The sequence below is a fragment of the Pseudonaja textilis genome, chromosome 3, assembly GCF_049901715.1.
Source record: "Pseudonaja textilis isolate UNSWEBS1 chromosome 3, rPseTex1.2, whole genome shotgun sequence".
NCBI classification, from domain to species: Eukaryota; Metazoa; Chordata; class Lepidosauria; order Squamata; family Elapidae; genus Pseudonaja; species Pseudonaja textilis.
This window is the reverse complement of record NC_141992.1, coordinates 17,201,313-17,273,401: the sequence shown is the minus strand read 5'-3', so window position 1 is coordinate 17,273,401 and position 72,089 is coordinate 17,201,313. Positions and strand designations below refer to the sequence as shown.

Genomic DNA, 72,089 nt, shown 5'->3' with positions numbered 1-72,089 from the left:
ACTTCCTTGACACAACGTAAGAAAAGAGGAGTGGTTTTATATATTAAAGAGACCACCCCAGCAAAATTGATCTATACCGATGATGATGGAAGAATACTAATGGTGGAAAAAGGCCAGTGCAGTATTATGTGTCACTGATAAAAGCATTGTGTTCAGAATATTGTTACCAGTTCTGCGCACCATAAAATAAAATAGCATGGAGATTCAGAGGAGAGCTACCAGAAGGATAAGGATTTTGAAACTAAACCCTGTGAGACGTAACTGAATTAGAGAGACATGCCAAAGGAAAATCTAATGATAGATGTGATAACATGCAACATATATGTAAATGGATTCGTGTACAAAAAGGAATAGGAACATTCCCTGTTGTAACCAAGTTTGAGACAAGGACAAGATGATTGAAATTAAAAGAAGAGTTTCAGTCTGTAGAAGAAAAACAGGCAGAGTTACTGGGGTGGTGGCAGAGTTAAGAACATCATCAGTTTAGAGTTGTAGCATTATTACAAGTTCTCCAAGTCCAACCCTTCTAGAATTCTGTTGACATTTATATGGCATCAATTTAGTGTTGAACTTGAATCTTCTATGCTGCAGCCTAGTGAATGGTCCTGATTCTTTACACCTGATACAGTCTTAATATTAGAAAGAATTCCCAGATGATAATTGCTCTTAACCAGTGGAATAATTTCTATAGAATAGTTGAGGATTTCTTCTTGCTAGAGGTTTTCAATTCATATACACTCTGGACTCTGGATTTACAGACTTGTAAAAGTTCTTATCTCATTGGCTTTGGAGGTCCAGTGTTAGATTGTATATCTGGCATTATTGGATCAATAATATTGGGGAAACTTCAAGATAACTCTTTGGAATAACTCTTAAAATACCAGAACAGTTCCAGCATTTTTTCAAGGTCTGTAGATATACTATTATTATTATCTCAGATTCTAGATTCAATTTGCTTAGACAGTCCCACCTCATTTAATCCTGCTTGTTTATTTAGAGAAATGAGAGTGTTATTTGTGCTTACGTTTATAAATCTCCTGTGAGAATACATCCTTTTGTTTTTCTCTGCATGCTGTGTCTTAGAATTATGTATTGTTATATTACACAAGTTTGCCATTATTACACCGGTTATATTTCATCCTGAATTGGGGCATAAGCTTTCTAGAGCCTGAGGGATTAGAGGAAAGAAATAAAATTATTTAATAATAAATATTAAAAGCCTCCTACTTCTTGCTGTGGAATTTTCATCTTATCATCTGACTAATTCACAGTTTTATATTAGAAAGGTAGGCATTACTTTATCCCTTTAGTTCTGATTCAATACCCTGTGAAATCTCATACATCCAACTGAGCAGAATTGCTGGTAAGGATTATTTATTACAACTTCATTTAGGGATTTATTATTATTATTATTATTATCATTATTATTATTATTATCATTATTATCATTATTATCATTATTATCAGAAAACCAACAATATATCCAGTGCTTTTGATTTTATCATTTCTTTTAGCATCTCTTTCTGGATACAAGTGATTACAGTCTCATTGATTTCAATAAATCTATTCAGAGGATGACGGGATCCAAATACAACCCGTGGATTCCTTTTTATAGCTTTTTGTTATTGTCTAAAGTGCCTAAATTTGGCACCAATTTGTTTGATGACAATAGATGATCTAGCTAAACAATCGGTTATGACAGATTGTAAGTGTATATTTTTGTTGTGTTGATTTTGGAGGCTTCTATTGATCACCAAAACACTGGAAGTGGGTATTACTAAATCTTCTTATACTGTATATGAAATCAAAGCCACTTCCTAGCTAGAAGACTATGTCACCTTTTTCAGCACAGCTGTAATTTTGAACAGTCATTAAACAAATGGTTGTAAGTTGGGGAGTACCTGTGCTATATTTCATTTAGGCTGTTTTTAATGCAAAGTTAGAGATCCTAGAGGTACCCCAGACATATTCCAATAATTCCACTTTATCAATCGCTATGGGGGGTGGTATTATACTACTCACCTGTGGTCAAAGCAGAGTTCCTGATCCACTTTCTTTTTGTCTTTCCTCCACGCTCAGAGTAGACCTTGACAGTATTGGAGGATTAAGGTTCACTGTGCTCTTGAGATCTAAAGGAACCCACATCCAAATGACAGTAAGTGGAAATATTAAATTCTCCCCCCACCCCAGCTAGTTGAAACTCTCATCTCCCCCTTCCATTATTTTCATTTAAGAATTGCAAGAATGCATTTATTCTCCCATCGACTTTAGTCCTTGGCAATAAGGGTAATACTATATCCAATCCACAGTGCAGATGCAGCACTTACAAACCGAAATAGACACAACAATATGAGGTAATGTTTTGCTGAAATCAGCCATATGGTTTGTCTCAGGTTTTCTGCTCCAAAGTATGATGGTTTTCTTTCTCTCCCTGACTCCTTGTGCATCTGGGGATCTCTGCTGAATTTCTCCTGAAGGTAGTCTTCCGCCTCCTTCTCATACTGGAGTTCATGTCAAATGTTTACAGTCTATGTTCCAAATAGCATGAAATGTATCCAATGTAGCCAGTTGCTGTGACCTCTCCCCTCTCAGGGACCCCAACTCATCAACTGTTAAAAGTGACGTATTTAATTTTGTCAAATAAAAGAGTTGGTTCATGCGGCAGATCAATGATGGGATTCAATTTTTTTTATTACTGGTTCTGTGGGTGTGGCTCAATTTGTGGGTGTGGGTTGATGGTCATGTGACTGGGTGGGCATGGCTTGGTCACATGACCAGATGGGCATGGCTTTGTGGTCACATTACTGAATGGGCGTGGCTTTGTGGCCATGTGACTGGGTGGGCATGGCCAGGTGACCATGTGACTGGTAAACCAAATACAAGTGGTCCTCACTTAATGGCTGGTTGCTTAGCAACTGTTCTAATTTATGACTGATCTCCTCAGAGCTACTTGACTTGTTTTTGGAGTTTTGCCAGCCCTACACACAGACACAGACACAGACACAGACACACACACACTTCTAACCCTGCTATTCTATGATTCTGTAAGGTTCTGGTTTTGCATCCTTCCTTCCTCTCCTATTTTTTCTCTCTCCCTCCCTCCCTCCTATGTATTTATCTATCCATCCATAGATCTCGTTCACTTTCTCCTCCCTCCCTCTTTCTTTCTTTTTCTTTCTTTGTCCCTTCTTTCCATTTTTCCCTTTCTTTGTCTATCCCCTTTCTTCCTTTCGCTTCCTTTCATTTTTCTTTCTTTCTCTTTTCTCTTTCTTTTCTTTCTTGTCCCTCTCCCTTCTTCTCTCATTCCCTCTTTTTCTCTCTTTCCCTCTCTCCCTCCCCACTCCCTGTGTGTGTGTGTCTCTCTCTCTCTATGGGTCTCTCCCCTGCTCTGTATCTTTGTCGCTCTCTCTCTGCCCCTCTCCCTATCTTCCCCTTTCTCTCCTCCACTCTCTGTGTGTGTGTGTGTGTGTGTGTGTGTGTGTGTCTCAAAGCCGCAGCTGGACCAAGTGCTCTTCGCTACTTTCATTTCTTCTTTTTGGAATCAAGACTGGCTGAACAAGGATAGCCAGCCACACTGGAAGCGTTCCTCCGGGAGACCATCCTCCATCTCCTTTTCTTCCTTGGGTGTACATGCAATCCTCCCAGCCCTGCCATGGCTACCAGTCTGTCTTCCAAAAAGAAGAAATGGAAGTAGCGAAGAGCACCAAAGAAAGCCCAGCTGCAGCTTTGAGGGACACAGAGAGAGAGAGAGAGAGAGAGAGTAGAGGAGAGAGAGGGGAAGATAGGGACCTGGCTACTTTGCTATCCCTTGCTGCCGCCCTTATCTTCTCAGGCCAGGTGAGGGAGGGAAGGATGAGGGGAAGGACCAGCTGCTTCAGGCAAGGTGAAGAGGCATCGACCAAGCACAGGTGAGTAATAGCCTGGGAATGGTGGCTCCCGGCTCAGCCAGCCCAAGGGGCTGCTACAGGCATATCACGGCAAGCGGGGTGAGAAGCCCCGGGACATCCGCCCACCCACCTGCTGTCTGGCCAGGCTGGGCTGGGCCAGGCTGGAAGAGGCGTATCCACCAGGAGAAGAAAGAAAATGTGCTCTGGGAGGGCGTGCAGGCAGATGTCCCAGGGCTGCTGCACTTGCGCACATGCACACTGCATGTGTAGCAGCTGCACACACAGTGCATATGTAGGACATTTGCCCTGGGAATGCCCTGGGATATTCGCCCAAGCTGCGCCACGGCCACCACATGGTAGAGAAAGCTAGGAGAGTGATTGGGACAAGTGGGCGACCGGTTAACCGGGAGACCGGTTTGTGGGTGTGGCCAGCCAGGGGTCACCATCAGTTCTGTGATCCATGCCAAATCACCACTACCGGTTCACTCAAGGCGGTGCAAACCGGTTGAATACCACCTCTGGAGCAGATGAAGGAGATGAAATGAAAGAAGAAGCAGCTAGAGCAGGGGTGTAAAACGTCATCACAGCAACGTCACATGACGTATCAAGACTTTCCCTCTTCACTAAACTGAGCATGGGCATGGCCAGCATGTGACCCATCCAGCCCGCAGGCCAGAAATTTGACAACTCTGATCTAGAGCATCGCTGGCATTCTACAAAGAATGAACTCGGCCAAACATGATTTAGAGCCATTATTAAGTTATTTAACAAGAATAGCAAAGTATTAATATTTCTCTGCACTTATCCTTCTACAGAGCCACCCTGAAGCCCTATTTTGAGTGGCATGAGCCCTTTTGGGAAAGGAAATTTGGGGAGTATCTTACTTGGGTGTGTGGAAGAATTTGCTCAGTATTTGTTGGACACAGTCACTTTACTTTTTTTTTTCAAAAGGAAACAAATCTTTAACAGAAGTCTCATGAATAAAATATATTTTCTTGGTCTTGTCTTCTATTATAAAATTACCTCTCCACTTTTCTGCAGCTTCCTGCTTTCCCACATATAAGAAATCTCTTTTCACAGAGACCCTCCTATATCGGGAAGTAGGAACAGCCTGGGAGATTTAAAAGCATGATGAAATATGGGGGGGAAAGAAAGAAATAAAAACTGAACATTCTTCACTTCAACAGTAAAGAAAATGCAGAAATATTGCCTAAAGAACCCTCTTCTACAGTTGAAAATAACTTTTTTGGAAATTGGACAACAGTTTCCCTTAATGTGTTAGAAAAAAAATCTCAGTCTTAGAACTTGGAAGACTGATTCCAGTAACAGAGCAAAAAAAAAAAAATCAATGGTTTGACTTAGAGTCAGATAGTTTTATGTCTTCATTTAAATGCACTGAAACCATTAGATTGGATAAAATTACATTCTTTGCATAACTTAGTTTGCCTCCAGAATTTTGCTGAGGACTTAAAGGAAATCATACCCTTTTCTTTGTTTTTGATATATCCTGGTTTCAGTTTATTTTTATTTTGAAGATAAAAGGTAGAGTTGATATAGCAATAAGCAATTGGCATATAAATTGTGCCTTGTCTATAAAACAATTCCCCAGAATCATTCAAAAAAGTAAAAATGAGGCTGTGTCACTTACAAAAATTTTTTAGAAAGCTGAACTGGTTTCCCTTATCTGCTGAGGAAAATGAGCTTTGTGAAAACATGGTGCATAAATACATAAATAATCCATTCCCAAACTATTTCAAAGATAAATATCAGCTGCTAACCTCAATTCACTCAGACAACATCAGATAGAATGCTAAGGGGAATATGAGTTTTCCTCAAGCTAGAATGGATTTTGACAAAACATCTTTAACTGAACAACATCGCATTATAAGACAGTTTCTGACATGACTCCTATTTATGGATATTTCAGAGAGAACCAGACCCATTTAAACCCATCAGAATGGGCTGCTACTGGATATTTCTTGGCTACATATGATCAGAACATCTGCATGTACAAGAATTAGGAAAACAGGACAGTTACTGTATATTTCTCAATCCTGAATTACACCTTAGGTAAAACTCTGTGGAACTAGTGATAGAATATTGTATATGTCTCCATCCGACGAAGACCTTTCTAATAATTATTTTGAAGTCTGGATCAAATCTAACCGCTTGGCCACCTCCCATTATTCAACCTTGTCTTTTATACCTTAAAACCACAAAGCACATGACTTTCAGGATTCTGCTAACTCATCATAGCAACTGAGTCAGTCCCCCCTTTTTCCAACCACAATCTTACAGAGTTGTTCTCTTGCTAACCAGAATCTTGCAACGTTGTCCTTTTGCCATTTACTGCCAACACCTAGTTTCTTATTTCCCACGACTCCAGCTCCCCTCATTTCGGCATGTAGGAACTACGGTATAGGAAAGGAATAATCAGCTACCATTTCATCAGTAATCAGGCACATGCTGATTACAATTTTTCCTTTATACTTGCTTCAAGCAATTAATGTCAATATTGAACCCCTCTCAGCCCCACCCCCAAACTCTACAATGCTAGAAGGGCAGCAACAAATATTGAGGGTCCTCCCTTATTTTCCCCTCACACTTCTTAGATGAAGATGGCCTCTAATTTCATTAGTTATACTTGCCAAAGTGAGAGTTTACCAGCCCTATCAGAAAGAGATGAAGACAGGTGCCAAAGATTTGGCAAGTAGAGTATGAGACCTAAATACAAGATTCAGCTCAAGTAATATAGGGCCAGGGTTCCTGAATCATAATATCACAGAGTTGGAAGGTACTACAAGTAGTATCCGCTCCAACTATCTATGATGTGTAGTAAAATTAAATCATCAACAGATCAGCCTCTTCTTAAATCATCCAGAGATGGAAAACCCATAATCTCCATAGGTAGAATATGCTACCTCACAGACTAAAGAGGAGGGATGAGAGAGAAATAAGAAAAGTTAAACAACAAAATGAGTGACAGCTATTCTGTTTGTGGGGAAAATAGCTTTAAAATAAAATATTGTCTGGTTTTGTTAGTATCTTGTGGGTTTTGTGGAGAAAAGAGACTGTTTCATAACAGCGGTTATTCAAACTTTTATATATTGTGTCCTTGTCTGATTCTTTTTTCTCTCTGATTCATTGGTAGACATGACAGCCTAGAGTTACATTATTTATTTCCTGATTCCAGCAGTTGGCTTCAGTCTACCCTTCGTACTTATGATCCTTGTAGCCTATAGACCACATGATTTTAATGCACTTGATAGATGTAGCATTTTATATACATGGTGAAATTTGGAAAGTGTATAATAATTTTTATATTATCTCTAGGTTATGTTCTTGAAAATAAAAGTTTGTTGGGAAAAATATTATGATTGGAAAAACAAAAATTCTGATACTGGAACAAGTTGTGTGTGTGTGTGTGTGCGTGTGTACATCTAGGCCTTACGTTTTTCACTGTAATTTTTGCCATGGATGTAAGTTAAAAAGTTAGTTTGGCGTCTTTTTTTCCCACCATTTGTCTTGTCCATGTCCTCCTCTACCTGTGTAGATATTTAGTTACCATGTCCACGCTTTCATTCAATACTAATGGAGGACATTTCTCTAAGAGGTATTATGAACTGGGCTTCCCATAATATCATTTCTGTTGGGATTTTAACACTGTAGGTTATCAAACAGGATCAATGAGGAAAGGTGAAGCACGAGGTCAGAGAGAGGCAAGAAAATGGATGGGGTCAAGAAATGATTCCCTTTACAGAGCTGCAGCCTGAGGAGCGGAAAAAGAAAAATAGAGACTCCTGCCACCCCACAGAAACAGAGACGTGTTTATGCTTTATGCCACAGCAAAGAGGGAGAGAAATTTGCAAGATGTATCATTCAGTATATACTCATCCACATAAGCAGATCAAGTGCAGATCTGCACATATATTTTGCCTAGGCACATCTTCACTTGATAATGTAGAATAAAATAGAAAGTTTCTGGTTTGAAGGGGGCAAATGAAGAAAGGAGAGAGGTGAGGAGAATCAGCTTTTGTATTTAAAGTTATGGTTCTTTTTCATAGAATTATGATAGTTTATCTTAGATGGAATCTCCAAATGTGGGTGAGGAAAGGAAATTGAAGCTCCCTATAAACAGTTCTTTGGCTAGAGTTTTTTAGCTCAATCAGCATGGATTTAGACCAGAGGTGGTATTCAGCAGATTCTGACCAGTTCTGGAGAACCAATAGTGGAAATTTGAGTAGTTTGGAGAACCAGCAAATGCCCCCTCTGACTGGCCCCGCCCCCATCTATTCTCTGCCTCCCGAGTCCCAGCTGATCGGCTGGGTCTTCTTTTGTTGCCCTGTACTGGAGAACAGAGCTGAGAAGCAGGTTAGTGGGGTGGGGAGGGAATGGGGATTTTGCAGTAACCTTTCCCTGCCACGGCCACAGAACCAGTAGTAAAAAAATTTGAGCCCTACCATTGATTTAGACTCCCTGATTCCAAGAAACCACACTTCTTCAGGAGCTGAGGACTTAGCCCAGTAGTGTCAAACTGGATTTCTTCAAGGGTCAGATCTGCAGGCCAGCAGCAAGAGGATGGCAGGGCGGGGGGGGGCAAGATGGATTCCTCCTGCAGCACCCTACTGGCCAAATCAAGGTACAGGGGTCCGTGAGCAGCCTCTCCTTACTTACCCCATGGCCTCTGCAGCACTCTGCCAGCCAAAAATGGGCCACATGGCCCATATTTAGGCCATTTTGGGGCTGTTTTCAGCCTGGTTTTTGGCCATTTTCAGCCCACTTTTGACCAGCAGAGTGCTGCAGGAGGCCAAGGAGGGTAAACATGAGATGTGGAGGGCCACACGTGGCCCATTTTAGCCACAGAGGCACTCCGGGCCAGTCCCTTGATATCTCCAGGCCGGCCCCGTGGGCCGGATTTATGCACTCTGCCGGCTGGATCCACCCCATGGGGCCTTGAGTTTGACATCCCTGACTTAGCCCTTTCTGAAGGATGGCCATTGATATATTCTTTTGTTCAATTCTGGATCGAACTGATCAGATGAAGCCAACTTAGTAGGGGCGCTTCAGGAATTCAGGTTGTTTCTATTTTCAAAATCTAAGAAAACATTGGACTCAAAAAGTTATACTGGATGTGTGTAAGGCCTAGCAACCTTCTAGGGGCTATAATGGTAACTCTAGCACAATAGAGGATTCCAACAGGACTGTTCTATCCACTGACTGGACATTTGCTCTTTTGGAGATATAACTCTTCTCAAGCAAGTCAACCAAATAACCAAGCAAGATCATACCTCAGTCAATTCCACAGGACCTGCCAGAGTCAACACTCAGCAAATCTGAGCAACTTTATCCAACAGAAGTGTAGAATAGTCTTCACAGTAATACTGTGGTTGCTCACCCAGTCCCGTCCTACAAAGGAAAAAAAATGAGTTAAATAATAAAATAACTGATATATACTCTACTTGTGGGGAAAATAATTTTAAAATGAAATATTGTCTGGCTTTTTGAATGTCTTAAGGGTTTTGTGGGGAATAGACACTGTTTCATAAGAGTGATTATTCGAACGTTTATATATTGTGACCTTGTCTGCTTCTTTCTGTCCCTCATCCATTGACAGACTTGACAGACAAGATTTACATTATTTATTTCCTGATTCCAACAACTGACTTCAGTCTAATCTTCAAATGTATGATCATTGTAGTCTATAGATCACATGACTCTTCATACATTTCATGTATGTATCACTTCATAAACTTCATGTAATTTGGAAAGAGTATAATCAATTCTATATTTTATCTAGGTTATGTTCCTGAAAATAAAGTTTTGTTGGAAAAAGATTATGATTCCACTATCTTTCTAATACAGAATACTAATTTCATGCACATACATATAAGCCTAAATATACAGTATTTTAAAAGTGTTTTCATTGTAATTTTTTTTAATCTGGTAATTTGAAACAAACCTGCTGAGCAGCTATCTGCAGATGCAATTAAGAGAAGAAAAATAAGCACATTTCACAGCATTTAGAGCCATGAGGTAAGGCTTACCTGTGTTTGGTTAGTTTTTGTCTTCCTTCAGCAGTACCATAAACATTGAACCAAACTGATGATATACATTTTGGAGGGAGAAAATCAAGTAACAGAGGAAATGAGGAAATCTCTCAGGGACCTTTTGAAGATCAGGAAGGATCAACTCCCTGCCAAAGGAGACCACAAAAGAATAGAAAATTATGTATCAGAAAATAGCAACTTCAGGTGGAGCATTTTCGATCCAACAGTAAAACATGCTGAAGGATATAACTGAGACTTTCCCAAAAAATATTTAAAATACATCAAGAATAAGACAGAAAACAGAAGCCTCTTTCCCAATGGAAGGAAAGAACTGAGAAACAGCAAGACAGGAATCACTGCAGCCTATTAATTAGAAAGCCTGAAAGGAAACCATGGGCTGTGTATTCCCCAAGGGCTCTATCAAACCAAAGGAACACCGCAAAAAATGTTTGCAAGAAAGGAGAGAGGGAGGAAAAGAAGGAAACCAACTAGTTCCAAATCCAGCTCCAACTTTTAATACCTCTTGAAAGAAGACCCTTTTGTAACCTCAGTGGAGAATGTAGTTGTCTCTTAAAATTGGGATTGAATGTTGTTTGTGAGGTTGTAAATAAGGAAGGCCAATTTTTGTCCGACTCTCCTTTTTATAAGAGATGATCAGGCTGAGCCCAAGGGAGGGGTCAAGCACATCATCAGTTTAGATGTCAGTCCTGCAGCCATTTTGGGAGCATCTTCTGGACTGCCACAGCAAGGCTGGTTGGAGCTGTGGGAACATGAGGTAGAGATAGCTGGGGATGTGTAGCCAAAAACACATTCTTTCCTGTGAGAGTCAAGGATACTCTACCATGTGTTGGAGAAACATAGACCAAATCCAGCCAGGATTGGGGCTGCAACCTGATTGGACCATGTGATGGACATGTGACCTCGGGGAAAAAACTTTGGGGTGGGGAAAACCTCAAACCTCAGAGTTGGGTTTTCCCCAGATATGTCAATATGACATGCCAAATAAATCTATACTTTGAAAATATGCCTGCCTTGGAGTTTTGATTCCGTTGAGAATGTTAACTGGAACCCTGACAGTAGAGTCCTTTTGTGCCCACAAGAGATCTAAATTCAGCCCTCTTTGAATTCTGTTGACTCTATCTACCTTATCTCTTATTTACCCTAGTAAACCCGATTCTTGTTTAAAGGTATCATGGAATAAACCTGTATTCATTTTGAATTAGTTCTGGATTTTTTTATGCTGGCAATTTTTAAATGAATGAACCAATTCAGTCCTTCCTAAACTAAGAGGTGGAAGAAAAATAATTCACGTTGACTTCAGCTCTTGCTAATTTTGTAGAAACCTCCCCAGACTCCCATTGACAAGCATTAACATTATGGAAGTGGATTACCAATTCCTTCTTCAAGGTTGTTTTTCTGAAGTCTTTGGATTGAAAACTTCTCTGACCTTTTCAACTCACTTTTCTATTCTAAATGCACCCCAGAGAGAAAATTGCATGCAGAAGCATTTATATCAACATCTTGTATAAAATAAACTGACTCCTTGTAATTTCAGGTTAGAGAAAACTGTAAATGAGAAACTTACAGAAAAAAAATTAGGTTAGAGAAAACTGTAAATGAAAATAAACAGCTTGGGTACATTTTTTAAATTTTAATTTACAAACGGAAGCAATCAGAAACTAATTTATCAATTATTTACTCTGGGTTGCAAAAGTTGCCATGTGAAAACAAGTGGGGGGTAGTTTTTTTTATACAACTGTTCATGACTGTAAATTAGTATTGTTTTATTTTTTATTTTTTATATTTATTTTTTATTTGTTTTATGTTGGAATCCTGCATTCTCTGTTTCAGAAAAGGATTTAAAGTGATAAAAACAACTTAGCCCTTAGAAAGAGATTTGCATATTTTGGTAATCCCATTCCTTGCTTACTAAGGAATTAATTATCCACCAGTCTTGTCCATCATAACACTATTTTTTTTTTAAAAAAAAACAAATTTTATTGATTTTCAAAGACAATACACAAACAAACAAAACATAAAACATAAAAACATAAAACATCTTTTCTGAAAGCTGCTTGATCCTGGGTTACATCTCTTCGTACAGACACAAATTCAAATTCATGTTCATTTTATATACCATTCCATATCTTATTAACATTTTCCATTTTCTATATAGCTTCTCACCTCTTTTAACTCTCTTAGTTTTATTTTATTTATCTCATCTCAGTTCAGATCATAATATTTATTATTCTTTGTCTGTTCTGTTTCCAGCTATCTATTTCTCTTTTCTCTTTAAACAAAACTTCTCCTGTACACTGATTGGAGTGTGACACCTTTGACTCTTTCCCCTAAATTTATAATACTTTATATAATACATGACTTCCATTGGGATTCTGTTTAGTACATTCTAAAATTACACATTATATTTAATAAGAAGAAAAAAATTATAAGTATATAATATAATTAAAACAACTATCAATGCCAATACAAATCTAATCATTGATATTAATATTCATTTATATCTTAAACATTTTACACATCTCTTTTCAATTAAATATCATACTTTTATGGGAACACTTATACCTTCCATAGTTATTTCCCCCCCCCACATCACATATTTTAAATCATTGTATATAATTATTGTATCATTAAAATGTTCCCATTTCCTCCTACTTCAATTCTCTCATTTATTTCATTGCCTTCTTTCTATTCACAAAAATTTCACTAAGTTACACTAAATATTTTATCATGTGCTGGCTACACCTAGCCTAGCTCTGCAAATGGGAAAAACAGCATGAAATGTCACATGACGGCAATGTGATGCCACTAGCTTGACACATATGTGTTCTTGAGGATTACTCATGTGTGGAAAAAAGAGGCAGCTCTATTAAAGCTCTATTAAAAATGTGAATGCTTTAATGAGCTGACTTAAAAACAGCTGTTTCTTTAAGTGGTTCTTACAGAAACTCGAAAGCAGGGTGGGATATGACAAGGTTAACTACTGGCTTGGGATTTACGAGCTTCCCTGCATGCTGTGAGCCGCGTGCCTGTAAATCATCATCAGCATGCTATGTGCAGAGATGCAGTCTTTGAAACAGCCCTCTTTTCCTGCTTTTTTTTAATTGCAGCTGTGCCTTGTTCGGCAGCTGAAGTTGAAAAGTCAGGAAATAAAGATCAGGTAAGAGTGGGTGGGCAAAAACATCAGCAGACATAGAACCGGTTCTATGTCTGCTGCTCTTCAGAGCTACCGGTTTTACAGAGGTGGACAGAACCGGTAGAAACCCACCCCTGCTCGAAAGCAAGATGTGGCTATTTTAAAGATATGTTGTACGTACACTTTTAGTGCTCTGAAGTCTTTTTCCAATGCATACACCGCTGTAGTGTGTGGAATATCCCTAAATAGCAGAGCAATTGGGATTTTCAGAAACAACATTCCTCGGTCTATCTCAAAGTATCCACATGTGTTATCTTTTTTTCTGCTGCATGTATAGACTCAATTCATTTACCAGTGAAATCAAAGGCACTAATTCCCAAGTAATAATTGGCTGTGTGTGCATATTTAGAGCTGTGATAAGATTCACAGGTAGTCCTCAATTTACCATATGCTTGAGCCTGCCCATTTTTGGTTGTAATATAACCATGATAATCATAAAGCAGCTGACTCAGGTGTCCAAGCCAATTTTCCAACCTTTTGTATAGTGGTCATTAAGCAAATCACCATCATCCATTGTTAAGTGAACCTGTGGCCCTTAAGGGAACTCATTGCTCCCTATGTGGCATTTTTGGCCAAAAGCTAGAAATAAATGCCAGTTTTCAGAAAAACAGTATAACTTGCATTCATGTGACCATAAACAACCATAAATGTGGGCCAGTTGCCAAGCAACCAAAATGTGATCACATGGCCATGGGGGGGAGTGGCCACTGGAACTTTGGAGCCAGGTCACAAGTACCTCTGGGGGAGGGTGGAATCACTAATAACTTCGATCAGTTACTAAATGTTTGGTCATAAGTCAGACTCAGGGCCCACCTGTAAAGCTTTCTTTCTATGAATTTACAGTATTATCTATATACCAGCCAGTATAAATACACAGTCTTTTTTTACTAGCATATCTTTTTTTGTTTTTGTTTTTATGTATCCCTTATACTTAAATCAGTTTTCATTCCCTTTTCATATAGGCTAAATTGTTCAATTATATAATCCTTCAGTTTTTCCGGGCCCTGAAATATCACATTTATTTAATAAAAACAGCTTGAATTTACTCTACCTGTAGCAGCAAGCAGTTTTCACTTTCCTAAAGACAGATTAGAGTTGACTGCCCACTCTATTTTTTTTAATAACTATTATACTACAACTGCACAAGTTTACAAATCAGAATTGAATTACCAAACTGAGAGAAATAACCATTATTCCTGAGGGAGCTGTGCAGGTTCTTGACTTGCTTTCTTTTAAGGGAAAGTTTTAAGAATTAGCAATAAATATGATCAGCTATAGCTAAAAAATGATGCTGACTTATTATTTTGCAAAAATCTTCAGGGGCCTCATAAAAAACAAATTTGGTAACTGATCCTTTTGGAGGTAATATATATGTATGTATGTGACTGTGTTGTGATACATGGCACCTTTTTGGAATCACTGGATTATAATTTAATAATAATAATTAATAATAATTAACACAATTATTTTTCTGGTTGAAAAATAAAAGACCATGAAGTTAAAATTTGTCAAAAGTACACTCTAACAAAACAAGGATAAAAGTTATGACATCTTAAGGAAACTTAAACTCCCTTTTTTTCAACTCCTACTGGGAATACTACTCCAAATGCTCCAAGATTAACATATCAGAGTTGCAAAATTCCAAATGACCACTAGGTGGGAGCAAACTAAAATACTTTGCTGCTCTCTAGAGATCTTTTAGAGATTTACAGCTCAGATCTAGTAACCCTAAACAGTTCCTTCACATTTATCTCTTAATAATACATTAGCAATGCCTTTAAATAGGTCTTGATCATACCTGCAAAATTTAGATGACTCCTACTGTATATAGAAGGAAAAAAAAGACAACTCTAAATTTTGGCTGCCATCTAGGGAGCCTACAGATTTTTACAGCACGGATCAGTGATTCATTAAATAACTAGTCTCATCCTGTTGGATTGTGGCCAAAAGTCATTCTTTAATAAAGAATTTTTAAGAAGCTGCTTTTAGATCACTTTACAGTGAAGAATAATCATCTACTTTTGGTCTGAGCTGAATTGGAAGTGTCACTTCAGGGTTTAAGACATTTCTTCATTGAGCATTAGGAGAGACATTCACACTTCTACTTTTTCATTATTATTCCTATCACTTTCCCATATCTTTGCCTTTTCCATGTCACAGTGGAAACTGTGGAAACTGTGACACTATGTTCTTTCTCAACAGCTGAGAAGAATCTGAATTTATTTCCTTTTCTTTTCCCACATTATAATGGCCTTTGTAGGAAGGTTGGCCTCTTGTGCAAATATTACAATTCACCGCAGCTACATTGTTTCTGTGCAATTATAATATAAAATTAATGTATGAAGGCAATCAAATTTACACATATTTAATGAGAGGGGAAATGTAAAATGCCCCCAAAGAAAAATACATAAGTGGGTACGTGAAAGGAAAAGAAAGTCTTAAGCTGCCTCTTCTACATCAGTTTTGCTGCAAAAAAATAATAATAATGTTCCAGCTGTTTATATTAGCTAAGCCAAAATGGGAGAGGGGAGTAGGGATAGACTTTAATATGATAGACTTGCAGGGCCAGCACCAAGGAGGCTTATTTCAATTTCATTGTACACATGTTGTGCATTGACAATAAAAGTTTGTTTGATTTGATAGATTGATAGGCATTTTATTAAGTTTTAAAAATATTGCCATAAACATTTCTCGAGGGAAGAAGCAGAAAATGATAAAAGTTTCCCCTTTCCATTTGTGTTTGATGCATTGTCCAAAGACACTTCTGTGGTCATGTGGCCACCATGACTATATGCACGGAAGGCTGTTACCATTACACCACAGTGTTATCTATTTATCTACTTGCATTTGCATGCTCTTGAACTGCTAAGTAAGTAAGAGCTGGATAGCAAAATAGGCTGGCATACAAACATGACATACATATAGCAGGCTTACAAATAAATAAATGAAATACTTATGTAACTTTTGGGGTTGGCGATCTTCAAGTAAGTCTTGATGCCTGCCAATATTCATGCAGTTTTCTCAGCCCACGTTTTCATTGCGGTTTGCCATGGCCTTCTTCCTGGCCCTAAGTCAGCTATGCTTAAGGCAGAACTATATTCTAAGACTCCAGTTCATAATCCAGTGCCTTTAACTTCTGCACCCAACTGTCTCTTGCATACCCTGTAAAAAACAATATCTCATTTACAGAAATAAAAATATAAATGGTAAATGATTGAAATATGGCTTGTGGGGAGGTTGCTACTATACAAAGCTGCAATTTGGGACAAGACATAATTGGATGGATGGATGGATTGAAGGATGATTCTTTGGCTTAGTTTAAAATGTGAAGCCCTTCAGCTTTGATTTGTTAACCATCATTTTTTCTTGGAATAAATTCTCATATACTCAAAATCTGAAACAAATCATTACAGGTAGTCCTCAACTTAAACCAGTTCATTTAATCACCATTCAAAGTTGCAACATCACTGATAAAAAAAATGACTTATGACCATTTTTCACAGTTACAACTTTTGTAGTGTCCCCAGGATCATGTAATTAAAAGTCAGATGCTTGGCAATTGGTTCATGCTTATGACTGTTGCTGTTATGTGATCCCTGTTTGCAAGCGAAGTCAATGAGAAAGCCAGATCCACTTAACAACCGGGTTTCTAACTTATCAACTTCAGTAATTCACTTAACAACTGTGGCAAGAAAAGTTGTAACTTGGAGCAAAACTCGCTTAACAATAGAAATTGTGGTTGTAAGTCAAAGACTATCTGTACATAGATCAGCATTATCTATGGATTATGCATAAGAACACATGCAAGCAGCACAAATGATATTAGGGATACTGTGCAGGTGATTTGGGATTGGTTCATAGAGCTCCAAAATGAGTCCTGTGCATGCAAATAGCATTGTACTGATATCCAATCTCATGGCCCATGATATATCTCATTGGTTGCAAACCAGATCCTTGGCCTGTTGATTTACTAGTTTGCTACTTCTTTGTACTATCTGTCATAGCCTGTTGAATTATTATTGGGAAGCCAAGGTAGCCTCCAAGTCTAATATTTCTGCTTAAAACTGTCAGCTTTATATAATTAAATGGCCCAGCAAAATCTCTCAGTTAACCTGAAAAGAAATTCATTTTCTCTTATCTTTCAGTATAATAATTTGCATGTCTAGTTCAAATCAGCAGTTGAATCAAGCTTCATGTATCATTGCTTAAAAATAAATAAGTGTGACTACTTTCTTAAATCTGCACTGAATAAGAGAGATGGTCTGTAAGTTATCTTTGGAAGATAGGAGGAGGAGGAGGAGGAGGAGGAGGAGGAGGAGGAGGAGGAGGAGGGGAGGAGAGGAGGAGGAGGAGGAGGAGGAGGAGGAGGAGGAGGAGGAGGGAGGAGGAGGACAGAAAACAGAAAACCAAAACAGAAAAATTGGGAAAACATGGTTTATTTTTGTCCTGCAGCAATGAACTGCCCCCATCCTTCTATATTTAAGAGAGGTCATTAATCAAAACTCAGTTCTTTGAGTTATTCTTATTTTCCACTTGTGAAAATCTAACCCAAATTTATTTCAGTCCCACAAAATGCCTTCTGCATTACAACTTAATGACTCTTTAACTAAATCTAGAGTGTTATCCTCTTCCTTGCCAGCTCTAAGTATCTGTTCCTCAAATTGATCAAACTTTCTTAACTGGATAGTTTCTTTGACTATTACAATGCCCATTCTTTATTACTTCATATTACCAGATGATGACAATGGCTTAACAACAGTCAAAGATACTGAGGTGGCAGTCTTAGGAATACAAACTATCCCATAGAAAGTAGGAAAGAAGCAGGGATATAACCAACTCAAGGTATTTTTAAGAAAGTTCATCACAGATTTATTTTACCTCAGAAAGCTAGCATCGGTTAAAGTAGACCCTTCATAAACTGCAAGACAACTGTAGAGTTCTTCCGAGTCCATCATTTTCAGGAAAGAAACTCCATGGAAATCAAACTATAGGGGACACTTGTGTATAAATGGATTGCATTTGCATGGCAAAAACATGCATATTCAGGAAAAATGAACAGAAACAAAAGATACAGAAAAAGATCATGAAGATACAGTATAACAGAGAGGACAAATCTTCGAGTTGTTCAGTTGTGGGAAGTAATTGCATAGCGTTGGTTAATTAGTACTGTAGTTTAAAAATGCAAACTACAGCGGAGAAGCAGAGACTAGTTTTAAAGGTATTAAAGGTAAAGCAAGGGGAGAGGGAGAGGGAGGGAGGGGGAGAGAGAGACAGAGATTATGCACAAGGCTGAGCATTAGTTTTGCAGCCTCAGCCCTGTTTAGTAACAAGACATTGATTTCTAATAAGTTCCTGTTTGCTTTAACCACTTATTCTGTGTCAGAGCTAAAAGGATTGTACTGGGTTAACCATTTCCTTTGAAAAATAGTTTGAATAATGCTAAAGGTTTATCTGTTTATCATTCACAACCAAGAAATGCATTTTCCAATATTTTATTGGATTTCCCAGGAATGGGGATGAAAATTGATCCATTATGCCCATCAGTCTAAAAGGATGCATTGCATTGTTGCGAGATTTATTTACCAGAAAAAAACTGTAAACTGGGAAGTATTCAGCAGAATTCTTTCACAATCCAATTCCCAAGCCACAGTTTAAGGGAGAAGGAAACGCATGAGCTATGCCGATGTTCCAGAGGTCAAGAACAGAAGCTGAATAAAAGTTAACTCTATAAGCTGAAATAAAATGTATAAAGAAAAATTGTTCCAAGAAAGATGGAAGGATGACAGTAGAAACCTCTTCTTCAGCCCAGCTATTTTTGGCTGGTAAGACTCTGGAAGCAGAACACACAAGTGGATAATGGTTTACTGATTTAATTCATTTTTTATTTAGTTCATATGGTGTAACAGAATACAGTGTTAATCTGTTTTTATTTTGGCTACTACTGCTTGCTGGGAGATTCTTGTGAGGTCCAGCAGCCAGAATATGTTACTTAGCCATGACAAAGTCACATTGCCTGAGGTGCTTTACGAGGAGGCCGGTCTATATGGCATCCGTTGTTCTGGATTCACACAATACTTGTAAACCATTAACAGCTGCACTATCAAAAATTCTAAGCCACAGATTGATTTTAGAACCACTTGTTTCTTAAAAAGAATATCTATCTATCTATCTATCTATCTATCTATCTATCTATCTATCTATCTATCTATCTATCTATCTATCTAAGTGGTGTGGTAGCCTAGAGGTGGAGCTCTTGCCTCGCAATCAGAGTTTGATCCTAGGTAGAGGCAGATATTTCTCTCTTTGGGACCACTGAGAATATATCTGCTGAAAAAAGTTCCACATTGGCAACAGGAAGGGCATCCGGCCAGTAAACAATGCATTCCATTCAGTTGCCCAGACTCCACCCTGCAAGGGATTATGGGATTGTTAAAAGAGGATATTCAATCTATCTATTTGTTTTCTTTCTTTCTATCTATCATCTCTCTATCATCTCTCTATTAAATGTATTGGCTGAACATCTTACCACAGGGTAACTCTGGGCAGCTTATAATTGCATAAAATGTAAAACATAAAAAGTTAAAGACAAACTTTAAAACCAAAAACATTCATGGGGAGTGTGGTGGCAGAGAGGAGAGAGGAGGAAGGAATCTGTTATTTTTCACTAGAATTTCCTGAAAACCCTTTAAAGTTCTTTTTTCCACTGAGGCTAGAAATCAATTAGGGTGTCCCTGTCAAATGTCCAAAATGTTCTGAAACCCGTTTATTGCAGATATTTAATCCAAACTCGGCTCTCAAAGTGATTTTGTGAGTCTATGAGCTAAAGAACAAATCCTACAAAAACCCAAATTAAATCTGACTGTCAAGAGGACGTTTTTTGTATAGATCAGCACCTCTAAGGGCTGCGTTTCTAAGACATCACTTCTGTAAAAGCAAAAAAAAAGGGGGGTGCTTTCAATTCGCATTTTTTTTTGTAAACTGCCAAAATGAAGAAGATAGAAGGAAAGTCAATGGAGAGGTGTGACTGAGTGGTCCACTTCTTAATGACCAAAAGGTGACATAGTGAGGGCTCTCTAATCATGGCATTGAGAGGAAGTCCTTCACTTTTGGTAACAGCCATCAGATTTTTCTCTTAAAGAACAAATAATATAGAAAGTTCCCTCTTTTTTAAAAAAAAAAAAACAGAATTAACAGAGGCTCAGTTTCAATTCCTACTTCCAAATTTACTAGGTTATTTGCCAAATTTATTTTTTAAATTTATTTAGTTAAAATTTATCTATTTATTTACTTCCCACCTTTAATATTTTGATAAATAACTTGGGGGTGGCTGATTATAAGGCGAGGAGAGAGAGAGAGAGACAGAGACAGAGAGGGGGAGAGAGAGAGAAAGAGAGAGAGACTGGTCCAAAGTCACCTAGCCAGCTTTCATGTCTAGAGTAAGACTAGAATTCACAATCTCCTGGTTTACTCTGTATGCAAAAGTAGTGAAAAAGTGTGTGTGTGTGTGTGTGTGTGTCTGTGTGTATAGCTTCACAGGAAGGATAACTAAGCCTGCAAATGACATATACAGTTACTTGAACAAAAGCAGCACCATTTCAGATGCTTCTTTCTTTTTTTCTTTTCTTTTTTAAAAAAAAGGAAACCAAGAAGGTAAGACTTTGAACTAGGTGGCCTCTGACTCAGGCCAGACTGAATCAAGATATTTTCCAAAGACACTGAATTGGAGCCAGACCAAAATATTCTGGCTGGTGCACAGCTTTAATTTGAGACAAAGCAATGGGTAGGCAATCAACCCACATAAGGAACTTTATGGGTGGATCAAGGCAGATTCAGGTAGCAATGCCTTCTAATATCTTGTGCTCTTCTACTTCTTTCCTCTTAACACATTCACTCTCCCTCTTTCTTCTTCTTTTTCTTTCTCTCTCTCATGCACACCAATTATGGAGAGAAAGATGGAGGACTTTTATTTTGATAGAACCAGAAGCAGACCTTAATCAGTGGTACCTCATCCCTTCCTTCCTTCCTTCCTTCCTTCCTTCCTTCCTTCCTTCCTTCCTTCCTCCTTCCTTCCTTCCTTCCTTCCTTCCTTTCTTCCTTTCCTGCCTGACTTCCTTCAAAATCCCACTCCCTCCCCATCCCACTGACCTGTTTTCTAGCGCTGTTCTCCTGTGCAGGGCAACAAAAGAAGATCCAGGTGATCAGCAGGGGATGATCAGGCATAGATGGGGGCAGGGCCAGTCAGAGGTGGTATTTGCCGGTTCTCCGAACTACTCAAACTTTTTGCTACCAATTCTCCAGAACTGGTCAGAACCTGCTGAATACCACCTCTACTTCCTTCCTTCCTTTCCTTCCTTCCTTTCTCTCTCTCTTTCTCTTATACACACATACAAAATGAGAGGGGTGGAAAGGGTTGCTATACTAAACTCAGTCCCACAGGGGAAATAACCTGGAGTTCATCATCGGGACATATCCTTCAAAGAGAAGTCTTGTCTCTGTCATGATGGATTGGCATTGCTTCTCGGTTACTAGATTTTACCTTAAAAGTGAATGCAACGAGGCAGTTGCCCTTCAGGTCAGAATTAAGTTCCAACTATCTAGATTTAATCCCCCTTCTTTTGAAAACAGTGTTTAAAAAGGAACTGGGTGCTGCACAATAGATGCCTGTAGATCGTCCTTGCTCCAAAGCAAGAGGGAGAAAAATAGTGGCACAATAAGTGGTTGAAAGCTTTATGGCATTCAGAGTAACGTAGAAAACATGCCAGAATCAATTTAATTGCCTTGTGTTTAAATATACAGGAAAGTGTAGGTGCATTTTCATATGTCCCTCCTCCTTTTTTTTTTTTTTTTTTTTTTGGCAGCCCACTCTCTATTTAATTTCATGTTCTTAAAAGGAAAGAAATTTAGCTGGCCTGTTTACAGAAAATACTCCTCTCCAAAATTTATTTTAAGAAATTGCTCATTATATATACATAACATATCTATAATGTATGCAACACCTTGCCTTTAATGGCCCTCTGGCTTATTATAAATAGATGACCATTTGCTTATATATATAAAAACCATTATTCTAAGTTAATACTGGAATATCATCATATGTGGGTAGCGTCAAAGCACTGTTTGCTGAGTCAATATTTTCTAAAAACTTCAAGATTAAAGACTTATTTCCCTGGATTCTTTTCATCATCAAGAAAGATAGTCCAAGATGAGGCACTGGGGCAAAAGGCTGGAGAAGATTTGAAAAGATGCCAGCTAGAGATGGCTTGATTTCCAATGAGTTCGGATGGAGTAGCAGTGATTAAGACTGACCATTCATATCAAATTCTCACACGAGTGAGGAAATGGTTAGTTGGAAAAGAGGGAAATTGGTTTTTCCTAGCAAATAGCCTTTAAAACGTGTTTCTGTACATAATCCAGTATTTTACAAATCTGTGTATGTTACCCAAAATTGGCTAAAAATGATGTTTCTATGGCTAATGTTACACAGATTCATTATCATTATATCATTTATAGTGGAAGAACTTATATCCAGGGGTGGGATTCAAATTTTTTAACAACTGGTTCTGTGGGTGTGGCTTAGTTGGTGGGTGTGGCCAACTGAATATCATTCACATTGAGGCACGCATCTCCTCACCTGGCCTCTCATGACTGTGGGGATGCTGCAACAATCATAAGTGTGAAAAATGGTCATGTCACTTTTTTCAGTGCCATTGTAACTTTGAATGGTCACTCCACACAAAGTACCAGCAAAGGAGGGGAAAAAAAACTCCAGAGACGTTCCTAAGACAGGAAGTCTAGTCCTGCCAAGAATGTAATAAGGGTTAATTTAGAGGCAGTTTCTGTAAGCAACACCAGAATGTTTCCTTCCTGCCTTCCTTACAGGATTAGGCCAGTAATTTCTTCTAACAACCGGTTCTCCGAACTGCTTAGAATGTTAACAACCGGTTCTAATGAACAGGTGCGAACTGGTAGAATCCCACCCCTGCTTATATCATTATGATGAAATAACTGGCCACCAGAAGTTGTGGGTGCTCCAACATTGGTGGTTTTTTAAGAAGACAATGGACAACCGTTTGTCTGAATTGGTATAAGGTTCCCTGTTGAGCAGTGGGTTGGAATAGAAGACCTCCAAGGTCACTTCCAACTCTGTTGTTATTTTGTTATTCCGTTCTGTTATTTTGTTTCCCTTGTTATCTTTTATAATAGGGGTATTTAAATTGACTTAAAAACTGCCATGGGTACTAATATACATTTGAAAATCTCCCAAAGTATGCCTATTAAGACAAAAAAATGATGAAATTACCAATGGTAATTTGTTGAAATGATATAAAGATCATTCGATGATTGTACTTTTTATAATATGCCATTGAGTTATGACCATTCTTTCAACAACTGTTCAAAGTTATAGTAGTGCTGAAGGAAGGCACTTATGACCAGTTCTTGCAGTTCATTAAGATTTTCTGATAAATAATTTTAGATAATGAAGGGAAAATTTGGGAAGCAGTGACATGATGGAAAGTGGAACAGCATATCCATAACAATACCTGAAGCTGTAATGCAATGTTCAGCTTATTGATCCATATAATTATTGCCTCCATCAAGAGAGGACAATCTGAATTCTTCCATCTGTTATTTGGTTTAGTTTAGTTTACTTTATTGTCATTGCACCTCGTACAATGAAATCAAACACCATCTTCAGTGCATATCATGACCATGAAAATAAACACAAACACACATCCTTCACACTCCACACATTGAATTGAAAACCCTGACACCACACCAATACTGCACTATACAGTAGAATTCAACAGAGCTACTGTCCCGGGATAGAAGCAGTTTTTCAGCCTATTTGTCCTTGTTTTTATTATTCTGTACCGTCTGCCAGATGGTAATAGTTCAAAAAAAGGGTGCCCAGGATGAGATGGATCTTTGAGAATGTTTTGAACTTTCTTAAGGCAGTGGGAGCTATAAAGCTCTTCCAAAGAGGGGAGAGGGCAACCAATGAACTTCTGGGCAATGACATTAACCCTCTGGAGTGCTTTCCTATCTGCCACTGTGCAATTGGCAAACCATACAGAGGTGCAGTAAGTTAAGATACTCTCTATGGTGCAGCGGTAGAAGGTCATCAGCAGTTTTTCATTCAGTTGTTGTTTTCTGAGAAGTCTCAGCTAGTATAATCTCTGCTGGGCCCTTTTACTCCACTATAACTCCCAGATTTGCTAACCATTTCACTTAACCACACCATCTGGCTGTTAAAAGTAATACAGGTAGTCCTCGACTTACAACGTTCATTGAGTGACCCTTCAAAGTTACAATGGCGCTGAAAAAAGTGAGTCATTTTTCACACTTATGACTTTTGCAGCATCCCCATGGTTGCACAATTTAAATTAAGATGCTTGGCAATTGCTTTATACTTATGATGATTCCAGTGTCCTGGAGTCATGGGATCCCCTTTTGCGGCCTTCTGACAAGCAAAATCAATGGGGAAACTGGATTCACTTAACAAGCATGTTGGTCATTTGAGAACTGCAGTGATTCACTTAACGAATGTGGCGAGAAAAGATGTAAAATGGGGCAAAGCTTTTTGACATTTCTGACTTAGCAACATACATTTTGGGCTCAGCGGTGGTCATAAATTGAGGACTCCCTGTAGTCCAGCAAATTAAAGAGATTGACAAGTTCCCAACCTCTGTTTTACACTAACTTGGGCATAGGCTTTTCCAGCATTAAACCTAGGTTTTTACAGGTGACGCATGTACTTTGTCATCAAATTATTATTATTTTTTCCTTGAAGTCATCGTTATGTACATTTGCTCATCAGCCACACATAACTCTCGGGGTCGGGGGAGCAAAATCTGAGCACTATGGAGTTTGAAAGGTCATTTAGGTCATTGGATCCAATGTAAGAATGTTAATTAAGGCCATCCCCATTCGATTGCTGTTCAGCCTATGCTTGGCCGCAGCCAGTGACACATCGAGGCCATCTCCTCCCTGGATATAGAACCATAAAGCATAGAAATTATTTTGAAAAATGGTGAACCATTTAATTCTGTACCCGGCATCTTTTGTTCTGTGATGTTAATTTCCTGCTGCCATTAGGGTTTGGGAGGAGGAGTGCTGAAATCTGTCTTCTAAATATTGTTCCAGTAATTTCAGTAATTTAAGCTTGTGGCAACTGCAAATATTTGTGGAACTTTAGAATGATGAATAATTTCTGCCAAGTAGAGAAAGAAAGGAAAACTGAGTCGTAGATGGTCTTTAAAGCAATAACACTACAACAAAGTTCCTGAACAATGAAGGAACCACTTTATAGAACTTCTGCATCGCAAGCATTTCTCCTATCACCAATCTTTTCACCAAGCAGTTTGCAATTGACACACAACTCTTTTTTTATTATTATTTCTGCTGACCTAAAACTGCAGAGAACATACAAAGAATGCTACATGATTTCATTTGTGTCCATTTTCTTTTTTTTCCGGTTGACCAACAACAGATTGCAAGGCCTGTCATCAAACAATAGTCCTGACGTCTCATTTATTTATAATGCAGCAAAATAAAACAATAAAAAAATGTCCTAAGCCACTCCACACAAAAAAAGGAAATAAAATGAAATTGCTAACTTCTGTCCCCTGTTCATTTTTTTTAATATGCATATTTGTCTCATCTGGTGATTTAGATTTTAAAAAATACATCTATAGGATCATTACTATATAATGGAAGCTCAGCAAAGGAAGGTCAATTGTAAAAAATAAAAAAATAAATAAACATGTTCTTTTGAAGAGATGAAGTTCTCCAAAGACACTTCCCGGATTCTCATTGATATTGTTGCATTTAAAAGTACCTAAAAGCTGAATGTCTATGGAGATTCTCAGTTATCCAGGTCAAGGTTGTCCTAAAGATGGTTTTCAAGAGGCATCTGGAAAATTCAGTTGCCTCTTGAAAAAGCACCTTTGGGACTATCTAAAAGCTGAGAAATTGAAATGTTAATATGTCAGTTATCTTGCAGCCAGCCTATTTTTTTAAATATTTGTGACCATGATTCCATGAACAACATGGTGTCTGTATTTGGGAGACAGAGAAGAAAGTTAAAGTAATGTGCTTGGGAAAATAGAAGTTCCAGAAATGGGGTGCTCTATTTTCAGTTTGGGGAAGACAGAATAATGGCTGGCTTGATTTGAGGAACTGGGAGGGAGTGTCAAAGAATAGAATATAAAATTTATTGGTCAAGTGTGATTGGACACCCAAATAATTTGTCTTCGGTGCATAAGCTCCCAGTGTACATAAAAATACATTAATCAAGAATCATAAGATACAATACTTATGGATAGTCATAAGATACTAAATAAGCAATCAAAATCATACTAGGAAACTAAATAAAACAATATAATTGTAAAGATACAAGCAACAAGGTTATAGCCATAAGTAAAAGGAGATAGGTAATAGGAACGATGAGAAGAAGAATATAATATAGTCTTAGTAAATAGTTGGTAGTGTTGTGGGAATTAGTTGTTTAGCAGAGTGATGGCATGCGGGGAAAAAGCTGTCCTTGTATCTAGGTGTTCTGGTGTACAATGCTCTATAACATTGTTTTGAGGGTAGTAGTTGGAACAATTTATGTCCAGGATGTAAGGGATCTGTAGATCCTGCCAATAGGGAAGTAGACATCCCACAAGATCTGTAGAACTGTAGCTATTCAACAGAAAATGCAATTTTCTATAGTTTCAGATCAAACAGATCAGAAGAAGAAATAGCTGAACTCAGTTTCTCCCCAAAAGCAATGCAATGAGAAACAATCAGATCTAAACTTGTTCCCAAAGTGATTCAAAACCAGAGATGTTGAAGTATCCTTACAAGTTGCTAAAAGAATCTTGTGAGCTAGGATTTGTCCTTGCCAGTGAGCCAATGTAAGCTGACTCGGCTGCCAAAGAAGTACTCCTAGAAAACTGCACAGCCAGACCTCTATTCTTTAAATTAACATTGCTATCTTGGCAGTATGGGTGGTTAAATCAATGACTAAATCAATGACTGTGCTCACTCAAAGGAAAACAAAGGCAGGTGATATTGGTGGCCCTGGCTACAGTCCAGATCTTGACAAGATAATACAGTATTATAGGCAGCAGCAGTGTAATGGCGCAATGTCCAAAGCAGGAACATCTGTGTAAGTAAAGGAGAAAAATATACATATTCTGCTAACAAGCCATGACTGGAGAAATAAAAGGAAATCAAGCAGCACAAATTAAGATTAGGATCCTTGGGAGAGATTTTGTTTAGCTGCAGTTTATGAACATTATTTATTTGATTTTCACCCCACCTTTATTACTTTATAAATAACTCAAGGTAATAGATATAAATATGGATATAGAGATAAAGATGCGGATATGGATATGGATTTAGTTAGATGATATAGATATAGATGATATAGTTATATCATCTATATCTATTATGATATTTCTTCCAGCTTTTTTTCATTGACTACAGCAAGTGTTCCATTAAAAACAAAATACTTACAATGATCCATTAGAGGTGATCCTATGCTATGGTCCACATGAGACTGCAAAAAAATGGATATTTTCAAATATCTGGCAGAACATGATACTTAATCAGTTTCATGAATCTTAAATTGTATGGGATTAATATACCAGATCTTTTCTTATTTTATTCTCTTATATCAGTTTCATGAATCTTAAATTGTATGGGACCAATATACCAGGTGTTTTCTTATTTTATTCTCTTATGCTCTGCAAAGTTACCAAAACCGTTGGTAACCAGTAACATTTTTAGTCATGAATTGGACATCCCAACTGATTTTTGCACAGAGGAAGGTGCTGAAGCTGAAGAACAGGAAAATGTAGTGAAGCTTCAATAACCAATTGTAAATACAGACAGTTGTTTTGGATAAATGATTCTGTAAATGTTCATCTCTCCTTCTAAACTTTAGAGGAATTCCAAAACCTGTTTATGATGTATCACTTGGATACAGACTAAACTAAAATAGCTTTGGGGATCATGTTTTGACAATAATCTTAATATAATCCAAGAACAGGGTTTCACGCTTACATGTTTGTTTTCCATTTTTTTAAACCAGTATGTTTTTACAAGAAAATGCTGTTTTTACAACAAATCTAATAGCTCCCTTGAGAAAATGATCAGCAAGCAAAAATTCACATCTTTGGGCCATGAGTGGATAACACACTAGGGAAATTAAACTCCTAGTGTTGGAGGACATATATGAATGAAACGACAACAAATAAGTAGGATGCATGCGATCAAAATATTACTAGAATGTTCTTGGAAAAGCCAAAGATTGTCACCAGAAACAGGCTAAATGGCAAACAATTATTCATATAGTCACCAAGGGTTGAGCCGAATTCAATGATATCAACTGAGTTTAACCTAATGTCCACCCATAATCTGATCAATTGGATGGATCTTACCATGATAAGATGTACACAATGCAGCTAATCATTATCACATCATTATTTACTATTGCAATTCCATTTACAGGTTGTGATCCCTCCTGAGTAAACCAGACAGGAAACCTGACTAGATGAGCTAAGTCTATTTTATTGTAACAGAATCTTGCAAGTCGGAAGGTAATAACCTCCTGCCATCACTTTTAATCATCTGAGTAATTCAGGCTGGTCTTTCCTACATTTTTCTCTCTGACCTTTGGGTGACTTCAGGCTCCTCTGTCTCTTATCTTATCATTCCCAGGACATCATCTCTTTTCCTCATCCCCCAAGGCCATCCATATGTTCCATTACATCATGTCAGTCTATTGGAGCTAGGCAAATCTTCAGAGGAAAATCAGCCAGCAGAAAAAATCATGATGGGATGAGTCTAAAGCTGTCAAGTAGCCTTATTTAAGGTTTCCCATAGTTGTTAGAGAAGGATGGGCAAAAAATACTACCATCTGGTCATTCTGAATTTTTAGTTCAATATTTTACTCAGTTTCACCATATACCTGATGTTTCATGACTAGAGTCCAATGAGGTAGCTGAAGTAACATTTGACAATGCTTATCTTGGACTTCATTTGGCCAAGATCCATGTGTCTATTGTTTTTTTTTTTTTCAGTTTGCTGGAGAGAACATGATAGAGTGACTCTATAAAGTTTTAAATTCCTCTTTGGGAGGAGAGCATTTTCATCAAACTTGATGAAAGAGGTAATGTGCCTATTCCTCAAGAGGTCTTTCCTGGTACCAGAAATTTTGAACCATGATCCAGCTTCCTTTCTTCCATTTTAAGGAAATGGAAGTAGTAGATTCTCTGGAAACTTTCTAACTGGGATCCAGACCAAGTCTTAGGGTTGAAACAGAATTGGTCTTTTTGTTTAATAACTATACTGTCTTTCAAAACCACTGTGTAAAAATGATCTATCAGATGGTCCAATGCATTGCCCCCAAATCAGTTGTCAGTTCCTGATGCCAAAGAGCCCATTGAAATTGCATCACACTTTTATACCTGCTTTTATTCCTATTTTTGTTTGTTTAAAATGTGTGTTTGATTTTTTGATGAAAAGTGTCAGGAGTCACCAGAAACTACAATGGTGCAATGATATATTCTCTTCTCCACAAAAATGGTATACAGAAAATACATAAAAGCAACAACAAAGAGAAAAAGACAAATGCTAGACTAAGATATTGGCCTGATCTGAAAGGACTGGTCTTGAGTTCGCCTCAAATGTTCACCTCAGTGTTTATATTGCCATCCAAAATAGAACTGAGTTAGTTTGCAGTTTCTAGACTAATTGTCTTATCCAGAGCACTGATGCACCCAATGATGAGGGATTCAGATGCAAATTATAAAAGCAATTTAGAAGCAGGAAAGTAGAACCAGCCTGTCCTACTTACAACCAATAACTAATAAGTCTGCAGTTAATACATTTCTCAGGATAACTAAAGCTTCTATTTCTCCCCACTCAGTAAAAGTCACTTTTTACCTCATCAGATAAAAAGATGAAAATATTCATTTCAAGTAAATTTAAATAATGTGTCTTTCTGAAGATTAGTTTGATTCCTGGGTCAGTTTAAAAAAAAAAAAACTTCAGATGAACCACAAGAGGGAAATAAAAAAGAATCTAAAGGAAAAAAAATTGGTCTGCTTTTTTCTCTTTCCAAAGGGGTACAACAAAGATTCTTTACTCAAATGTCAGAGATCACAACTTTTCATTCAAACACGATGATCAATCCAGTTGTCCTTTTATTGTCTTCATCGTCGCTTATGTAACAGGATCTGATTTTATCATTCTGCTTTGTAATCCTTTTCCCTTAATGCTTAAGGGATAATAGATAAATTACATCTTAGCTCTGTAGCTGAGACAATATCTTTTCTCCGAGGAACTCTCTGTGCCTGGATAACATTGTATAAATATACTGCTGCAGTATTCATTGAAGGACTCATTCGGGCTCATTTCTAACATGAATCATATTGCCATCACTGCAATGTGCTGTGGCTGAAAAAAGTATCTTCCAGACTAAATATTTGAGAGGGATAAACAATGCCAGCCGAAAGATGGGGATCCATGATGGATTGACAAAGGCAATGAGCATAAGCAGGATAAGACTGGTTGCAAGAGGCTGGATTTTCAATTGTAGAAATGTTTCAAGTCAGGCTTCAGGCCAATGGAAAGATACTTTAATTTCCACAATGGATGATTGGTTGGAAAAACTGATGGGACTAGCGGAGATGACTAAATTGATCACCCCAATCAAAGGAAACCACTTCTGGATTTTGTGTTTGAGATGGAAGAAAAATGAAACTTTGACTTTGGGGTTTGCAGATTTTATAGGTTTGTTATTATAGAAATGGCTAAAATATATTAGCATGTAAAAATTAAAAAGTTGAGACTGCAATGTTATTATCATACATTACTGCATTAAGAAGAATTGGAAATCAATGCTTTTCTTCTTTTTTCTCCCCTTTACACTTCTTTCCCTTCCCATTTTCCTGCTATTTTATTTTGTGTTTTATATCTTGATAAACTTAATAAAAATTTAAACATCAAAAAGTCAGGTGTTAGGTCAGCTAAAGCTTTTGGGAATCAATGTAAACTTCTCTCTAAAACTAGTTCTGGGAAGAAATCCCGCAGGGTATTTTATAAATATATATTTTATGGTGTTGGAAAAATATATTTTTCTGCCCGTGTTCTTTTGCCATTCTGATTGGCTGTTTGCTTGTCCAGATAACTCTTCCATTGGAACGGGAAAGGAGAGAGGGAGAGAGGGAGCAACTCAGAGATAGAGAATAAAAAGAAAAGATTTGCATACAATGTGAATACACACACACACACACACACACACACACACATATAATATACATAAAAATAATCAGAAAGTATACCAAAATGCAATACCTCTCCCCACGATGGGAAACCTACATGTCTACTTACCACAGAGTTCACATCCTAAGTATTAACTTCAAGATCTGATCTCTTCTTCTGGTTCTATATTTTCAGTGCAAACTTGGAGTCTTTCAAAACCAAAATGTCTTCAAATAAAGGGCTGTATTGTGCTTATCCTTCAAAAACTCTCTGTTCTCTATAAAATAGCTTACTTAGTCTCTAAATCCATGTTCTCATTCAGTAGACTCCCTTTTGGCATTTTAACTGTGTTATCCCAAGCATTTGAAGCCGGAAGCATTGTATCAATTTAAAGAAAACTGGCCAGATTCATGAAATTAGTCTTGGCACTTTTTAACTCACTGGGAGGGTCCCAGATTCCTTGTGAGTGACCCAAAGGCTGTAAAGTGTTAGGGGAAAAAGTGGCAGAAACAAGGAAAGCAACACTATTTAAAAAATCAATAAATGGTGACAGTTATTAAAAAGGGTTTGGTGAAATATCTCTATCCATTAAATAGGTTCAAGTATTTATTTGCAGCTTGGATTTCAAAACTGAAGAATATTTTGTGCAGCTTAAAGAGAATGCAAGAATTAGCGTGCACCTCAATTCCAAACAATCAATATATTTATTTTGTCACATTATTCTGTAACAGGCAGGAAATTTTTCAATTTTATTTACAAACCTATTTGGTATTTTTTAAAAAATCACCTTGCGATTTTTTGACTGCCATCATGGAACATTTAGAATGAATTATGTTCAGCCTTTAAACACCAGAGCAGGGGTCCCCAATCCCCAGGCCATGGACCAGTACCAGTCCATGGCCTGCTTGGAACTGGGCCGCGCAAGCAAGCAAAGCTTCATCTGCACACATACGGAATGTAGGTAGCATATCCCTCCCCCCCTCAGTCCACAGAAAAAATGTTTTCTACGAAACTGGTCCCTGATGCCTGAAAGTTTTGGGGACCAGTGGTGGGATTCAAAATTTTTTTACTACTGGTTCTGTGGCCGGGCTTGGTAGGTGTGGCAGGGGAAGGATACTGTAAAATCCCCATTCCCTCCGCATCCCACTAACCTGCTTTCCAGCTCTGTTCTCCTGCGCAGGGCAACAAAAGAAGACCCAGCTAATCAGCTGGGACTCAGGAGGCAATGAATAGGGGCCAGTCAGAGGTGGGATTTGCCCGTTCTCTGAACTGCTCAAAATTTCCACTACCGGTTCTCCAGAACTGGTCAGAACCTGCTGAATACCACTTCTGTTGGGGACCACTGTACTGGAGGTTTTATATGACAGACAACATTCAGCCTACAAGATCAAATGAATTAAGTTAAACAAATGTTAGTAGAATAAAGTGTAAAAACAAAAAATAGCATAATGTCGACATGTTAATTGTTATGGGATCTTACTTCCTTGTCATGGTCAAGTCCACACACTACCAAAAGCAGCAGAAATATGAAGGGAAAAAACTCGAAAACAAGTATAATTTGCCATTCAAATTACTGAACATGTGTTTGTAATGTAATGTTTTATGTAACATACATTGGTAAGATAACTCTAGTGGTCAAGTTTGGGTTCTATCAACAAAGTGCCTTCTGGAAGGATTTCTTTTAACTTTAATGTGGTTCTTACTGATGATAACACACAGGAATATTGATCAGAAGCATCACAGGGCAGCTGGAAACTATCATTTCACCTTCACCCCTGATTTTTTTTGTTCTTTGTATTTATTCTTTGAACACTGGGAAAAAAATAAAGTCCAAATTAGAAAGCAGTAGGTTTGAGATGATACTAGAACCTTAGCAGATAACAATAGCAATAGCACTTAGACTTATATATTGCTTCATAGTGCTTTAGAGCCCTCTCTAAGTGGTTTACAGAGTCAGCATATTGCCCCCAAAAATCTGGGTCTTCAATTTTACTGACCTCGGAAGACTGAGTCAACCTTGAACCAGTTAGAATCAAACTGCTGAACTGCTGGCAGCCAGCAGTACTGCATTCTAACCATAGCTCCTTGATAGCAAAAGCATTTAGACATACTGCATGTAAGCCCTTTACAGTGCTTTATCAGCCTTCTCTAAGTAGTTTTACAGAGTCAGCATATAGCTCCCAATAATTTGGGTCCTCAATTTTATCAACCTTGGAAGAATGGAAGGCTGAGTCAACCTTGAGCCTTGAGATTTGAACTGCCAAAATGCAGGCAACCAGCAGCCATAGCCTGCAGTACTGCACTCTAACCACTATGCCACCATGGTCCTTTAGTCTATTCCTCAAAGGTGCTACCACCACATACCTCCCAAATGGTGATTCAGGGATATAACCAGCATTTGCATAATCATTTTATTTTGGAAATGCTATCCTTTATTGGTATCAACTATTTTCATGTCCACCATTTATAGTAGTTTTGTTTAGTAACCGTTCAAAGTTATAAAAGCACCGGAAGAAATGACAACCCTACATTTTTTAAAAAATGGTAAGAACAAGTAATATTGTTCTTTTCCTTCATGGCTTGCTCATCTGGTGGATAGTAGTATTCCATTGAATTGTGGCTTTCCTGGATTCTCTATATACGTAGTCCTCAAATTATGATCACAACTGTGTCCAAAATTTCTGTTGCCAAGCAAGGCTGTTATTAAATAAGTTTTTACATATTTTATGGCCTTTCTTGCCACAGCTGTTAAACTGAATCACTGCATTTGTTTAAGTTAGTAACATATTTGTTAAGTGAATATGGCTTCCCCATTGTCTTTGCTTGTTAGAAGATTGCAAAAGTTGATCACATGACCCCAGGACACTGCAACTATCATAACTACCTGTCAGTTGCCAAACATCCAAAATTTTGATCCTGAGACCATGAGGATTCTGCAATTGTGTGAAAAATGGTCTAGTCACTTTTTCCAGTGGTGTTGTTGTAAATTTGAACGGTCACTAAATGAATTGTTCTCACTTGGGGATAACCTCTAGTAGAAAAACAAGCTAGAATGTAATAAATCAATAAAGTAATATGCAAACCAATCTAAATTATGCTTAAATTAAATAGAGTCAATATGATTGTGTCATTTAATAATCTTCCTATAATACTGAGTGGTGCTTTTTAATACCTATGTTTGGAGCAGGGGTGTCAAATTCAATTTCATTGAGTGCTGCATCAGGGTTGTGTTTGATCTTGGGGGGGGGGCAGGATGGGCATGGCCAGCTCAATGTCACACATGTCAGGGGCGCCTGTGGTGGACCGAGCCCTCTGCCAGCAAAAAACGGGCTCCCAACCTCCATTTCTGACTGCAATGGCATCCTGCAACCCTCTGCCAGCAAAAGCAGAGCTCAGGAGAGCCATGTGTGGCCCTTGCAAGCTCTGGCTTTCACTGGCAAATGCCCCATGAACCAGTCCTTTGTTGTTTTGAGGAGGGGGGTGTGCAGGCCAGATCTAAGCACCCCATGTGCTGGATCTGGCCCAAGGACCTTGATTTTGACACCTCTTGGTTTGGAGTAACCCCATCCAAGGTTTTGGGAAGTCATCACTTGCTGTCTCCTGCAGCATCAGAAAAAAAGCCCAGGATAAACAGAAAGAGAGAAATCGAGAGGTGACTGCAGTATACCTATTGCCAGCGCTGATTTCAAACCAGGGAACATTTAATTAGGACTCTCCTTCCTTCCTACTTCTAGACCTACCACATTTGGCAGAAATTTGGAAGAAACATCGGAAGCCGTTCCAGGGTTTTCATGACCTTTTGTAACTATCGGCTTGCGATAAAAGATAGAACAGTCGTAGTCACACTTTTCAGGGTAACTTTAGAGGATGCTGCAGCTATCCAATTCACCAAAGATGCAATTTATAGTAGCAGAGTCTTTATAAACTCAAAACAGGCAGGGTTGAGCAGATCAGTTTTTTAAAAAATATCCCTTTTTATTGTCTCTGTGCTTGTTCTGGTCCATTGCATTTGTTATGGTATTATTAATATTAATATATTAAATGTATACGCTGCCCATATTAAATTTGTGTGCTGGCCGACTTCCAGTGACTCTACTTCAGATTGTTTAAAGCATTAGAAATGAACAATACAAAATACACAAAATTCACACAAAACAAAGGTATAGAGATGATGTAGAAAACAAACCTGGATTGAAAAAAAGGAAAGGAAGAAAAGGGGTGTCACTCATGCTTACCAAAGACCTAGGCAAAGAGCCATATCTTCAAGACCCTGTGAAACAATAGGGTAGGTGCTCTTCAGATCTTGGGAGGTAGTTCATTCCAGATGGCATTACTACAGAGAAGCACATGGCTGGGATCCCAATGGGTGGCACTGTGTAATTGATGCAATCTGGAGCATGCCCACCTTGCCAAATCAACTAGGCAGACAGATACTATGGGAAACTGGTGGTCTGTTAAACAAGCAGGGCTTATTCCATGTAGAGCTTTATAAGTGGTGACCACCACCTTAAATCTTACCTGGAAGCAAAGTGGCGCCAGTGCAACTCTCAAAGCAGAGTTGTTTCATGGACATACTGAGGCACACTCATCACTGCTCACATTACATTATAGACCAGGGTGTGAATTATATCTAAAGGGAACCCCCATCTAGGAAAGGGTACAACTTGGGTACCAGATGAAGCTGTGTAAAGGACTTCCGTGCCACAACTAACTCCTACTCATTGAACAGGAGTGGTAAATTGAAAAAGACCCTCCAACTGTGCACCACTCTTGAATGAGGAAGTGCCAAGTAGCAGAGTGGCAATGCAGGCCATGACAGTGGTAAGGGGGTAGGGTAGCAGTAGCCCTCCATAACAGTCCCAGTTTCTTATGTGGCCACTTGGGAAAATTAATCACCCACCCTTGATATAAAAGATGTAGCAAATTACCCATAAGTAGTGAGTGGGTTTCTTATCTTTTAAAATTAAAATACTGTCTGCTTTTCTTGAGGTACATAGTATTTTGACCACTCTCACATACTTCAGGAAGGATAAAACGATTGTTATTTTTTGATTCCAGGTCTGCCATATGAGCAAAAGATAAAATCAAACCTCCAAAAGTTTTTCTTTTCTCACAAGACCTCAAACCCTCTGCATCCATCACTTGAAACATTAAATATTGGAGGAACATTCCTATGATTAACAGAAAGACAACTTCATAACAAAAAGCACTTAAGGGAGCAGGAAGAAAGTCTTTAAACCAGACTTTCCAGAAAAGTTTATCTCTTCCAAAGAAGCTCTAATGGCTGGATGTTATCTTCAGCATGGTCAGCCTGTGAAAAAAGTCATGGCCATTTGTAGATAAAAAAAAGAGATTTGGACACCAATAGTCTAGAATGTATACATATAAGTTCCACCTTTTTCCTTTGGAGTTATTGTTCAGCTTTAGCTAAATCATAGCTGTTCAGTTTCATTCCCAAATCTGTATAATGGAAATCAGAGTAACTTAATTTACAGGATTGCTGTGCACACAGATATAATTAGAAGGGTGTAAAACATTTCACAGTCTAAAGCTGCTTTGTGAATTGAAATTGGTCATTTACTTGTCTTCATGCTGATTGCTTGCTGGATCTTTTTCGGTAATTGAGAATCTGCAGACTGTCTTTTACAGTTGTTGCTGGTTTTTTTAAAAAGGTTTGCATAAAATAATGATCATTAATACCTAACTTTTAAACAGGAAGCCCAGAGGCAAAACAAGATACAGTAACATAGATTGACTTTTATTACGTAACAGCAACATAATAAATAAATTTATGAAGTCATATGGCCTTTACAAAAAGACAGAAAAGATATTGCACCAAGTTTAGGTACTGGCTATTTGGACTGAATATTTGCTGAAGAAAAGGTGAGGCATGGCACCCAAAGTTAAGCGCATTTAAGTCCCTCTAATTTCAGTGGGGAAAAATTCACTTGGAGTTAGAATCTTTCTCCTTGAAGTCAATGGGACATTAAGGCTGCAATCCTTTACACATATACCTGGGAGTGTCTTCCATTGAATTCAGCAACATACTTCTGAGTATATATGCCTAGGATTGTGTTGGGCAGGGCTTAACTTTGCCTAGGCAATGCCCCTGAGAGTTATCATCATTATATACATTTACAGAGTTAAGGCAAAACCAGATAACACTTTGAAAGGGACAGAAGGCTTGAGAAATAAATATCATTTAAAAATAAGAGGGAAGGATTTCCATCTCCACTTGATAAATTTAAGGAATGCATTCAGCTGATTTTTTTAAAGAAATAGTTACTCTTAATCATTGAATTAAAAGTAAAGTCTAAGTGTATTTTTTTTTTAAAAAAGAAACAAGGCTGTTTTGCAGAGGTTTGCCAAAATGATTCTGTTTAACTCTGGTAAGCAATTTTTTTTAGCTTAATAAACTCTTCCTGAAACTAGAAAATCCTTTCTATAATATACAGATTCCTTTAGTGTTCAGAGAACATCCGACTCTGACCTACGGATTTTCATAGGGCATTCCTCTTCGAGTTTAACTATTTGAAGGAAAAAATATGTGTGACTCTTCCAGAAACAGAATACACAAAAATTAATGAAGTCAAAAGCTTATCAGTAACTCTTCCTTTGCAACTGAACAGCATGAATTTATGTTAATTTTTAGCACAAGGGGAACAAAGATATAATTTATATATTAATGAACATTTCTTTGGCAGCTATGTGTTAATCTCGAATGAAGTTTTGATCCAGAAACTCTTAAATTGTAGACCTGGTTGCCAGTCTTTTAAAAATGGAATAGGGGGATGGGAGAAAAGAGGCAACTATAATTATTGACTTCTCCCACAAATCCAATATGTCCAGTAAAGGAACTTGGAATGAATCTTGCAGGCAGCTTCATTCTGTAACATCAAGCATAGATATGTATTGTCTGCTTTTAAGTCTTGCTTCCAAAGTCCCGTATTTAAACACACAAAATTGGTTGAAATCTCAGGATGAGTTCAAACAGGGTCAAAATGCCATACAATAGAATCCAGATTTCACCCATGAGAAACCAAGAAGGAAAAATCAATCCAGGGGATGAGAAGATGGTCTTCAGAGAACAGAAGCAATGATTGGTCCACACCTAGGTGAAAGTCACAAGGCGATTGATCTTACAGGGGAAAGACCAGGAAACCAGAGAACGTAGAATACTGCCATCCGCCAACCAGGTTGCCTTTTTCCAGTTTAAGGTAGACCTTGTCTTCCTTGTCTAGGTAGAGTAGGACTCCATTTGTGGCAGCTTCACGAGTGACATCTTTGTCCCCAGCGAAAGCTGAAATGACTGGTTTCCCGTTAAGCATCAAGTTCACCTGCCAAAAATAATAACAATTTAAAAATCCTGAAGAGACTCATGTTAAGACATAGCCATCTAATGCTACTAAGGTTGATGGGAAAGGTCCATAGAAAACCACTGCAACCTAGAGATTTATTTGCCAATTTCAAAATCTTTTCAGAAGTAGAAGGAATAAACAATTGGGTAAATTGAATGTAGGAGGAATGGAAGTAGAAAGACAGACTGTTTGTAGGAGTGAAAGAATATTTATTTGATTTCCATAGCCAGCCATCTCAAGAAGAACTCTGACTAAAGTATATCATAAAAACATTAAACATTAGAAAAGATATATGGCCATTAAATAAACTATTGCCATGGGTATTAATGCAGCCATGAAACAGAACACGCTCAGGGCCCCAAACCTGGTCACATAACCAGGTTTTCATGGCCTTACAAAAGGCCAAAAGGATTAAGATCAACCTAATCTGTGAAGAGAGAATGTTCCAAAGGGCAGGAGCTAGGACAGAGAAGGCATATCTCTCGGTCCTCACCAGCATATTCCTCCTTCCATGTTGCTATTGTACTGTGGGTTAGCTATGATCTCAATGTTATTTAGAAAAAATATAAAATTAATCTAAAACTGGCATGCTATACTTCGCTTGCCTTCCCCTACTTTTCCAATAGCTCCTTAGCAGTTACATAGACGTGCAACAGTACATGTGTAATGATTAAATTATATCTTGATATATTTATCTTCAGTGGTGGGATTCAGCCAGTTCACACCAGTTTAGGAGAACTGGTTGTTAACTTTCTGAGCAGTTTGGTGAACTGGTTGTTGGAAGAAATCATTAGGGCAGAGAACCGGTTGTTAAATTATTTGAATCCCACCACTGTTTGTCTTCCTATCAAGATAATTAGATTCATCTATCTCCACATGTGCATATTGTAAACTGATAGTAAATGGAAATGTAATAGAGATGTGTGGACTTGAAATCCAGCAGGGTTTTTCTTAGATTCTTATGCTCAGTGTTGAAAGCTTCCCATAATGATATATCATTATAGAATTAGAAGGCATACCAAATCTAAATCACCCATGCAGAAATCTAAATTAAGATTCTGTGACAAATAGCTATCTACCTCTTTGAACTTATCATGATAAAGGGAACCCACCATGTTGTCTTGATTGTTGACATGTTCCCTTTATACATTTTTTCCTGATGTTCAACTGGAATTTGCCTTGCTGTAATTTGAACCACACATTCAAAAGAAAAATGGTATGCTCTCCTTTTAAAAGATGGTATGGTGGCCTAGACATTAAGACAGAGTTCCCCAACCTTTCCGGCTTTGTGGATGGAAAGGTGATGATTCTGTGTGAATGGACAGCATTGGCCATGTCCACCTGCCGCACAAATGGAGCATGCACACACGTGCCCACCCAGGATTGGGATTCAATTTTTTTAACAACCGGTTCTTTGGGCGTGGCTTAGTTGGTGGGCATGGCTTGGTGGTCATGTTATTGGCTGGGTGTGGCCAACTCAATATCACTCACATTGAGGCATGCATCTCCTCTCCTGGCGGCTCATGACTGTGGGGATGCTGCAGCAGTTGTAAGTGTGAAAAATGGTCATAAGTCACTTTTTTCAGTGCAATTGTAACTTTGAATGGTCCCTCCACACAAGCAGAGTATCAGCAAAGGAGGGGAGAAAAACTCCAGAGAAGTTCCTGAGACAGGATGTCTAGTCCTGCCAAGAATGTAATAAGGGTTAACGGAGAAGCAGTTTCTGTAAGCAACACCAAAATGTTTCCTTCCTGCCTTCCTTACAGGATTAGGCCAGTAATTTCTTTTAACAATCGGTTCTCCAAACTGCTTAGAATGTTAACAACCGGTTCTAGTAAATAGGTGCAAACTGGTAGAATCCCACCGCTGTGCCCACCACTTCTGTGGCCTGGTTCTGAATGGCTCACAGTAACAGCCTGGAGGCTGGGGACTTCTGGGTTAAAATACTGGGCTGGTTGACCAAAAGCTTGGCAGATTGAGACCCAAATACCGCATGACGGGGTTAGCTCCCATTCTTGTTCCAGATCCTGCTAACCCAAAAGCATGCAATTGCCTGTTCTTTTCTCAAGCAGCAGCAGGGTAGAGTTGTGGTGGGGAGCCAATTATGATGGGCTGCATGGCTTTCTGCCTCATTGTAGCAGTAGCCTAAGCAACACCAGAGCTCCAGGCCTGGAGGAGCAGAAATTGTGCTCGCTGACTGCTCCATAGCCACAAGGTGAGCTGCAGAACAGAGGGGTCCTCAGCTTCAAGGTTGCCTGGCACCCTGGGCAGGTCTGGGGCTAACAAGACTGTGCCAGAAATATCCCCAGGCACCCAGAGAGACAAAACTGCTGGTCCTCGCTGGATCAGCTGATCCGTGGGTCACGGTTAAGCAGCCATGAGGTAACCGGGGAAGGGAATGGCTGCTTCCTGTGCTGGCCACACCCACCCCATTCACTAGAGCTTATTTTGGAGGTAGGATATATATTAAGTCCACCCCAAAGTAATCAGGCTAGGGCTTAGTTTCGATGTAGGTCATATTTGGGGGGGGGGGAACATGATACATATATTTTAATTTTAAAAACCTTAAGACCACATGAAGCAGAAACTCAATACTAAAGAGCCTATAGATACCTTTATTTAACCAAAAACTAGTAGTGCAGTGAAAATCAATAGAAGACAATTCATAGACAAACCATATTGTAGTCCATTATTCTGGTAATAGGAAGCCACAAATTCTGGTAATTAGAAGCCATAAAGTCCCATAGTTTTGGAAGAAAAAAAAACCCTTGCAAACCTGTGTCAGTGAGCCATAAATTGGTTTAGTATATTCTGGAAACTCAGCCAAAATAATTTGTAAAGCTTAGCCTTACTGTGTTGTGTAAGCATAGCTGACTTACTGTCTTTTCACCAATTATATCCAAACAAACCACAACTTTAAAAAAGTTGAAGTCACATAATTATGCAGGTAACTCCTTTATTTTTTACAGAGCTTTGTGTATTATTCTTCGTTTTACTTTGGATTTTATATTTTTCATGTATTTATTAACTGTTTTAGCTCTGTTGTATACTATCCAGAATTGCAGTGGCCAGAGTTGCTTGCTTTCAGGGTAGGTGGCTACATAAATTGGAGGAAATGAAAGGAGAAGGAAGATAGCAGGGAGAAAGACAAGGGGAAGGGGAAGGGGAAGGGGAAGAGAAAGGGAAAGGGAAAGGGAAGGAAAGGAAAGGAAAGGAAAGGAAAGGAAAGGAAAGGAAAGGAAAGGAAAGGAAAGGAAAGGAAAGGAAAGGAAAGGAAAGGAAGATGATTGATTGAAGACTGAGAGAGAGGGAGGGAGGGAGGGAGGGAGGGAGGTAGAGATCTAACCCTGCTTAGTTTTTTAAAGTTCAATTAAGGCCAACCAGGTACTTCAGTCTGCCAGCAATTAGTTGAATGGGTAGACTTGATGTAAATCAGTTTCTTCTGAATTACCAAAGGAAGATAAATATTTTAAAAATCAATTACCTTAGTGACTCTTAAACTAACTGGCCAAATACAAATTTATATCATTCCTAGAAGGCAGAGCAGCAGACATACACATACTTAACATTGAACTGGGCTCTTCCCCAACTGTTGTAGATTTGATAAATTATTGTGCCTTGCAATACTAATTTTGCAAGCTTCTGTATTTATTTCCCAGAAATAAGTCTCACTTGGTTCAGTGGACAAACTGCCAAATAAGTGAGCAGCAAGAGCAGCAGAGGAGATGACTCTCGATATAATCTTAAATTATTCCCAAATTGGAGACAAATTGTAAGCATCGCTGACTTTCCATGAAATAGTGAAGTAGTAGCAAACATAACATTCTAGGGAATTGGAAAATAGCCCAGAAAGTTCAAAAGAATCATATTTAATTTCAAATGGAGGGTTTTCTTTTCATTTAAAAGGAGAAGTTTAACCAGATAGGATATAAAAGGAACAGAGAGAAATGTAAGATGCTTCAGGGAGCTTAGAAATTATTTTAAAACAGTATAACAGGAGTTCAAATGAAATACACAATACAGACTAGAAAAGGCATAGACAATTTTGAAATGATGCCAGTAAAAAAAGGAAAGTGTAAAAAGGTTAAAAAAGCTTTATTTTACAAAGTGGAAAACTGGGGAAATAAACCATTAAACAAACTAACATAATATGCAGCATTAGTAGGATAAATAGAAAAGAAATCAGAAGAGCCAATATCCATGACATGCAAACTAATAATAACAGAATCTAAATTCATCAGGGATGAAAGATGACAATGAAGCTAGAAAATGAATGCCTAATTCTGTCCTGCAGAATTAGTGAAAGATACATTCATTTTTCTACTGTAGTCTTCTTTCTAATTTCCATATGTAGCACTTTAAGGTTTACCTTACTGTGGTGATAAATGCTTAATTATACAGTTATATAAATAATGATAAAACTCTTAAATATAGGTAGGTTAATAAGGTTCACACACACACACACACACACACACATTTGTTCATTCTGCTATACAACAATAGCAATAGCACTTAGACTTGTACATCACTTCATAGGGCTTTACAGCACTCTCTAAGCTGTTTAGATCTGGTCCTCTCATTCTACCAGCCTTGGAAGGATGGAAGGCTGAGTCAACCTTGAGCCAGTCAGGATTGAACTGCTGGCAGTGGGAAGAATTAGCCTACAATATTGTATTCTAGGCTGAGCACCAAAGAATTGAGGACTTTGAACTACGGTGCTGGAGAAGACTCCTGCAAGTCCCTTGGACTGCAAGGTGATCAAACCAATAAGTCCTAAAGGAGATCAACCCTGACTGCTCTTTAGAAGGCCAGATCCTGAAAATGAAACTCAACTACTTGGCCACTTAATGAGAAGAAGGGACTCACTGGAGAAGAGCCTAATACTGGGAATGATTGAGGGCAAAAGAAGAAGGGGACAACAGATAATGAAGTGGCTGGATAGAGTCACTGAAGCAGTCAGCATCCAGAATTTCACGCTTGACACAATGTGAGCTTAAATGGACTCTGGGGAATGGTAGAGGACAGGAAGGCCTGGAGAAATGTTGTCCATGGGGTCACAATGGGTCGGACACAACTTCACAACTAACAATAAGAACAACTGCATTCATTGCACTTAAAATCCATTACTTTGTGTTCTGCTCTGAATTGAGAGATAGCACAACAAACTTTCTGTCTGACATTATTTTCTAGACAACAAAAGAGACTAATGAGGCTGCAGAAAATAGTCTACCCCTTATTAAAACCACAAAGCAACGAAGGAGGTTAAAAGTGGGGGAAAGAATGGCACACGTTTAACCTAGAATTGTCATGATGCAGAGGCGGTATTCAGCAGATTCTGACCAGTTCTGGAGAACTGGTAGTGAAACTTTTGAGTAGTTCAGAGAATTAGCAAATACCACCTCTGTCTGGCCCTGCCCCCATCTATTCTCTGCCTCCCAAGTCCCAGCTGATCAGCCGAGTCTTCTTTTGTTTCCCTGCACAGGAGAACGGAGCTGGAAAGCAGGTTAGTGGGGTGGGGAGGAAATGGGATTTTGCAGTATCCTTCCCCTGGGGTGGGGTGGGAATGGAGATTTTACAGTATCCTTCCCTGCCATGACCACCAAGCCATGCCCACAGAACCGGTAGTAAAAAAAAAATTGGAATCCCACCATTGTCATGATGGTGTCAGAGAGACTAGAGCTAAGTGTTGATAAGGGATTATAGGAAAAACAGAAAGGTTTTTCTCAGATATGATCAAAACGCAAGGAAGGAAAATTAATCAGTATACCAACTACGCAGACAAAATGGAGAAATATTAAGAGGTTACAAAGAAAAGGCAGATCTACTCAATTCTTGTTGTCCCTTAAGTTGTCTTCAGCAAAATATATGCTTCCCCTCTGGAAACTATGACAAGCAGGATGGAAAGGCAGGAACAAAGTGATAGGTTTTTAAAAAATACAGTATATGGTCAGATTTGTTTACTTTGAATGTGTTTATAGACCCAAGACCAGCTGAACTTCATTCTGAAAGAACTTGATGGCTTGATCTGCTAAAGCTTTGTTTCCTTTCTTCCTAGATGTGTATCTCCCCTTTCTAATGCTCAGGGGCAATTCACTACCATAAAAGAAGCAGACTATAAGACATAAAAAAAGTAAAGCCAACCCAACATGAGAAACAATTGTTAGAAGAAACAGTAGATCAAAGCTAAACAAAATGTTTTATCATTTTCTTAAACGTTGAGAGAAAATGAGAGGCAACTGCATTTTCTTAAAGCTGAGAGTCACAGAAAAGGAAACCCCTTGTCTGTAAACTAAATAACCAAGTTTCTGGCAAGGATGGCATATTCAAAAAAGCCTCTCATGCTGTAACATCAAGGAGAAGCAATCCCATAAATAAACATTGTCCAAGGTCATTTAGAGCTTAAAAGGTCAACACCAGCATGGTAAGTAATTAGTAGCCAGGAGACATTTTATTATAAGTATCATAGGATTCCAGTATCTTGCATCAATAAACAATCAGTAGTTTTCTTGCTGCACTTCTGCAACAATTTCAATTCCCAGACATTGGTAAATTCTCATAAAATGCCCTGACAGAATCTAATCAAGACATGGATAACTGTTGTTATATCCAGTCAGCTCAAGAAAGACCACACTGGCATAATTAGCAGAAATTGTGCAAAAGTGCTTCTCATCACAGCCATCACCTGCATATCCAGTGACAGTTGGACATCAAGAAGCATTTCCAGATGTAAGCCTGCCCTTTCTAGTGAGTGTGTGACTTTCTCCTTATCAACAGAATCTCTATCTTATCTAGGTTTAATTGCAATATATTTATTAAGATTAGGCAGTGTTCAAGGGCTCTGATTTCTTCCATGGTTTCAAGCTTCTCTTCCCAAGCACATCTTGACAATAAGAACTGACACTAGTGTGATACTGAACTTCCAAAGCCCAACTCTGAGGGCCTGGAAGGATACCATAGTCAATTATATCCAAACTATCCAAGCAAACAAACAAAGCTCAGTCTCCAGAACAAGTCATTTATGAGACACAAAAGCATATTTACTAAGTCTGTATTACTATTACTATCAATCTTCTCATCATTCCTATCACCCACTTGTGACTGTATGAATGTAACTTTGTTGCTTGTATCCTTACGATTTATATTGACCATTTCCTAGTATGATTTGATTGCCTATTTGTACCCTATGACTATCATTAAGTGTTGTACCTTATGATTCTTGAAGAATGTATCTTTTCTTTTTATGTACACTGAGAGCATATGCACCAAAGACAAATTCCTTGTGTGTCTAATCACACTTGGCCAATAAAGAAGTCATTCGTTCATATCTTGTCCCAACATATTCCAAAATAAAACCCTGAAATGGATTCAGAAAAAATCTGTTTCATCCTCTCATACTTATTTAATAGAGATGTCCACCCAACTTCAGAAGACTTTGGGTCATATACAGCATTTAAAGCAACAGGATCCAAGGAAAAATGAGAAAAGAACAATGTGCATCCTAGAAGAAAATATTCATCTGAAACCTAAAGGGGCTTATATCCACCTTAATGCAAAGCCTGGAGGAAAAGCATGTTTAAAATAATCAGGATAAAGGCCATGCTAATCTCTGAGAAAATGCTCTAGGGCAGAGTTGTTAAACTCCCAGTCCATGGGCAGGATGCGTCATGGGCTGGCCACACCCACACCTGATTTAGTGACGGGGGGGAAGTCCCGATATGTCACATGATGCCGCTGTGACAATGTGAGTTTGACACCCCTGCTCTAGGGATCTCCAAAGGGAAGACATCATGACCAAGACTTCCCTGGACTTCTTGGGTGACATCATTTGATCAGCAGGTTCTGAACCATTCTAGCTGATTGTACAAGAGCAGGAATAGATAGATAGGTTGTCAGATAGTGAAATTATATGCCAAGAAGAACTTTATAGGTTGTGATCAGCATATTGATGCATTTGGAGCTGTGAGGCAAACTTTTTCTCAGTCTTCTTATGCAGTGGATAAAACCATCTGCATTTAGATAGGGCCTCCAATATTTGCCATCAAACATTTCCAACCATCCCAAAGGGCCTCTGCTAAGCCAAGTCTATTGGAGAAGCCAGATTCACTTAATGACTGTGTGACTCACTTAAGACTGCAGCAAAAGACCTCTTAAGATCAGGTGTGATTCACTTAACAACCACATTGTTTAGCAACAGAAAGGTTGGTCTCGATTGTGTTCATAAGTCAAGGACTGCCTGTAAATAGAATCACCCAGTAGGATCTCAAGGAATTACCAATCCTTGACTAATGCTAGTCGCTCTTAATTATGCATTCTTTAGCAGATCCTTCTACAGTTAATGAAGTTGCAATCCATCACTTAAATAAGTAGCTTCTTATAATCATTCCACTGATGTGGAGTAGAGCAGGGAAGGCAATATTTACAGATCTTCATGTAGCCAAATTTGGCTAATGGACCAAGTCTCTGGTGGCCATTGCCCATGGCATATTTGTCTGCTACAATTATGTTATTACTACAAGTCAAATGTAATTACTTTTTGTAACAAAACACAAATTGATTCCAAAAATTAAAACACAGCCAAAGCATTAATGTTATTTCCTTTTCTAAAAAGCTAGGCAAATTCATTGCAGTAATTTTCCAGGTATTGATGGAAAGAAAGATGAAGCCAATGGTATACATAGTTTTTTGGATGTAATGCTGGGAAACAAAATATAGCCCAGCATAAAGAAATGAATGGGGCTAGAGAAAAGCTGAACTGTACTCAGTGAAATTAAATATTATTCATATGACTTTTCCCATATTTAATAATGTTCTCACTTTGTCACATTCAGAATTAGAATCTGTGGCAACCAACTCTTTGGTTGATTGATTAATTGATTGAATCATCTCACTAACATGATTCTTGGGCAGCTAACACAAATTTAAAAACATAATATAAATTATATATATTATATATATATACACACACACACACACTCACAGGAGTGGGATTCTACTGGTTCTATCCAGTTCTATAGAACCCCTTGTTAACTTTCTAAGCAGTTCCATAGTTAGAAGCAATCTCCTTTTGTTTTTTTTCCACCCTTATTACATTCTTGGCAGACAGCCTAGACTGCCTGTCTCCAGAGCTTATGAGGTTTGGCTTTCTTAAAGGGGAAGGGTTGTTTTAAGATTTTTACACTACTGTTGGGAGGAAATACTACCCTGGACAATCAGCACTTTGAAGAAATAATTGAATAATGAAGCAAAGCTTTTAGTGACAGGGAACCAAGATGAGTGACACTCAGCAAGGCTTCTTGGCTAGCTAGAACAATTAACATTCAAACGTGAGTTTACATACCCTTTCTGAGTTTTGATCTAAAACTGGTTTTTGGTGAAGGTTAATTCTGTGCTTGGCGACGTTTAATCCTGTGTTTATTGATGGGATAATTTTCCCTATTCAGCTTCAACAATCAACAGCTACTGTTGTTATTTAATTATTTGCATTGTGTTTGAACTTTTTCCTGCCTCATGGTTTCTTTTTCTATCTGGGAAGAGGGTCTTCCTTCACTGCTTTAGTACTATCTGGCACTGTCCTTTTGGGGTATACTTCCAAGAGGCAGGATGCAAGCTTGGCACTGATTTTGTTTACTGCCTTTCTGGGGGACATGTGACCTTTCCTGAAATCTGGATGATTTCCTTAGGATATCTTGTGAGGTGAGTGAGACCAGCTGGTAACTTTAAATGGTGCAAATGGATCTAAGGATTGCTTTTCCTGGGTGTGCTTTTTCTGGAGAGCTTAAATGACCTCTCTGCTGAAGGGTTTCACTTTATGAGCAAGAGTTGGCTGCTTGATAGTTATCACTGCATTTTAAATATTTTCATTTCTCAAGGTGCTCTGGCACCCTGCCTGATTTGTAACTCTGGCTTGCAGGTATTTTTAATCTAATGATTGGTATTTAGGGCAGCTTTTTGCAAGCAAAGAGGCTTTTTGTATTTTTGTACAGGTAATCCTTGACTTACAACAGTTCATTTAGTGACCATTCAAAGTTACTACAATGGCACTGAAAAAGTGACTTATGACAATTTTTCACACTTATGACCATTATAGCATCCCCACTGTCATGGGAGGCCAGGCGAGGAGGAGCGCCCCTTGACATGAGTGATGTCTAGTTGGCCATGCCCATCCAGTCACCAAGCCACACCCACCAACTAAACCACTCCCACAGAACTGGTTGTTAAAAAAACTGAATCCCATCCCTACACACACACACACACACACACACATACATACACACACAAATAGAAAACAACAGAATTTAGCAATCATTTAAAAAAAACAAAACACCCCCGTGAATAGTATGGTATAAATATTTAAAGATTCATGTAGGTTTCTATATGAGAGCTAATTTGCAGATTGTATAAAGCCATCCTTCATTGGCTAAAGTCAGAGAATATTAATAATTGTAAGGAATTTGCTTGCTTGCTATTGCTTTCGTGTATGAAATCCTCATGTGCAAAGAACTATTTACACCTCTTAGCTGTGGCCAATAACAACACAATTTCAGGCACAGGGAGAATAGTTGGAATTGGACAGCAATTTTTTTTTTGAGACTGAGGGGAAACGCGAGCATCTGTGTGATATGCTAATTGATCTTTTAAATACATATTTATTCAATCATCAGATAATCGTCTGGAAAATTAACAAATCCCATTGCGTCCTACATATGTTAAAATGGCTTCTATACTGAAGATGCTGAATCCCAAATTAGATATTACATTCCATTAAGTTTCTTCATTTGAACTAGTGAAAGGATAGGAAATGCTGTGTAACCCCTTCACCCCCAGCTGATCTTCCGCTGGAAAATGCCTTTCCTGAATACTTGTTCTCTCTGCAAGGAAACATATATATTTAGATCCCATTTCTTTTCCTCTGTGGAAAAGTAGTTTCCAAAGCACAAACATCAGGAGTGGAAAGAATTAATTAGATTGGCTTACAAATTGTATATAGAAATTCCCAGTCATTCTTAAAGCTGCCATTTATTCTCCTAGCTTTCATTATAATGTAGTATAATAAGGACTGGGGAAGAGGGTATTCAAAATCCCATATTTTTTTTACAAGGATTTTAAAGAGAAAAGGAGGTTGAACTCTCATTGTCCTCTTTCAGCTGCTGTCTTTGAATTTATGCTGCAGATATCTCGGGGGTACAATGTCAGGAAATGGAGGGGCTTCCCAGGGGTTCTATTTATTTTATTTATATATTCATTTTTTATTCCACTCATTGCTTTATTAATAACTTAAGGCGGCAATGCCCACCTAGCCAGGGCCACCTAACCACACCCATCTAGCCATGCCCACAGAACCGGTAGTAAAAATATTTGCATCCCACCCCTGAGGGAAATATATGTAAATTCACAGTAAATCTCTACCTGTGTCAGTTTATGCTCCTCCCCAACCACCCTCCCCAACCACACATACCACCCTCTATCAATGCATGTTGCCCTTCATACTGATCCTTAATTTTAATTTCTTGAAAATCAGAAACTGGGAGTGATACATAAGAGGCCTGAGGAGACCTGTAATCTCTGTGAATGCAGCCCTCAGATGCCTGCAGAAGCTCCTGCCAGACCCTGATACCCTCAGAGAAAAGATTCAGCCTGAATATATAAAATGTCTTTATTGCTGCCACCCAAGCTAAAGGATAAAAAAGCATCTTCTACCAAACTAAGAGTCAAATTACATCTATATAGATAGTGCTTATGACCACAACTGAGCCCAAAATTTATGTTGATAAATGAGAAATGTGTTAAGTGAGTTTTGCCCCATCGTTCAACTTTTCTTGCCACATTTGTTAAGTGAATCACTGCAGTTGTTAGGTAAGTAACATGGTTGTTAAATAAATCTGGCTTTCCCCACATTGAGTTTCCTCGTCAGAAAGTCACCAAAGCTGATCACATGACCCCAGGACACTGCAACTGTCATAAATATGAACTAGTTGTCAAGCATACAAATGTAAATCAGATAACCATGGGGATGCAGCAATGGTCATACATGTGAAAAATGATCGTAAGTAAGTTTTTTCAGTGCCATGGTAATGGCCATTAAACTGTTGTAAGTCAAGGATTATATATACTGTATAATCAAGGACTGAGATAGATGGATAGATGATGATAGATAGATAGATAGATAGATAGATAGATAGATAGATAGATAGATAGATAGATGATAGATAGATAGATAGATGATAGACAAACAGACAGACAGTGACATGCCCCTGTCAGAATCTGATTTGGAGGGGGAGGCCGAACAGTTGATAGGGAGAGGGAGTATGGCTCTCTTAGGTGTGGAAGAAACTGGGAAAGGGCACAGTCTGGCTGGCCAGAGCAGGGAAGAGGTAGAGCACGGGAGAGGGAATTCAGAGGAAGACCCAGGCCCACTCCCTCTTCATCCTAGGCCATACAGAGAGGAATGGAGAAGGGAGCAAGATGAGTTGCATTGCTTATGGGGGAGGAAAGGGCCCTGATTCCCTAATTAGCTGTAGGTGGGAACAGTGTTTAAAAAGGGAAGCTGCATGCAGTAAGTTGTTGGGAGCTAATCGTGAATTTATCTGGTATCGTCATGGCTTATCTGTGTTTCCTGGCGTCTTCCCAAATGTATGAGTGTTACCATGCTTTCAGGTTTGAAAGTCTTTCTCCTGCCCTGTCAAGTTAATTACTGCAGCTTTGTTTGTTTGGATTTTTGGTTACAATCTATATGTACCTTGTTTTGGACTGAATTTTCTACAGTTAAAGGCCATTCCTGGGAGAGTTTTTCTCCAGCCGAAGGTAATCTGGACATTGGGGGCAAAGTTGGAGATAATAAACTTGCTTATTTGACTGTGTTGCCTTTGCACCATGCCCCAGGTCATCATAGATAGATAGATAGATAGATAGATAGATAGATAGATAGATAGATAGATAGATAGATAGATAGATAGATAGATAGATATATTGATAGAGATATATATTGTGATATATATAGTGATATATAGTATATATTGATAGATAGATCGATAGATCGATGTATAGATATAGTAGTATATCTATCTATCTATCTATCTATCTATCTATCTATCTATCTATCTATCTATCTATCTAGTTCAGGTCTTTTCCTGTGTAAGATTAAGAGTATCTTGGTGACATTTCGGCGAGGTCCCACTTGCCATCCTCAGGCTGGTGTTTTCGGCTTCGTGCCAGTGCAAGCCTTAGCTTGCAGTCTGACAAAAGTCTGACTCACAGACGAATATAGAAGCCTGATGATGGCAGATGAGATTCTGCCAAAATGTTGCTACAACTTTAAAAGCACAACTATAATGATGTGGGAAAATACCCGAACAAAGCTGAATACCATACATGTAAGTACCCACGAAAACTTAAGAAAACATATATATACAGTATATACACTGCTCAAAAAAATAAAGGGAACACAAAAATAAGACATCCTAGATCTGAATGAATGAAATATTCTTATTAAATACTTTGTTCATTACATAGTTGAATGTGCTGACAACAAAATCACACAAAAATTAACAATGGAAATCAAATTTAGCAACCCATGGAGGTCTGGCTTTGGAGTTACACTTAAAATTAAAGTGGAAAAAAAACACTACAGGCTGATCCAACTTTGATGTAATGTCCTTAAAACAAGTCAAAATGAGGCTCAATAGTGTGTGCGGCCTCCACGTGCCTGTATGACCTTCCTACAATGCCTGGCATGCTCCTGATGAGGTGGCAGATGGTCTCCTGAGGAATCTCCTCCCACTCCTGGACTAAAGCATCCCCCAACTCCTGGACAGTCTGTGGTGCAACGTGGCATTGGTGGATGGAGCGAGACATGATGTCCCAGATGTGCTCAATTGGATTCAGGTCTGGGGAACAGGCATAGCATCCATAGCATCAATGCCTTCGTCTTGCAGGCACTGCTGACACACTCCAGCCACATGAGCTCTAGTATTGTCTTGCATTAGGAGGAACCCGGGACCAACCATACCAGCATATGGTCTCATAAGGGGGATCTCATCTCGGTACCTAATGGCAGTCAGGCTGCCTCTGGCGAGCACATGGAAGGCTATACAACCCCCTAAAGAAATGCCACCCCACACCATTGACCCACTGCCAAACTGGTCATGCTGGAGGATGTTGGAGGCAGCAGAACATTCTCCACGGCATCTCCAGACCCCATGTGCTCAGTGTGAACCTGCTTTCATCTGTGAAGAGCACAGGGCGCCAGTGGCGAATTTGCCAATCTTGGTGTTCTCTGGCAAATGCCAAACGTCCTGCATGGTATTGGGCTGTAAGCACAACCCCTACCTGTGGATGTCGGGCCCTCATACCACCCTCATGGAGTCTGTTTCTGACTGCTTGAGCAGCCACATGCACATTTGTGGCCCGCTGGAGGTCATTTTGCAGGGCTCTGGCAGTACTCCTCCTGTCCCTCCTTGCACAAAGGCAGAGGTAGCAGTCCTGATGCTGGGTTGTTGCCCTCCTACGGCCTCCTCCACATCTCCTGATGTACTGGCCTATCTCCTGCTAGCACCTCCATGCTCTGGACACTGCACTGACAGACACAGCAAACCTTCTTGCCACAGCTCGCATTGACGTGCCATCCTGGATGAGCTGCACTATCTGAGCCACTTGTGTGGGTTGTAGACTCCGTCTCATGCTACCACTAGAGTGAAAACACCACCAGCATTCAAAAGTGACCAAACCATCAGCCAGAAAGCATAGAAACTGAGAAGTGGACTGTGGTCACTACCTGCAGAACCATTCCTTTATTGGGGATGTCTTGCTAACTGCCTCTGCTTTCCACCTATTGTCCATTCCATTTGCACAACAGCATGTGAAATTGATTGTGAATCAGTGTTGCTACCTAAGTGGACAGTTTGATTTCACAGAAGTGTGATTGACTTGGAGTTACATTGTGTTGTTTAAGTGTTCCCTTTATTTTTTTGAGCAGTGAATATTTATTTGTTTTCATAGATTTGCATGGGTACAGGTATACAGGTCTTAACATGTTCGGGTCTTTTCCCATGTAAGATTGAGAGCATCTTGGCAATGTTTCGACAAGGTCCCACTCATCATCTTCAGGCTGGTGCTTTCAGCTTCATGCTTGTGCGAGCAAAGAGTGATAGGAACTGCTGTCTCCCTATATATACTGGTGGTGAGGTTGGCTGTGTTGTCATTTCTTGATTGGTTGATGGAGTTGATGTTTGCAGATTGTCTGGCTTTTTCGTAAGAATGTGTGTGGATGAGGTATTGGCTGTGTGTCTATCAGCCTCCTATGTTGGAACAACCTGGATCATGGGCTGTGTGATGACCTTCTGGGTTCTATTGTTTTGACATCCTGGGTCTTGTGCTGTAATCTCCTGGGTCGTTGGCTGTGTTGCAACATCCTGAGGTTTTGTAGTGTAACCTCCTGAGTTCTGTGATGTGATATCCTGAGAGGGTGGTTGTGATGTGACATTCTGGGTTTTGGTTTGGCTCCGAGTTTGAGGCCTGGGTATGTGTTCATGGCATGTGTCCATGTACTTGGTTTGGGGGTTAGGGTGTGTGGCAGCTGGTGATGCAGCCGTGGTCTGGTTTCTTGTCTTTCATCTATGGGATGGGTTTGGGTTTGAGTCTGGTGAGGGAGAATAGTGGTGGTGTCATGTGTTGTTTTGGGTCTGGTGTTGGTCTTCATGGCTGGGACTCATTTGTTGATAAGGGCTAGTTTCCAAATGTCTGGTAGGCGGGAGGCATTGTCCCATTTATTCATGTTATGGGGGTGGCTTCCCTGATTATTCTCTTGTTGAGTATTGTGTTCAGTGTTCAGTATTGGAGATTAATTTGGTTCCCTCAAAATTAATTTCATGTCCTGTGGCTTTAAGGTGCTTGAAAAGGGAGGAAGTATTTTCTTCTTTTCTGACTGTGTTCTTGTGTTCTGCGATGTGTGCATTTATTCTCCTGTTGGTTTGTCCGATGTATGTGGCTGGGCAATTGTTGCATGGTATTTAATTAAACTCCTTGGTTTTCTAGCTGGATCTTGTTTTGGGGTTTCTTAGGATGTTGGCTATTTTTTGGTCAGTGCCGAAGGCTGCCCTGATATTGTGTTTGTGGAGAATTTTGCTCATTTTATCTGCGGTGCCTTTGATGTAGGGGAGGAGGGCAATACCATTGTCCTTTTCTGTGTCTCGGTTGCTGGGGGGTGTCTCCCTTAGGATTAAGTTGGTAATTGTTCTTCTTTGGAATCCATTGGAAATTAATATGTTGGTGTCGGTGTGTAATTCTGTCCTTAGGTAGTCTTTGTCGGCTAGGCATTTGGTTCTGGAGATGAGGGTCTTGGCTATGGAGTTGATCTGTGCAGGGTGGTGAATGGATTGTGCGTTTAAGTAGCGGTTGGTGTGTGTTTTCTTCTGGTGGATGGTGTGTCCTAGGGAGCCATTGGTTTTTTTGGCTTTTCGGACTTTGAGTTTCTCGTAGGTCCTGGTCAGCTGGAAGGTTTCCTCCTCGTAGAGATACGATATTTGTTTTCATAGATTTTCACAGGTACAGGTATGCAGGTCTTGTCATGTTCAGGTCTTGTAAGATTGAGAGCATGTTGGCAATGTTTCGATGAGGTCCCACTCGCCATCTTCAGCCTGGTGGTTTTGGCTTCGTGCTTGTGTGAGCAAAGCGTGATCGGAGCTGCTGTCTCCCTATATATACTGGTGGGGAGGTTGGCTGTGTTGTCATTTCTTGACTGGTTGATGGAGTTGATATTTGCAGATTGGCTGGCTTTTTTGTAAGAACATATGTGGCTGAGGTATTCGCTGTGTGCCTATCAGCCTCCTATGTTGTAACGACCTGGGTAATTGGCTGTATGATGACCTTCTGTGTTCTATTGTTGTGACATCCTGGGTCTTGCTCTGTAATCTCCTGGGAAGTTGGCTGTGTTGCAACATCCTGAGGTTTTACAGAAGCCTGATGATGGCAGATGAGATTCTGCCAAAATGTGGCTACAACTTTAAAAGCACAACTATAATGATTGTGGGAAAATATCCGAACAAAGCTGAATACCATACATGTAAGTACCTGCGAAAACTTAAGAAAACACACACACACACACACACACACACATATTATTCATAAAACCTGAATTTCTTCCTCCTGTTGCAAAGAAGAGAACCCACTCTTTTCTCAAAATTGGTTCTTATGGGCACCTGCATAATGCTTTCATAAAGGAATTCTCTATTTCCAGGCTTCATGCCTTGCTAACTTCAACTCTCACCATTTCTGAGGCATAGGCTGTAAACTCATGAGCTCAGGCAATGCAGGAGCAGATTACAACGAAATTGCTCTCGAGCTATTGCAGTAATATATTCAGTGAAATGAAGATAGGCATTATAAGCCTAGGCGAGGCATGCTCTGTTGACCATTCATTTCCCCAGATGCCATTCCACCTCCTTATCATAGTTCATCTTGTGTTTTTTTTTAAAGAGGCAGTAGAAATATATATTGCAGAAATATAAGGAGTTTAAAAGTGAAGCCCACAACTAGTATTTAGTATGTCTTTCACTGTGATGTTTATCATCTACAATGATTCTGAAGTAGAAGTGAAAGAGGCTTTTAAACTATCATCACACAAAAAACTTCTAGTAGTCTCTCAAAGTCTAATCATTGTCTTTATAAGTTTGTGGCTCCTGGAAAACAATAGACTACACATGAGTAGACAACAGAACAACAGAGTTGAAAGGGATCTTAGAGGTGTTCTAGTCCTGCTCAAACAGGAAACCCTATACCATTTCAGAAAAATGCCTTCTAACCCTTACCCTAACCCACAACTTCTGGGGGCAACTCATTTTGGTCAGGGGTCAAAACAAATCAACTTCATGAACATGGTATCCCTTTGTGCCTTCTAAATATACAAAAGTATGTGACATCATCTTAGAAATCATATTCTTAGATGGAAGTGGTATGGTGGCCTAGAGTTTGGGCTCTCACCTCACAATTAGGAGGCTGATTAGTGAATTCAATCCTAGGTAGGAGCAGACATTTCTCTCTCAGGGCACATTGAGAATATATCTGCTGAGTAAAGCTTGGCATTGGAGACAGGAAGGGCATCTGGCCAGTAAACACTCCGCTAGCTCTATTCAGTTAGCCAGACTCCACCCTGCAAGGGATTATGAGGTCGTTAAAAGGAGATGATGATATGACATCATCTTAGAAAGCTATCTTCCTATTTCAAGGGAAATTATCTGAAGTCCTAATGTTATGTTCTATCATAGATTTGTTATGACTCAACCCAACATATCTTTGCTTAACAATTCTTTCTTGAGAATATTTATCACAGTCCAAAGACATTTCATGCAAACTTGTTATACCATCACAGTTCTGCCACAATTATTTCCTGTCCATTTCTGGCCCTAATTCAAAGTTTTGGTGCTGACCTATAAAGACTACAAGTATTTAGGACCAGTGAGACTAGAGGAATGTTCCCAACCATAGTTATCTATGCACTCAAGCACTTAAGGATTCTTTGGCAAAACTATTGGAATAACACTTGTCAGTGAAATGAGGCCAATGATCACAAAGGCAGAATTTCTTCTAAGCTATGGCATTCTAGATTACCACTCATTCCAGGAAGTTTGTTTGGCAATTTGCAGCTTTTGCAGCTAAAGATCTACCTCTTTTCCATAGCATTTCAGATTTTAACATTGCATTTTAAACTTTTAAAATCTGCATTTAAAATATGTCTTGCAGTGCAGTGGTTAGAGTGCAGTACTGCATGCTACTTCTGCTGAATGCCGGCTGCCTGCAGTTCAAATCTCACCAGGCTCAAGGTTGACTCAGCCTTCCATCCTTCTGAGGTGGGTAAAATGAGGAGCCAGATTGTTGGGAGCAAGATGTTGACTCTGAAAACTGCCTAGAGAGGGCTGTAAAGCACTGTAAAGTGATATATAAGTCTAAGTACTATTGCTACTGTTATTGTATTGAGATTTTCCAAATTGTGTAAGTTATATACATTGGGGTGGCCTTTTATTATTTACATTTGTTCCTATAAACCAGTGTTTTGTAAAAATTAACATATATGGACTTCAACTCCCAAAATTTCCCAGTCCTCTTGGCCATTGTTAAGAATTATGGGAGTTTCCATAGATCTTATAGTTACCCAGGTGACTGTACAGAGCTACAAAAAGAAATAACACACTGATATCATAATGGAATGTTCTCTGAATTCCCAAAGGAGGCAGGAGTACACTTCAGAGGATCAAGAAAAGTGCAATTTTAGATAGTTTGTGTGGGAGAGAGAGAGTGAAGACAGCAGCTCCCTAATAGTTTCCAGAGTATATGTTTTAAGGTGCATGTAGTCTGCTTTAGTCTGGCAAGATGTCTGTCTATAGGTGAAAAACAAAAAAGGAAACTGCTTACAAGAATCTCAAGAGATCTTTCTAAGTTTTTGGAGTCTGATGGCTTTAGATATAGACATTCTCTCTGGACAATGTTTTATAAAATATTTCCCCATATTTCCTGTATGTACTGCTTTTCAAGATCATGTGAAGTATTAGTTCAACTTTATAATGCCTTGTTAAGGCCACACTTAATATTACATACAGCTTTGGTCACCATGATATAAAAGATGTTGAGACTCTAGAAAGAGTACAGTGCCAACTTAATTTTGGCTGTATTGCATTCCAGGTATTTGATGCTCTTTGATGAGTGAGTTATGAAGAAATTGTGACATGAAACTCAACTTGGTCATTTTGAACAAGCTGCCATATCTAGAATGGGCATGTATGCCTGTAAACTGATTTCTGTGTTAAAAACTATTGATATTAATCTTTCTGAACAGCAGCTATCTCTATTGTATCATTCATGTTTATATTGCATTCTTTATTATATTTTTGTAATTTACAACGATGCTTTTAGACTAAAGCTGATATGCCATATAAATATAACAGGGAGGGAGGAAGGAAGGGGAAGGAAGGAAGGAAGGAAGGAAGGAAGGAAGGAAGGAAGGAAAGAAAGAAAGAAAGAAAGAAAGAAAGAAAGAAAGAAAGAAAGAAAGAAAGAAAGAAAGAGAAGGAAAGAAAGAAGGAAAGATTGAAGAAAACATTAACCACACTAACATCAAATATTATTTCTTAATTCAACATACCTGAATTGTTTGGCTCTGGTAGACTTTAATTACATGAAAATTAAAACTGTATATTCCTTTTCTCGGTGCTACAAACACAGACTCCAATGTAAAGAAATTGCCCACATTTACTAGGATCTATAAATAAAAGAAAAGAAACCAGTAATTAATGGAAGCATTCCAATTTCTGGAAAACAATGAAATAATTATTTTGAATGAACCCAAGTTTAATTACAGGTTTTGCACATTGTTCATCTGACACCAAAGTGTATGCAAATAATCTAATTGTACTTCCAACATCCTCATAATAAGATGTAATGTGTGCTATTATTATCTGAATAAAACCCACTTATTTTCAATTAAAGGTATAGAAATTCCTTTGTCAAATTCTTTAACTTCTCCACATGCTTAGCTCAGACTAAGCATTACTGAAAGCAACAGGAACCTATTTCTGAGCATACTTAGAGTCATGTGACATATTTTTGTACAACTAGCTGAGAGGCTGCTCAGTTCCACTACAATTCCTGCTGGGTTGCAAGCAGGTGAGTCATCTCATGGAATTGAATTACTTAGATAGCTAAAAAAACATTTGTAGCACAAATGTTCAAGTTGTTTTGTTATTTAAGCCTCACCAAAGAAGCCAGGTAGATACAAACAGAAGCACAATGAATGTCAACTGTTGAATAAACAGCTGCCCACAAACTTTTGTCATATAAGCAAGTGGGTGAAGCTTTACAACTGTTCTGGATCTTCAAGATTATTTGGCCAATGAATAAGAACACTTCAGCTGTTGATGGCACAGTACCAGGCATTTGCTACATTGAATTGAATGTGCTCAGATCCAAATCCATGGTTCCCAATAAGTACCGTTCCCTACAACCATGAATGGAGAACCAACCATTCAGAATATCGCAGTGCCAAGTAACAGCAACATTAGGAAGGAGGAGTATGAGAAGCTGGAGAACTATTAGGATCTGAAGGGGAAACTAGAAAGGAAATGGAATATAAAGATCAAAGTGGTCCCAGTGGTAGTATGAGCATTTGGGCTGTGACTCCTAAGATGGGAGAGAGGTTCCAACTGATCTCAAGAACCTTGGAGCTCTCTGTTCAGAACAGTGCAAAGTTAGGAACGGCTATGGTACAGAACCCTCAAACTCCAAGGCCACTGATAGAGGACTCAACATGGAGGAAGACACATACATCTATAGGGATAAGAAGGAAATTTTTATATGATAGAGATGATGGATGGATGGATGGATGGATAGATAGATAGATAGATAGATAGATAGATAGATAGATAGATAGACAGACAGATAGATAGATAGGGTTGGATGGATGGATGGATGGATGTGTGGGCAGACAGATGTGTGTGTGTGTGAGAGAGAGAGAGAGAGGGAGGGGGAGAGAGAGAGAGAGAGAGAGAGAGAACTGACAAGCACAATTAGCACTGTTCATTCATGCCTTATTTCCATCTCCTTCCACATTTTTTGCACTCTTCTTTCACCATGCATATAGATCCAGGATGCACTCATGACATGGAGTTATTCCTAAGGGAGCAAATTACATGTCATGAGCTATATGAGCATCAATGTTCTTATGGGTATCCTCAGCTGGAAACAGACTCTCCATTCATCTCAGTGGGAAGGATGATTATATCTGATTGTGTCATGGAAAATTCCCACATTTGGTGGCTTGGGGAATCCCCACTTAACCTTGAAATGGGTAAGGTGATAATGTAAAATAGGCAGCACTGCATGTTGTTGTTGCTATTGCAGATCCATTTCTTTGTTTTAAATTGGGTACAGGCTATTAGAGTTTACAGTACAGTTTCTGAATGGTTCCATTTCAAATTAGCTGGAAATGAGGTTGAGGACTTATGGTCAGATAGTAGTAGCAATAACACTTAGACTTATATAGCACTCTTTACAGCCCTCTCTAAATGGTTTACAGAGTCAGCATATTGCCCCAATAATCTGGATCCCCATTTTACTGAACGTGGAAGGATGGAAGGTTGAATCAACCTTGAGCCAATCAGGATTGAACTCCTGGCAGTGAGCAGAATTAGCCTGCAATACTGAATGAATGAATGAATGAATGAATGAATGAATGAATGAATGAATGAATGAATGAATGATTCTTTATTGACCAAGTGTGACTAGACACACAAGGAATTGGTCTTGGTGCATATGCTCTCAGTGTACACAAAAAGAAAAGATACATTCATCAAGAATCATAAGGTACAACATTTAATATAGTCATAGGGTACAAATAGGCAATCAAATCATACTAGGAAACAGTCAATATAAATTGTAAGGATACAAGCAATAAAGTTACAGTCACACAGTCACGAGTGGGAGGGGAGGGGTGATGAGTGATGAGAAGATTAATAGTGATAGTAATGCAGACTTAGTAACTTAGTTGGACAGTGTTGTGGGAATTATTTTGTTGAGCAGAGTGATGGCATTTGGTAAAAAAAACCTGTTCTTGTGTCTAGTTGTTCTGGTGTGCAGTGCTCTATAACATCGTTTTGAGGGTAGCTGAAATACTGCATCCTAACCACTGTGCCATCATGGTTCTAGATAATCCACAAAGGATTTCAAATGGCTATCTGTAGTTTTCAAGCTGTACACTGCCAATCCTACATTAAAATAAGGGTTCACCACTTTAAGGTCTCAGAAAGAAGGTGGGATATAGATGCAATAAATAAATAAAATTTATGTAGAACCTTTTTAAGCAGCTTAAGTGTAAGAGATTATTATGCAGGGGACCAACTGCAGGTACTATAGAACCTATGACAAATATACATTCCAGGCTTTCAATTGCTGACAATAACTAGATCTCCTTTATTGTGCTTGGGTACAATACACAGAATCTCAGGCATGTTTCAGCCATATCGATCATGACAGAAAAAGGATCACCGCTTTGCTTTCATGTGCAGTTTACAGTACTTGATAATCTGCGCTGCATTCTTGAATGGGACAGTAAAGTCTCTTATTTTTATTTAATTGAAATGTGTCTAATCTTTTGAAGGAACTCATAATTTCATCCCTTCTGAGATTGAGTTGTAGCTTCTTAAGTGCCTCCCTAGGTTTTTATATTATCAAATGAAGTCTTTCTTTGACTTCAATTAGATTTCAGAAAGAACACAGCAGGGTTTTTAGAAGAGTGGTGCAGTGGCCTAGAGGTGGAGCTCTCGCCTCACAGGAGGCTGTGAGTTTGATCTTAGAAGCAGATATTTCTCTCTCTGGGCACAATGAGAATATATCCGCTGAACAAAACTCTGCATTGGTGACAGGAAGAGCATCCAGCCATTAAATATACTACTAGCTCCATTCAGTTGCCCAGACTCCACCTCAAGGGAATATGGGGTCATTAAACAAAGATGACAGCAAGGTTTTGGTAATGAGTTGCTTATTCTTCCTTAGGGGAGCTTCAGTCAACTTCCATTCTTCTTTCTGTCTTCCTTGGTATACCTTTTCCAATCCCTTCATTTTCATTGAAACATGTTAGCTTTGGTTGAATATGGTGATTTATAGTTTATCATTTCTTGAATGGCTTGCTACTTCATAAGATTTTTGCTACAATGATGATGATGATTTATTTATATATCAAACTTCTTAACTGCCCATCTCCCTCAGGAGGGGCTCTGGGAAGTGAATAATAGCTTTCTTTTTTTCTATAGCGCATGATAATATTAAAATGGAAGCTGATGCTGGAATGATAACAGTTATGAACAGTGTTTTTAGGATCTAGAAGTTAAACTGAATAAATTCTTGACTAGCTCTAGTCTTGTGGTTTTAGACATTTTCCCTCAAAATGCTAATAGCAATAGCACTTAGACTTATATACTGCTTTACAGTGCTTTACAGTGCTTTACAGCCCTCTCTAAGCAGTTTACAGAGTCAGTCTATTGACCCCAACAATCTGGGTCCACATTTTACCCATTTCGGAAAGATGGAAGGCTGAGTCAATCTTGAGCCTGGTGAGATTTGAACTGCCAAGTTGCAGGTAGCCAGCAGTCAGTAGAAATAGCTTGCAGCACTGCAGTCTAACCATTGCACCACTGCACTCTAATGTTAAATCACGTCCATTATCTTCTCTATGTAATTCTAGCACAGCAAAATATTCACCTACCTGTGCTGTTTGACTGAGAGCAGATATCTGTTGTTGCTATGAAAGGGATTTGTATTTCCGATCATCTGCTAGCATTTGGAATCTTGACATGTTATCAGTTTTAAACAATAGTCATTCCAAAAGAAATCAATATAGAAATCAATTTGTTAGGTATTAATGATGACCATGGGTCAGTTATATAAAGTTGAACTTGGTTCAACTGGATTTGGGTGGCCATATACCAACTCTATCTATGAAAAAAATATTAACTATTTTTATAACTCAGTTTAATTGCAATCAATTGGTTTTACTGTTCATTGCACTAACATTAGGAAAATTGAAGTATCATTTGGCATATTCCTCAGTAACACTTTCTTCGTGATCTTAGGATGAGACTCTCTCTCTCTCTCTCTCTCTCTCTCCCTCTCCCTCTCTCCCTCTCTCCGTCTCTCTCCCTCTCCCTCTCCCTCTCCTTCCCTCCCTCCTTCTCTCTTTCTCTCCCTCCCCCTCCACCCTCAATTCCACTACCTCTTGTCTTTTTATTTATGTTGTTGTAACTTCCCAGAGACACTTAGCTGACATGAGTGGTAAAGGCATTCTGGAAGCTGTGTGACCCCAGTAGATGTTCTGCAATTTCCTGTACTTTTCCAAAATTGTAGGATAGTAAATAGAAGTTTGACATGTCAGCTGATTTGGTTAAATTTTTTTGTCTCCATGCATTTGGAAGATTTGGCAGGTTAGGTTAGGAGGCAGTTTATGCCTTGCAGATAAGTTTAAACATCCATCTCCCCCTTAAACTTACTCACTTTGGAATGCAGACTCCAATATTCCACACAAATTGAGAATGGACATCAGATAGTCTGAAGTTGTACACACACATTTCTGTTTAGAAGACGCACATTGAGATGAGTTTGTTTTTTTAAATAGAAAGGATAATAGTTCTCTTCTCAGGTCTATAATTATTTCTTAATTTTAATGCAAGAAAACAAGGGTAATTATCCTGATTTTTTTTATCAATACCAAAATTCTTGAATTAAATCTATTTTTCAGGAAAGTATGTAGTTTAGTAGTATAACTATTTAGAATTCTTGTCTTCATTTCCTGAGCAATATCATTCCATTTCTCTGTCTATTCCTTACAACCTTAACATAAACCCTACCTTTCCCACTAAGCTTGTGCTTAATCTCATAATCCTTATTACTTACAAAAATGATAGCTGAGTTCATAAGAGAAACATGCATTTTGTTCTTTGCTACGCTTGAGCCAATCTCTTCTCCCCCCTCTATTATTATGATTATTATGATTATTAGGATTATTATGATTGTGATTATTATTATTATTATTATTATTATTATTATTATTATTATTAAATCTAGGGTGTTGTGTGACAGATGCTTGTCTGTTGAAATTATAAATTTCCAGAGCGCTTTAGCTTTTTCATGTTCTGTTACTTTGTCTATTCTATGGTCCTACCAGTTCTTGCTTGTAGTCAAGTTATATGCACCGTTGTTGGTACATTGTCATGTCATTGTTAGCAATCAATATGTGTGATCTTCTTGCAGCACCTAACTAGGTGGTCCACTCTTTATTAAGCTTCTTGGCAGAGATGACATTTGCTGTCTGTTGCTCAATCCTTCTCAATCCTGGCTTTGTATGCATTTGTTCTTAAGGTCTTGTGCAGCCAGATTTAGCCTTTCAGTCTCTTTCTTCAACTTTCCTGCCCTTATCTCTTTCCAGGTCTTGTTATCACATTTTCCTGCTATTTTTTGAAATATACTGGCCATATAATTGCTTTGCCATGTCTGTTTTCTATTCTTCATATGGTCTTTCATATGGGCCAGTTTGGTGTTCAGTAAGCCTTCAGGATATCCTGCCTTCAGTGCATCTTCTTCACTGTTCTTCAAATATTTTCCAATGTCCATTTTTCTTCTTCAGTTGTCTGGTGTACTTGCAATATTCCATGCCTACCTATGTTCCTTGGTAAGTAGATTCTGGCAGCATCAATGCATGGATGAAGCACATAATTTGTTGTGATTATTGGTGGTGGGGGGCTTCCTATTCAGGACATCTAGTTCAGTTTGAGTCACATCCATTATTCTAACTACATATTTCATGACTGGAATTATCCAAGTATTAATTTCCTTGATAATATTCCCACCACTGAGCTTATTTTTTTTTCATTTTTCTGATGTATTTATTACTAACCTTCTTCTAGATTTCAGTGTGCCTAATACTGACAGTTTATTATTATTGTTATTACCAGTTTTGCAATCCTCTATCCATTAACTGAGGAATGAGCCCCACTTAGTTAAATCACTTTTTAAAATAAAAGTGTAGAATCCCAGGGCTTTCTATATAATACAGACGAATTTATAAAAACCTGAATTATGGCTCATGCAGTTCTAATCTCTGCCACAAATTTATCAGAGAATCTAATATAATATGCCTTTTCCAGCTTCTCCTACCACCCTAGATGTATTAAGACTGTGCTTTGAACCTTTTAAAGTATTATTTGGCTTTTCATAATTTGTTGTCTTTAAAATTGCTTTATCGTTTTATTCAGCTTTGTATGTATTTCCCTCTAACTCTGCCCTGTTATCTTTTACCAGAGGGCACTGTTCAAAATAAATGTAACAGGCTGTGAAATATCTGCTTTGTATATTGTACATTTTAGTTTGCCTTTCATTTAAATTCTACACAGTCGTGAACTCTTTATTTATACATAAACAGGTCATCCTCTGAAGTTCTCAGTAAACTTTGATGGAATTACAGCCATCTAACATGTGCTTTGCATATAGGGCCTATTTTCTTCAGCAGCCTTTCTCAATGCGATGGCCTTGAAAGTTTCTGACTGTAACACCCATTAAACTCTGACCACTGATCAGATTACAAGGAGCTGACAAAAATGTAGCCTGACATAATCTGGAAGACAGGGGAAGAGAAAACCTTCTCTGATTATTTGCAAAGGATGGGAAAGGATTGTGTGTGTGTGTGTGTGTGTGTGTGTGATCTATGAACTAGATCATCCACTGATCTAGCCCATGTTTATGTGTGTGTGTATGTTTCTGTCCCTGAATAAATATTACAGCATAAATTTATCAATGTTCCTGTCCAAAACAGTTTCTTTAGATTATATAAAGATCACTAAAAGATTAAAATGAATAACACAAAACTGTAGATCCAGTACAAGACTAAACTTTCCAAACAGCTAGATGATGAATCGTTGTTAATATTACAATAAAAACTGTATCTAATATATTGTTTAAACAATAAGGATATATTATCATAAAAGTAATGAAATGTAATATTGCATTCTCTATGACTCTACCATCTAAAAAGATAATACTACCGGTAACAGGAAGAATACCTTCATATCTTCTTTTGCTCTTGAGAAATTTTTTTTTTCTAAAAGTTCTACTTGGGTCGTTTTCATAAGGCAAGTTGTAATCCTTCTCCTGTGCCTTGATGTCAGCAATATCATTGATCCACTTCACCCAATCTATTTGACCTCCTGCCTAAATACATTTCTTTGAGCTCAAAGGAGAATAAACTCCATTCAATGGGAATTTCTTCTCAATAAACATGTATAGGATTAGAGTGTACCTTAGCAATATGTTTTCGGATCAATCAGGGTAGGGATGTACTTCAGTTGTCATGACAATTCCAGAAGCAATATGGTTTGCATATAATGAGTAACATGTGCTGGCTAATGTGTCCAGTAATGAATGTGAAGATGTAAATGAAACATATGAAGGCAAGAAGTGGATGGTATCTCATAAGAAAACAGGAAGTTAAAACTTTGCAGAAAGAGTGGGGCATTTTAAGTGGTACACAGCTAGCAGAGCAGAGATGCATATAATTAAAGCATATACTTTTAAAAGTCATTTCTTATATATCTTGTATCTGGGTAGAAGTGGGAAAATACTGATATTTTGCCTTCTATTCCTTCCTCTGAGAAACAGGTAGCTGTCATGTGCTTCTACTATCTCCATGTATCTTTTGTTAAATACACCTGACTTCTGATCCCTTGAAAAGGTTAATGACAATGTGACTGGGTTGGTTACAAGATTCCTAGGACTCTAACACTCAAGAGAAATGCAGATCTGTCAGCCTGTCAAAGAATATGCCTTGAAAAACAAAAAAAAATAACTAGTGAGCTTAATTAAAACCTTCAGCTAATATTTGCAAGAATCAGCTGTATCTACAGCTCTATAGGCACACATAATGCATAAACAGCTGATGGTAGGATATTAGATATAGTACATGGATTTTAAACCAGAGTTGGCATGATATAACTCCAATGCCTTTCTATCTTCTCCTTCAAAGCATGGATCTTTGATAGTTCAAAAATTGCATCTTGTAAACAGCATCACAGCAGAAAAACTGAAACATTTGTTTCATTTTCCTATTGAAATAGATTGATTATATTAAGATGCATTAGATCAAAATTGGAAATGCAATATGATATTTTGGAAAGTAAAAGGAATACATTTTTCTATTTTTCCAGAAGAATTATTATTGTCTGCTTCAGGAATGGATTTGGAAGAAGGGAGGAGTACAGAAAGTCCTTCCAAGGTTGCAAAATTCTGCAGTGATGCTACTAAGGTGCAGTGAATTTTCCAAAGGACTGCCTCCATATTTTACTAGCGAGATCTGAGTCAGTTTCAATGCTATATTATCTATATCCATGCCAAATGCATGTTGATTTAACTACACCAGAGTAAGTCCAGTGTAGGATACAGGTTCTGTAGGGTGCAGAAACCTTATAAAAGATTTGAAAAATTTAAGATTGAAAAATTTGAATGATTTTGAAAACTCATAAAAGATTTGAGCTGCTGGGAAATCTGGTTGCTAATCAACTGAAGAGCTTCTGGAGATTTTGAGGTTTTCTTTATATATCTTCACTTTATCTCCCTTCTCTCCACTTTGAAGCCTTTAACAAATTTCCAACTATTTTTTTCAGGATATAAAAGTTAAATTAAAATACCAAAATCTTATGCATTACTGTTTCTAAGTAAACATTCTCAAGAATAAAGTACAAGGATGCATAAGTAAGTTGATTTTTACAGTCTTCCCTCAGTATTAACCTCTTGAAAGCATTAAATCATTCCTGTATTGTCTGGTATTACTTCATTTATTCCAGCACATCAAGAATAGTAAAATTGTTACTTATGTCGTAATGTGAGACAGAATTTTTGTGTGTGAAGTCCTACCTGCCAGAACTTATTTAACCCTCCATGTGCCTTTAAATGTAAAGTGGAAATGTAGAAACTAAAATCAATAAGTAATAGAAAAAAATAACTTCATTCTCAGAGAAAAGCATGTGTGAAATTGCTATCCATATTAAGAGGGAAAAAAAAAACCTATGAACTGAACAGAGCAATTAAATGGACCAAAAGCTTATGTCTCCAATTCCTAAGTTTCAGCCCACTCCTTTCAAAGGAGGATTAAAGAGTTTGCAAATCAACTCTACCTGTTGATTCCCACCTACTGTCCTTATCCTATCTCATCTCAGTACTGTAAGGAGCTGCCTCCCCCTCCACTTTTAACCTAGTCCCTTTCCCAGGGCTGAAATCACCTTTAAAAAAAAAACTTAAACAAAACTCAGGCAAAACCAACTTCCCCATTCCAAACATATGCTCCTTTTGTCAGTAGGAAACGATTAGATGTCTTTCTACGTACGGCAAGATACCCATTTATGTTATTTTTACCTGATCAAAATAGATTATCCTGGTTTTGTTGCTCATCTCAGAAGGCTCGTGGTTGGTACTCCTGACTGCTGAGAAAGCGACCTTAGAATTAGCAGCCCGTACAGAGATCCCCAGAGGAGAAGAAGAGGATCCCTTAGAATCGGTCGCTGGGTTGGAATCGCAAACTACCAAGCATTTTCCTTCCAGTACGATGGGTTCTGTGTCATTCTGTGCCCAGACGGGGAGAGCGGAGAGAGCCAGCGTAAGGATGATGGTGAGCACCATGGACAGCGCCCTGCTTAAAGCGCCCATGTTCAGCACCAAGAGCGGCGGACAGCGAAGCCTTGCGCGGAGCGCCTCAACGTTCCTCTCCTTCCACCTCTCTCCACGCTTACACAGACCACGCCACAAAGCCAGCTCTAGCAGCCCTACCAGCAGCGGAGGGGGAAAAAAAATCACCACTCTTACACAGACAGAGGCTCACAGGCACACACACACCGCTTGCTACCAGCACAGCATCAGCAGAAGCTTCTTCTGAAAATTTTCAACATTTCCAGCGGAGGTGGGGGTGGAAAGTCTATCTTCCCTCCTGTTTGATTTTGGAGGGAAGGATCCTTTAAAAAGCTACTGGAAATGTGCTTCCAAACACCTCCTGGACCAAATCAGCTCTTTCCGGTTCCCCTTTCTTTGCCATTGAACCCCCCCACTCCCAGAATCCAGGAGGAAAAAGCTATGGCGGGAGAGGGGGGGGGGGCAGCCCTAAGGTGAATTATTGACGAAAGAAAGCGAGAGCGAGATCAGGAAGAAATAAAAACATTTGACGTAGCAATGAGTCGTTTCATCTTGCCCCTCATTCTTGTCCTGCAGGGATTTAGCCGACACGCTCAACTATTGATAGCGGAGACTTGCCTTCCAAACTGACTCAGATACTGTGGCTGAGCTCATTTGCTTTGAAAAAGCGAAGTTCCCTCGCTCTTTACCACGATTCCCCCCAGCGTCATGGCATACAAAAGCACGCCCAGCCCTCGCTCGCTCGCTCGCTCTCGCTCGCCCTCACTCTCTCGCTCGCTCGCTCGCTCGCTCGCTCGCTCCAGCTCCCTCCCCACAATTGTCTTTAAACGGGGCATCTAGCAGCAATGCAGGAAATTGCATTCTCCGAGGCCACCATTCCAAACATAACTTTGTCAATGGTTTTAACGCTCGTGTAAACGGGGTTTTTTTTTGGGTCCCCACCGTGTTAATTAACGACCGTCCGGTCGTCTTTGCAGGTTTAACTCTTGAGCAATCGTCACTCAAAACGCTTTTTGCAATGCGGTATTTAGATGACAAACCTCAACGTGATTGTGAGGAAGAAAACTCCAGTGAAACCACGAGATTTGTTTCTGAGCAGAAGTTTAAAGAATCAGGGTGCAACTTTTCTTTTTACAGATTTGAAGTTTTGAGTTTCATTTAAAATGCTTATGAAAGTATCAACCTGCAGAGAAAGTATCAACCAACAATCACAATTGTGGGATAAGCTAAACTGCATCCAGTCATAAGAGTAGAATATTTTCAATATTTTCAATACCTGTGCCTTTGATTAAAAACCCTTTAATATTCATGATATGGGTAAAGGTATTTGTTAAATGCTTCCGTTTCTTGGAGAAACAACACAACTGTTTAAACTGAAAACAAAGTAATAGATTGTCCCACTTTCCTGTTGAGATTGGTGGGTTTGTATTCTAGTGCACTGCCTAGTGGTTCTTTTTGAAAATGTTTCACTTAATTTATTTATATTGCACAACAGAAGGCAGGATACTCTGAAGAAAAATAACAATAGCAATATAATTGTGTACAATAGCATTCCAAGACTGTTTTCTCTGTCTCACCTAGGTTATTCATTCTTTGCAACTTCCTTCCAGTAAGAGACACAAATAGAGGTCATATTTATTAAAGATTTTGAATGAGGCAGCATGTGGCATTTGTTTACTGAAACATTTATACATAAGATTCTTAAGATCCCTAAACATATTTTGAATAATATAACAAAAAAAATTAATACTTCAATTTTCTTCTCATACATACAAATTTTAATCAAACCTTTCACTCTAAGATTTCATTATATTTCCCTTCTTTCTATAACCTATTATTTCGAATCATCAAAACTACAAAATCATTTTCCTTCTTACACAAAAAGTCCATAGGGAGCCAGTAACAGTAAATAAAAGAACATTTTATATAATAGCTTAACGACAATCAGCTTACATAAAACAAATCAATGATGTGCCACCATTAGAAATCCTTGCAATCCATTTGGAAGCCAATGATCTAATAATGTCAAGTTGAGATTGTGTAGCTTCAAATCATATGGCAACCTGTTCTTAATTCTGTTTATTGATAAAATTGATAAAATTTTAGAAGCAATGGTAATGTTTATATTGTTGCTATTATAACATTTATTCCAAACTTTTCTAAACTAGAAATGTTCAACATTCAGTAATAATTAAAGTTAGGCTGTTATTATTTAGTATTTAGTAAACAAACCTGATACATTTCCTTCCTTCCTTCTTTCCTTCCCATTATCAGCATTATCATTCATCATATCTAGGCAGAAGAGCTGGATGTGAAAAACATGTTTACGAATTAAAGATTGAGATAATATTGGTTCATTACTTAAATCTCACTGTCATGGAAAACACTGTAAGCCCTGCAAGACTGACTAATAATTGTACTGTTGTGTTCCCATGATCCAAATAGAATTGGACAGAGTTGGAAGGGACCTTGGAGGTCTTCTAGTCCAACCCCCTATTTAGACAGGAAACCCTATACCATTTAAGACAAATGGTTATCCAATCTTTTCTTTAAAACTTCCAGCATTGGAGCATTTACAACTTCTGGAGGCTCATTGTTCCACATATTAATTGTTCTAACTGTTAGGAATTTTCTCCTTAGCTCTAGGTTGCTTCTCTCCTTGATTAGTTTCCATCTGTTGCTTCTTGTCTTACCCTCAGGTGCTTTGGAGAATAGGTTGACTCCCTCTTCTTTGTGGCAGCCCCTGAGATATTGGAACACTGTTATCATGTCACTCCTAGTCCTTTTTTTCATCAAACTGAACATACCCAATTCCAGCAACTGTTCTTTAGATATTTTAACCTCTAGTCCCTTAATCATCTTTGCTGTTCTTCTCTGCACCCTTTCTAGAGTCTCAAGATCCTTATGTAGATCGTGGTGACCAAAACTGGATTCAGTATTCCAAGTGTGGCCTTAGCAAGGCATTATAAAGTGGTATTAACACTTCACGTGATCTTGATACTATCTCTCTGTTTATGCAGCCTAGAACTGTGTTGGCTTTTTTGGCAGCTGCAGCACATTGCTGGTTCATATTTAAATGATTATCCACTAGGAGTCCAAGATCCCTGTCACAGTAACTACTATT

General features: G+C 38.6%; 1 protein-coding gene across 1 annotated transcript; it reads right to left on the bottom strand.

Annotated features, from left to right (window-relative positions):
- Positions 1 to 37,075: 37,075 nt before the first annotated feature.
- On the bottom strand, positions 37,076 to 69,150 carry CBLN4 (cerebellin 4 precursor). Its single transcript, XM_026697294.2, has 3 exons — positions 68,696 to 69,150; positions 58,893 to 59,009; positions 37,076 to 38,743 (listed from the first exon to the last, which is right to left on the bottom strand). Exons 1-3 carry the CDS (start codon positions 68,984 to 68,986, stop codon positions 38,546 to 38,548), a joined length of 606 nt encoding a protein of 201 aa, XP_026553079.1. The 5' UTR covers positions 68,987 to 69,150; the 3' UTR covers positions 37,076 to 38,545.
- Positions 69,151 to 72,089: the final 2,939 nt, after the last annotated feature.

Excerpts from the sequence above, each read along its gene's own strand:
- CBLN4 (XM_026697294.2), bottom strand. The coding sequence starts at position 68,986 with ATGGGCGCTTTAAGCAGGGCGCTGTCCATGGTGCTCACCATCATCCTT. Across the intron at positions 59,010-68,695 it reads GGATAATCTATTTTGATCAG|ATCCTAGTAAATGTGGGCAA; the intron begins GTAAAAATAACA and ends TTTTATTTATAG. Across the intron at positions 38,744-58,892 it reads ACCAGAGCCAAACAATTCAG|GTGAACTTGATGCTTAACGG; the intron begins GTATGTTGAATT and ends TATTTTTGGCAG.